This window comes from Triticum urartu, chromosome 7A, assembly GCF_056163025.1.
Source record: "Triticum urartu cultivar PI428250 chromosome 7A, HENAU_Tu73, whole genome shotgun sequence".
Classification (NCBI taxonomy): domain Eukaryota; kingdom Viridiplantae; phylum Streptophyta; class Magnoliopsida; order Poales; family Poaceae; genus Triticum; species Triticum urartu.
In genome coordinates, this window is record NC_141879.1 from 662,784,553 (window position 1) to 662,856,641 (window position 72,089).

Consider the following 72,089-nt stretch of genomic DNA (forward strand, 5'->3'; position numbering starts at 1 on the left):
TAGTACAACGGATACCATACCTACACATAGCCTTAGAGCATGTTGGGTACTCTGGCAGGTGGCCAAGAGCGGTGAGGATCTCCTCATCCAAAACACCCCAGAACACCCTCCCGTGGATAACAATAGAGTATTAACAGTCTTCGAGACCTTCGCCTCAAATAATAGGCGTAAGCGAGCACTCCGCAGCCTTGTCGAAGTCTGCCACGTAGCAGCTATAAATCCATGGAGCGACACGGCCATTACTTTCAATGCCAGTGACGAACCTAAATTCCAAACAGCTCGAGCACCGGCCACTTTGGTCCTCAGTCCAATTGTGGACGGCTTTTGGCTCACTAAAGTGCTCATGGACGGCGGCAGCGGATTAAACCTCATTTATGAGGAGACTCTTCAAAAAATGGAAATAGACAGCTACCGTATTGAGCAAAGCACCACGACCTTCCGAGGAATCATCCCTAGTCGGGAGGCACGTTGCGCTGGGAAAATCACACTAGATGTGGTATTCGGCACTCTGGAGAATTACAGGTCCGAAGAAATCACATTCCAAGTGGCCCCATTCAGTAGCGGATACCACGCCCTTCTAGGGCGGGAGGCATTCACGATTTTTCAAGCCATACCCCATTACGGGTACATGAAGCTCAAAATGCCCGGACACAATGGAATCATCACTCTAGCTAGTGATCCGGACATAGCACTCCGCGCTGAGAACAAAATAGCCGCACTGGCCCTCGAGGCATTATCCGAAGCCCTTGTGGCGGAGGAGTTAACCGCGATGCGTTCCACAATGGACAGGGACGACATGATACTAGACAAAAGATCCGAGTCCACCTCCTTTAAACCAGCGGATGAAATAGTCAAATTCCAAGTCCATCCAACGAACCCCACAAAAATAGCGTCCATTGGGGCACAGTTAAACCCCGCCGTAGACACCGCACTACGGGAGTTCCTGCGAGAGAATTGGGACATATTCGCCTATCCCACGAAGGCTGGCTGAGCATAGCCTTAACATTCTAAAAGGATTCAGGCCGGTCAAGCAGACTCTTCGGCGTTTCTCCGAACCTAAGTGACAAGCCATGGGAGAGGAGCTAGCCAAATTACCGGAGGCCGGATTCATTAGAGAAATAAAGCATCCGGACTGGCTAGCAAACCTGGTGATGGTGCCAAAGAAGGACAAATCCTGGCGCCTATGCGTCGACTTCAAGGACCTTAATAAGGCTTGCCCAAAGGATACCTTCCCCCTCCCTCGCATCGATCAAATTATCGACGCTACCGTAGGACACGACTCATTGTGCTTCCTCGACGCATACTCCGGTTACCACCAAATTAAGATGGTGGAGTCCGGCCAAGCCGCAACGGCATTTATCACTCCATATGGCCCCTTCTGTTTTAACACAATGCCCTTCGGGCCCAAAAACGCCGGCGCAACGTATCAGCGCATGATTCAGACATGTCTGGAAAAGAAGATTGGCAAAACAGTGGAGGCATACGTCGACGATGTGGTCGTTAAAACCAGACACTTCGACTCCTTAATAGACGACTTGAGGCTCACGTTCGACAATCTCCGAACATACGACATTAAGCTCAATCCGGAAAAATGCGTTTTCGGCGTACCCGCCGGAAAGCTCCTGGGCTTTATCGTCTCCAGCAGAGGAATTGAAGCAAATCCGTCCAAAATCCGGGCTCTGTCCCAACTAACCTCAAGCAAATCCATAAGTTAACTGGATGTGTGGCGGCTTTACGCCACTTTATCTCCCGACTAGGAGAGAAGGCACTCCCCCTTTATCGCCTTCTTCGGCTCACCGAACACTTCGAGTGGACGGACGCAGCCACGGCCGGACTGGAAGAAATAAAAGCCATCCTGGCCACCAACCCGATCTTGGCCGCGCCAAATGTTGGCGAACCAATGCTATTATATATAGCGGCAACTCACCAAGTTGTAAGCGCAGTGCTCGTCGTCGAACGAGAGATGGACGGACATAAATTCCCACTTCAAAAGCCGGTATATTATGTATCCACTATCCTCACTCCATGCAAATCACGGTACCCACATTATCAAAAGATAGCATACGCAGTATTCATGGCATCCCGGAAATTACGACACTACTTTCAAGAGTGTTCAATTAATGTGGCCTCCGAAGTACCACTCAACGACATAATAAACAACCACGATGCCACAGGCCGGATTGCCAAATGGGCCATCGAGATCCTCCTGTTCGACATAACATATAAACCACGGCGAGCTATTAAGTCGCAAGTACTGGCCGATTTCATAGCCGAATGGACAGAAGCCGAACTCCCTAAAGAGTACGACGGACGGCTCTAAAATGTTGGTTTATATGTTGGTTCTAAAATGTTGGTTGTTCTGGGGGCTGGCATCGTCCTAACGTCCCCCACCGGAGATATAGTGCAATATGTACTCCAAATACTGTATACATACTCCAATAACGCAACCGAATATGAGGCCCTATTACACGGTCTCCGGATGGCAGTTTCCATGGGCATTCAACGCCTGGAGGTGCGTGGGGACTCGAACCTCGCAATATCCCAAATAAATGGAGACTTCGATGCCAAGGATCCGAAAATGGCGGCATATCGCAACGCCATCCTCAAAATGTCAGCTTGGTTCGAGGGGCTTGAATTCCACCATGTGGCTCGGGAAAACAACCAGGCGGCGGACATCCTCACCCGTATCGGCACTAAATGCGACCCTGTCCCACCTAACATCTTCATGGAAAAACTGTTTAAGCCATCTGTGGTATGGGAAGGGGACACCGGCAACAATAGTCCGGACCCGGCCACAATACCAGATATCGAACACTCTGACACGATGGAAGGCTCTGCCATCGAAATAACACCTTCAGCCCACGTAATAATGGTCGTCATCGCCCCGTGGACAGAACCATTCCTGTCCTACCTAACCAGGTAGGAACTACCCGAGGACCAAAATGAGGCACGCTGCATAGTGCGGCGATCTAAAGCCTACAAGGTTCATGAGGGAGAGCTTTATAAGAAAAGCACTACTAGAGTCCTTGAAAGGTGCATCTCCGAAGAGGAAGGGCGGAAGCTTTTGGCAGAAATCCATGCCGGACTCGGCGGCCATCACGCCGCAGCTTGGGCCCTTGTAAGCAAGGCCTTCCGTACAGGTTTCTATTGGCCGACGACCCGGGAAGATGCGCAGCATCTGGTCCAACATTGCGTCGGTTGCCAGCTTTTTGCAAACCAAAGCCATATGCCGCCTACTGCTCTCCAAACAATCCCCATTAATTGGCCCTTCGCGGTCTGGGGGCTTGATATGGTCGGACCCCTTAAAGGGGGAACCCATAAGAAAAAATACTTACTGGTGATGGTGGATAAATTCACCAAATGGATAGAAGCCAAACCTGTCAAAATGGTTGAATCCGTAGCGGTGATAGACTTCATATCCGGGGTCATACACCGTTATGGCGTCCCCCACAGCATCATCACTGATAACGGCACGAACTTTACAGCTGACGAGGTGAAACTTTGGTGCAGCAACATGGGCATCAAGCTCGATTATGCTTCCGTCTATCACCCGTAAACTAACGGTCAAGTCGAGCGAGCGAATGGTCTTATCATGAGTGGCATTAAACCCAGATTAGTGCGGTCCTTAAAGGAGTCAAACACGCACTGGGTAGAGGAGCTCGACTCCGTACTATGGGGGCTGCGGACCACGCCAAATCGCACTACCGGATTCACACCGTTCTTTATGGTGTGCGGTGCAGAGGCGGTTCTGCCTTGCGACATAATGCATGACTCACCTCGAGTGCGCATGTACGAAGAAAAAGAGGCCGAGCTCGATCGGCAGTACAGTTTGGATGCCCTGGAGGAGGAGCGCGATGTGGCAAAGGCCCCTTCCGCATTCTATCCTCAACAGGCTCGAAGGTATCAAAGCAGAGAAGTACGGGCCAAAACCTATAACATTGGCGAACTAGTTCTACGCCTGCCGGAGAAGAAAAAGAACAAGCTCAAGCCCAAATGGGAGGGTCCTTTCATTATTGACCAGGTTCTGACTAGTGGAGCGTACCGTCTGCGGGATGCATCGGATAATCGACTCGAGCCAAAACCCATGGAATGCAGCTAGACTCCGAAGATTCTACGCCTAGCGCCGGACTCTATGTTCGTCTCCTTACCTTCGTCAATTTTTTGCATATCTGTCTTTTCTCTCTTTCTCCCTCTTTACTCTCTTTAAGGCCCTTAAAGGCTATAATTGTGTCTTGGTTACACAATCTTGACGCGCTAGCCGCGCTCATTATACCTGGGGGCTTCTTATACAGAAGCGTGATCTAATTATTATTTTTCGGGCTTTATGCCCCACACATGTGTTATTTTCCGCATGTACCTTTTTTCGCCATTATATGCATCGATATGACTTAAGTTTTGGCCAAGCTGGGTTGCCTGGCTCTTGTATTTATTCCCTACGTTCTCGTTAGTTCGACTAGGGCATAAGGGGAGCACCTCTGCGATTGTTACTGTCGGGTCAGCCGGATGTGTACCTCAGACTGGGTGAAGCCGAAAGCTAGCGGTCTTAAGGGAATATTCGGTCGGTGAATAAAAGATGACTTTCATCTAATTTGAAACATGCCCCCAGATGTTTATAGCCTGCGCCTCTTTTCGCAGTTCGGACATGCACATTAGGGCATGCGTACCCAGGGAAAGGAACCCTTAACGGAACTATTCTCCCTGGAAGATGTTTCTTACTACCCATGTAATATAACATAACTTGTTGGGTACTTGTCTGTTCAAGCACTTATGACCCCTACGCCTGGTCTCCATGCATACCCCCGTTTTTACATAAGCAAGTGGGTATTCGGATACACTGTGGACTGTCGGGTCCAGAGGTCGAAGCGAAAAGGTCCGCCATGACAAATGATTTACAATTCGGCTAGGAACATTACATATGTCACTTGAATTACACAATCGCTAAGACTGATTAAATTCTTCTTCTATACCATCCAACAGGCTGTCTAGCCTACAATCCTGTTGGGAATACTTTGCGGCTAATTCTACTTGATCATACACTAAACTGACGGGGATATCTTTCCCATTGGGCCCCACAGGTCCGACCTCGGCCATGTGGTTTGCGTCCGCTTTGGTATATCGTGTCTTCACCATAGCCCATGCTTCCCTTGCACCTTGTCGGCAGGCTGATATCTTCCATAATCAGAAGCGCCGCCGTGCTCCCTTGAGCTTCTCTATAAGCTCCCCCATGCCTCCTGGCGGGGACGCGGACGGCCACAAGGCTTGGGCAATACCCTGCATCACCTACCGAACTTGCTCATGCAGTTGTGAGAGCTCTAGTAGAAGATCACCCGAAGACCCGGGCATCTCTTCCGCGGGACGACCCGTCAGCATACCTGCAGATATAACTCTGTTAACCGGCTTCTTCGCCGAACTCCTTTAAAAGTTTGTTCAAGCACTTACGAAAAATGCTGCGCCGAAGCCGCTTATTCTCCTTCACGGAGTCCGCAAGCTGGGCTCGGACATCTTTCAATTCCACGCCCAGTCGGATGTTGGCGTCTTGGAGATCATTTTTCTCCTACCTGACTCACGTAAGCACGCGCTCGCCAACATTTTGCTGTCGATCATCACGTGCCGCATTCACCGCCACGGCCTCTGGATCCACTCCAGGGCCACCTGCAACATCTATTGTTAGATTTGCATATATGTCGCATACTACCTGGTACCCGTATTCTTTGCAATGGAAACAGGTGTTACCAGAGGGACCCTTCTCAGACTCCTTCAATGCAGCAATAGCGGCCCCTAGATGGGCCTTGCACTCTTCCAGCTCTTGAGACAATTGGGAATTCTTCTCTGTGAGAACCTGCACAAATAATGATCCTTAAATCAGTTGTGTCAACTGTTTCAAGTCTCAGGGGCTACTGAGACATATAATCGTCAGATTTACTTACTCGTATATCCCTTACATACTGGTCCGTGGCTCTGGCTTGACCATTTTGAGCAGCACGGATGTACGCGTCTCCGGAATTGAAGGCATCAAATGCCTCTGGTGAGAAACAAGCGTCACAGAGTACAGCCCGGCGACGCCTGTGATTCATGGCGCTCTCCACTTCGGAATTTGCATCCTCTGTAGGAGGAACATCTGGCGTCTGCCCCGCATTAGCTTCCGCCTCTATGTCCGGCCCTAGAGCCCGACTGGTCGAGGCGTGATCGGCAGCCTCTCCGGATAGAGTCCGGCGAGTGTTATTTCTTCTAAGAAACACGGACGTCATTATATATTAAGAAAGACGACAACCACGGAATGAGGTTTTGTGTCATACCTCTGTGCCGGCGTCTGTGTCCTGACCGCCTTCCTTTTTGGCCTACCCGACTCCGGTGCCTCTTGCTGGCGAGTTGCTACGGGTTCGGCACGGCGTCCCAAATGCCTTCCCTGTAAAACACCATATGTGTACAATAGGTGAGGTGCACAAAAGGGGATCCTTTTTGGAGTTGGGATTTTGGTTTTTCTTACGTGCGACGCAGGGAGTAGTCCAGGATAGTCGGCCGTTATGGCCACCATGCCGTCGTCACAGCTCAGTTGATAGAATTGTCTGTCTATCAACTCCACGAATATGTCCGGATCCTCCTCGAATCCGGGATCGAGGGCTCGGTCAGGGTCCTCCGGTTGTGGAGGTGGGCTGTTGACCTCCCTTACAGCTTTTCGCAGTTCCTACCGTGAAATGGCAAGGTGAGTACCTACGACGAAGAATGTGGGAAGGTTGGGAGTAAGAGGTGCAACTCACCCAGCTTGGAGGGTTGTACATGGAGAATCCATCCCGTGGCTTAATACGGATGAACTCCTCTTCCTCTCCCTTGAACAACTCGGACAAAATTTTTGCTAAGGAAGCAGCGGAGTCCGGTCCCCCGTGCCCACAACGGGTGGCATCATCTTCCCCGTTAAAACACCACAGGGGGTGCCCTCGATATTGAAGCGGCTGCACCCCCCGCATTATGCATATTGACATAACCTCGATTATTTCGGCTTCTTTGGACGTCTTCTTCAGAGTACCGGATAGGTATCCCGTCTCGACGATGCGCCATATTTCGGCTCCGCCCACCTGATAAAGTGACCCCTTCTGTGTGCGGGGCACAAGGCAAAATAGCCTTTTCCACAACTCGAAATGAGCCTCGCAGCCCAGAAACAGCTCACAAAGGGCAACATAACCGGCGATGTGTAATATAGAAGCAGGGGTGAAATTATGCAACTGGAGGCCGTAAAACTCCAGGAGCCCGCGGAGGAAGGGATGGATTGGAAATCTGAGTCCCCTTAATAAGTAAGGGACAAGGCATACCCGCTCCCCCTTAGACGGATTGGGGAAGCTCTCCGCTTGCTCCCCGCCATTATAAGTGGCGAGCCCGGCTCGGACGGGGATCATATACGCTGGGGGAGAAATCCCTGGTTCTGCAACTCTACTAATCGGCTGTGCGGGATGGAACACTTCTCCCAATCACCGGGCTTAGGGCTACGGGAGCGGGAGGAGGAGCTGCGGTGGCCGGCCATGATGGAATGGACTTTTCCGAGCGCGCTCCGATGGATTCTCGCCGTGGCAGGATGGTGTGGATTGGATCTAAGAATCCCCATCCCTTTAATAGACGATTTATTTACCTGTCTAGGGGGCGAATGTAAAAACGCCCTGGCTCCTCGCATTCGGTCGACGTGTGGAAGATACCCCTTATTGGGCGCAGAAGCCAAGAAGTCTAACATTTATGGGAGATGGACACTACTTAGCAGATATTCGGGATTTGGAGAAGAACCTGCCTTGCAATACCGAAGACAATACTGCGCGCCGGACTCATCGTCATTGAAGCCTGGTTCAGGGGCTACTGAGGGAGTCCTGGATTAGGGGGTCTCCGAACAGCCGGATTATATCCTTTGGTCGGACTATTGGACTATGAAGATACAAGATTGAAGACTTCGTCCCGTGTCCGGATGGGACTCTCCTTGGCGTGGAAGGCAAGCTAGGCAATACAGATATGTAGATCACCTCCCTTGTAACCGACTCTGTGTAACCCTAGCCCCCTCCAGTGTCTATATAAACCGGAGGGTTTAGTCCGTAGGACAACAGACAATCATACCATAGGCTAGCTTCTAGGGTTTAGCCTCTACGATCTCATGGTACATCAACTCTTGTAATACTCATATCATCAAGAACAATCAAGAAGGACATAGGGTATTACCTCCATCAAGAGGGCCCGAACCTGGGTAAACATCGTGTCCCCTGCCTCCTGTTACCATCCGCCTTAGATGCACAGTTCGGGACCCCCTACCCGAGATTCGCCGGTTTTGACACCGACACCGACCCCCGACCAACCGACACCCTGACACCACACCCCGATACACACCCCGACCCCGACCCGACACCCCGACCCCGACCCCGACCACTGAGGGAGTCCTGGATTAGGGGGTGTTCGGGTAGCCAGACTATACCTTCAGCAGGACTCCTGGACTATGAAGATACAAGATTGAAGACTTCGTCCCGTGTCCGGATGGGACTTTCCTTGGCGTGGAAGGCAAGCTTGGCGATGCGGATATTCAAGATCTCCTACCATTGTAACCGACTCTATGTAACCCTAACCCTATCCGGTGTCTATATAAACCGGAGGGTTGTAGTCCATAGGCAATCAACTCCATATACAACAATCATACCATAGGCTAGCTTCTAGGGTTTAGCCTCCTTGATCTCGTGGTAGATCTACTCTTGTACTACCCATATCATCAATATTAATCAAGCAGGACGTAGGGTTTTACCTCCATCAAGAGGGCCCGAACCTGGGTAAAACATCGTGTTCCCTGCCTCCTGTTACCATCCAGCCTAGACGCACAGTTCGGGACCCACTACTCGAGATCCGCCGGTTTTGACACCGACATTGGTGCTTTCATTGAGAGTTCCTCTGTGTCGTTGCCTTTAGGCCCGATGGCTCCTTTGATCATCAACAACGATGCGGTCCAGGGTGAGACTTTTCTCCCCGGACAGATCTTCGTCTTCGGCGGCTTTGCTCTGTGGGCCAATTCGCTCGGCCCCCTAGAGCAGATCGAAAGCTACGCCCCTGGCCATCAAGTCAGGTTTGGAAGCTTAAACTACATGGCTGACATCCGCGGAGACTTGATCTTCGACGGGTTCGAGCCACGGCCAAGCGCGCCGCACTATCTCGAGGGGCATGATCTAGCTCTGCCCCCGGACAGTGTCCTGGAGGCCGCACACGCATCGGTTCTGACCCCTAACTTGGAGCCTATTGCGCCAATCAAGGATGAGCGGTTGGACGTCACCTCGGGGGCTGCGATCCCGAAAGCGATCGAGCCGAACGCTAGCCCTGCACTCTGCACGACCCATGACTCCGAGGATCCGGACTCCTCCCCAGACTCCGAACCCCCCGCGCCCCTGCCAATCGAATCCGATTGGGCGCCGATAATGGAGTTCACCGCCGCAGACATCTTTCAGCATTCGCCTTTTGGCGACATCCTGAATTCTCTTAAGTCTCTCTCTTTATCAGGAGAGCCCTGGCCGGACTACGGTCAGCGAGGGTGGGATACGGACGATGAGGAAATTCAAAGCCCACCCACCACCCACTTTGTAGCCACTGTCGACGATCTAACCGACATGCTTGACTTCAGCTCTGAAGACATCGACGGCATGGACGACGATATAGGAGACGAACAGGAACCAGCACCTGTAGGGCGCTGGAAGGCCACCTCGTCATATGACATATATATGGTAGATACTCCAAAAGATGGAGATGGCGATGGAATAGTGGGCGATGACGCCCCCAAGAAACAGCCAAAGCGCCGGCGTCAGCGGCGCCACTCTAAATCCCGCCAAAGCAAAAACGGTGATTCCGGCACGGGAGATAATACTACCCCGGATAGCGCCGAAGAACACCCACCTCAGCAAGATTCGGCACAGGAAGATGGAGAAGCCAGCCCTCATGAGAGAGTGGCAGACCGAGAGGTCGAGGATGATAACTATATGCCTCCCTCCGAAGACGAGGCAAGCCTCGATGACGACGAATTCGTCATACCATCAGACCCTGCCGAACAAGAGCGTTTTAAACGCAGGCTTTTAGCCACGGCAAGCAGCCTCAAGAAAAAGCAGCAACAGCTTAGAGCTGCCCAAGATTTGCTAACTGACAGATGGACTGAAGTCCTGGCGGCCGAAGAGTATGAACTCGAATGCCCCTCCAAGAGTTACCCGAAGCGCAGGCCGCTACCCCGATCAGAGAAGGAAGCACCTACATCACCAGCGCATGACATGGCAGACCGGCCACCTCGCGGCTGTGACAGAGAGGCCTCTCGGCCCTCCACCCAAGCCATACCCCGACGCCGCTCAACTAAGGCACAGGAAAATGCACCCGACCTACGAGACATACTGGAGGATAAGACAAGACAAACAAGATCGATCTACGGATCGCGCAGGAGCCCTACAGCATGTGACAATGATCTTCACTCCGGATACAACAAATCCGGTCGGGCCGAACACAACAGACATAGCTCTTCCGAGCTGCGCCGTGATATAGCCCAGTACAGAGGCACCGCACACCCGCTATGCTTCACGAATGAAGTAATGGATCATAAAATCCCAGAGGGTTTCAAACCCGTAAACATCGAATCATACGATGGCACAACCGATCCGGCGGTATGGATCGAGGATTATCTCCTTCACATCCACATGGCACGCGGCGATGATCTACATGCCATCAAATACCTCACGCTCAAACTTAAAGGACCGGCCCGGCATTGGCTTAACAGCTTGCCAGCAGACTCAATCAGTTCTTGGGAGGACCTGGAAGCCGCATTCCTCGACAACTTCCAGGGCACTTACGTGCGACCACCGGATGCCGACGACTTAAGCCACATAATTCAGCAGCCAGAGGAATCGGCCAGGCAATTCTGGACACGGTTCCTAACAAAGAAAAACCAGATAGTCGACTGTCCGAACGCAGAGGCCCTAGCAGCCTTCAAGCATAACATCCGCGACGAGTGGCTTGCCCGGCACCTGGGACAGGAAAAGCCGAAATCCATGGCAGCCCTCACGACACTCATAACCCGCTTTTGCGCGGGAGAAGACAGCTGGCTAGCTCGCAGTAACAACTTATAAAGAACCCTGGTAATTCGGATACCAAGGACAAAAGTGGCAGGACACGTCGGAATAAGCAAAAACGCCGTGTTAGCAGCGACAGCAATGAAGACACGGCAGTCAATGCCGGATTCAAAGGATATAAATCCGGTCAGCAAAAAAAGCCATTCAAAAAGAATACTCAGGGCCCGCCTAGTTTGGACCGAATACTCGATCGCTTGTGCCAGATACATGGCACCCCCGAAAGGCCAGCCAATCACACTAACAGGGATTGTTGGGTGTTCAAGCAGGCAGGCAAGTTAAGGGCCGAAAACAGAGACAAGGGGCTGCACAGCGACGACGAGGAGCCCAAGCCGCCGAACAACAATGGACAGAAGGGCTTTCCCCCACAAGTGCAGACGGTGAACATGATATACGCAACCCACATTCCCAAGCGGGAGCAGAAGCATGCGCTACGGGACGTATACGCGATGGAGCCAGTCGCCCCAAAGTTCAACCCATGGTCCTCCTGCCCGATCACTTTTGATCGAAGGGACCATCCCACTAGCATCCGTCATGGTGGCTTTGCTGCATTGGTTCTCGACCCAATCATCGAAGGATTTCATCTCACAACAGTCCTCATGGACGGCGGCAGTAGCCTGAACCTGCTTTATCAGGATATAGTGCGGAAAATGGGCATAGATCCCTCAAGGATTAAGCCCACAAGAACAACCTTTAAAGGCGTTATACCAGGTGTAGAAGCCAACTGTACAGGCTCGGTAACACTTGACGTGGTCTTTGGATCCCCGGACAATTTCCGAAGTGAAGAGTTAATCTTCGATATAGTCCCGTTTCGCAGTGGCTATCACGCCCTGCTCGGACGAACCGCATTCGCAAAGTTCAATGCAGTGCCGCACTACGCATATCTCAAGCTCAAGATGCCAGGCCCTCAAGGAGTAATTACGGTCAACGGAAACACCGAACGCTCCCTCCGTACGGAGGAGCATACGGCGGCTCTCGCAACGGAGGTACAAAGTAGCCTTCTCAGGCAATTCTCCAGTCCGGCCATTAAAAAGCCAGACACTGCCAAGCGCGCCCGGAGTAACCCACAGCAGGACCGCCTGGCACACTCTGAGCAAGCGTAGCAATGCGGCCCCAACCCCAGCTTTCGCGACATAACGAAACCAGTACCTCGCGTACATAACTACGCCCTTGAAATACCATGGGCACAGGGGAAGGGGCACAATAACGGCACGCCCAAAATACGGCTTAAAACGTACTAGGGGCTGCCGGATTTTTTTAATTTTTTCTTACTTTCAGGACTCCATACTTCGGAAGACCTGTTCGGCAATTCGACTGCCGCACAAACGATGCAAGATCCAGGGAGGCAGACAAGCCATGCCGCATTATGGAACTCCCAGGTGGTCTCTGTTACGAGCGGTATACCTGTTTTAAATACAATTCCGCGGCCTGCCCCTGGTCAGGACATACTGAATAGTCCAATATCTTTTGCTTACCGCACTATTTGTATTGTTCGGCTTTGATAAATAGCCTCTCTATAAACAATGCTTAGCTTCTTGTCTATTCTTTGCATTATCTTCTTCTCACATTTATGTTCATTAAATGACATGATTGCACCCGTACACCATGGTACAGCAAACACGCCAGGGGCTTCAGTACCCCTCATAATGGTGTGAGAAGTCCGTACACTTTCACAAGTGCGGCACCCCGAACTTATAGCACTATATGCATCGGCTCCGAATCATGATTTGGGTCAATAGTTGGGTTTGCCCGGCTCCTATGTTTTGGTGCCTTACATTCCGCTCTATCGGCTAAGGTAGCACTAGGAGAACCACTGCGATTGTGCCCCGGTTCAGCTGGGTTAAGCACCTCAGTGGAGAAAGCTAAAACTGACTGTCATGATGTGGGAGAGACCGGTCGCTGTTCGAGAGGTTTTTCGAGTCCCTAAAGGCTTATGCCGCTTCGAGCTAAGAGCTGGCTTGGTCCGGCCAAGGCGTGGATAGCGCCCCGAACTCGGTCTTCCAAACTAGGGGCTTCGCCGAAATTTAAAATTATAGAGTTCTATGGCTAAGTGAGAGTGTTCAAGCATTATAGTCCGATTGCCTAGTTCGTTGTGCTAAGCGCCTCCCTCGAAGGACCCAACTATGGGAAAAAGAGCGCTCAGGTTTATCCCGAACACCCTAGCACTAGTGGCACGGGGGCAGAAGCCGACGACTGGCCATCTCTCAATTTTTGATAAACGGCCGCACAGAAAGTAATATTTTAAATTCAATAAGCATTGCTTAGCGCATATGAACAAGTTTTCAGCGCACAGGATAAACACGAGCGAGTTCATTCAAACATCACATCCTTGGTACATTCATCCGCCACAAGGCGGGCACCTGCAAGAACATCCTTGTAGTAGTTCTCGGGCTTGCGATGCTCCTTCCCCGGCGGCGGCCCGTCCTTCACAAGCTTCTCACCGTCCAGCTTACCCCAGTGCACCTTTGCACGGGCAAGGGCCCGATGGGCACCTTCGATGCAGACGGAGCGCTTGATGACCTCAAGCCTCGGACAGGCCTCCATCAGCCACTGCACTAGCCCGAAATAGCTCCCAGGCAGGGCCTCTCCGGGCCACAGCCGAACTATGAAGCCCTTCATGGCCTGCTCGGCCGCCTTGTGGAGCTCAACCAGCTGTTTCAGCTGGTCGCTCAAGGGCACAGGGTGTCCGGCCTCAGAATACTGAGACCAGAACACCTTCTCCGTCGAGCTACCCTCTTCAGCTCGGTAGAATGCGGCGGCGGAGGATACGCTGCGGGGAAGATCTGCGAATGCCCCTGGAGAGCTCCGGATTCGGGTAAGTAACAGGTAGTTCACTTTTATATTTCTGCTTTGCATAAAGAATGCCTTACCCGCTGCTATCTTCCTCATCTCCTCCAACTCTTGGAGGGCCTTTTGGGCTTCGGCCTTGGCAGACTTGGCAGCCTCTAGGGCCGTTGCAAGCTCGGATGCTTGCGCCTTCAACTCCAGCTCCAAACTCTCATGTTTTTTCATGAGAGCCTGAAGCTCTTGCTGCACCTCGCCGACCTGAGCCCCAAGTCTGTCTCGCTCGGTGCGCTCCACGGCCGTTTTCTTTTCGGCCTCAGACAGCGCATGCTTAAGGGTCGCGACCTCAGTCCTGGCCCCTACAATAAGCAGTACAATCCTGTTACTCTTTTTGCAATCAAGCCTTTTTATAGGAACTTTTTCTGTAAGGTATTTCTTACCTTCTTCCTCCTCGAGCCGCCGCTTGGCAAGGCCGAGCTCTTGCTCGGTCCGCTCGAGGTCCTGCATCAGGACACCCACCTCCGCAGTCAGTGCGGCGGTGGATAGCAGCGACGCTTGCATACGCATATTAACTCTTTTTTTAGACTCCTGCGAAATTTAATAGATCCTCTATTCGGCTTTTCTTTCCGAACGCCAAACAGAGCATCAGGGGCTACTGTCTATGCGGTAATATTTTTACATATTTTTACTTACCTCAAAGCCTGTTAGAAGGCTAGCGCAAGCTTCAGTCAATCCGCTCTTGGCGGACTGAACCTTCTGGATCACCGTACTCATAATAGTACGGTGCCCCTCGTCGATGGAGGCGTCGTCAAGCACCTCCAGCAGATTGTCCGGCACCTCCGGTTGGACGGAGGCCGCCGGCTCAGAAGGCTTGCTCCTCTTGGAAGGAGTTCGCCTACCGCGGTCCGGAACTGTGGAAGATTCCAGCGCGGTGTCCGGCACAAAGCCGGACTGAGAGCCCTGGGGAGCCTTATCCCCTTCACTCCTGGAGTCCGGGAGGTTGCCTTGCGGCTCCTCCGGGACCACCTCCTCCTGCCCCGGAGCTTGTCACGACACCACTTCGGCGTCGTCTACAGTGCGGGGGGAGACAGCGGCAGAACTGAGTTCACGTCCGATGAGTCCAGGGAGCCGCCCGACGATTCGTCGAATTCAGCCCGGGGCGGACTGCATAATTACATTCGACATTAGGGAAAGCTGTGCAACAAAGGAACATCATGAGTTACTCTGATATCCGAACTTACGATTTCGCTGGACGCTTGGCCCTGTTTGGCCACTCCTCTTTGCCCTCTTCGGCATTGGGGGCGTAGTCCGGCGGAGGGGTCTTCCTTTTCCTAGACCCCTCGGCCTCGCCCGTTGGGGCGGCCTTCCTCTTCTCTCCTCCCTCCACTGGGGGGGGTAGAGTTTTCTTCTTCCTCCTCCTCGTTTTCACGGGAGGAGGGCGTCTCGGACTCGTCAGATGACGAGTCCGACACCACCACATTGCGGGCACTCTTTCGAGTCCCCGTGGTCTTCTTCTTGCCTTCTTCTCCGGCACCACATAAGGCGCCAGAACCAGCAGCTTCGCTAGTAGAGCTGGGGCTGGGTCTTCGGGCAGCGGAGCCGGACAGTTAATCGGTCCGGATATCGCCCGCCAAGCCTGTCAAAGGTAAGGGAGTTTAGATCCCGCATAGAGTCAAACTATGAAAAAAGCTTAACATCCTGTAAAAGGTGTAGATGGCATACCTCGCTAGCGTGACGCTGCGAGCTGTATCCGCGGTCCTCGGAAGCGGATGCGGGAGCCTCGGCGCCCTTGAATAGCATCTTCCAGGCGTCTTCGTATGTCGTGTCGAAGAGCCTGCTGAGGGTTTGATGCTGCGCTGGGTCGAACTCCCACAGATTAAAATCCCGTTGTTGGCACGGGAGGATCCGGCGGATGAGCATAACCTGGATTACATTAACAAGCCGGACTGGCTTGTTCACCAGGGACTGGATGCATGTTTGCAATCCGGTCACCTCTTTTTCGTCACCCCACGACAGGCCCGTCTCTTTCCAGGACATAAGCTGCATGGGGGGTCCGGATCGGAACTCGGGGGGCTGCGGTCCATTTTGGATCGCGCGGCTCGGTGATATAAAACCACCCGGATTGCCATCCCTTTAGGGTCTCCACGAAAGAGCCCTCGAACCATAGGACGTTGGCCATCTTGCCCGCCATGGCCCCTCCGCACTCCGCCTGGCTGCCGCGCACCACCTTGGGCTTGACGTTGAAGGTCTTGAGCCAGAGGCCGAAATGAGGGCGGACGCGGAGAAAAGCCTCGCACACGATGATAAACGCCGAGATGTTGAGAATGAAGTTCGGAGCCAGATCGTGGAAATCCAGGCCGTAGTAGAACATGAGCCCCCGGACAAATGGGTGGAGTGGAAAACCCAGTCCGCAGAGGAAATGGGGGAGAAATACTACCCTCTCATGGGGCCTTGGGGTGGGGAGAAGCTGCCCCTCTTCGGGAAGCCAGTGCGCGATGTCCTTGGACAGGTATCCAGCCTTCCTTAGCTTCTTGACTTTACCCTCCATGGCGGAGGAGACCATCCACTTGCCTCCCGCTCCGGACATTGCTGGAGAAGGTTGAGGTGGAAGTGCGGGCTTGGGCGCTGGAGCTCGGGTGCGCAGGAGATGGATAGGCAAAGGAGGAAGAAGGCGTAGGTAAAAAGGTGGATCCTTGTCCCCTTATATGGGCGGATGCGGTTGTGCGTCCCCACCTGCCTAGTAAAACTCGCTTGCCTCCCAAGCGTCGTGATAAGTGACGCGGTTGGGTTACCCATGTCCGTATTGATGAGAAACCCGTAAAAGGGGGGTACACGATCTCTGCTTTGACAAGACGTGCCAAGGAAACCGCCTCACAAAACACGCTGAGGTGGAAAAGTGAAAGCGATTCGAGTGAAGGACTTGGCTGTAGTGTGATGACGCACTGCGGAATACGTCGGCAGATTTGATTTGTGTTAATATTATTCTCTCTATGGCAATATGTGGAAGCTTATTTTGCAGAGCCGGACACTACTCTTGGTGTTTACAATCTTCTATGAAGGACTTGGAGGAGGAACCCGCCTTGCAATGCCGAAGACAATTTGCGCACCGGACTCGTCATCATTGAAGCCTGGTTCAGGGGCTACTGAGGGAGTCCTGGATTAGGGGGTGTTCAGGTAGCCGGACTATACCTTCAGCCGGACTCCTGGACTATGAAGATACAAGATTGAAGACTTCGTCCCGTGTCCGGATGGGACTTTCCTTGGCGTGGAAGGCAAGCTTGGCGATGCGGATATTCAAGATCTCCTACCATTGTAACCGACTCTATGTAACCCTAACCCTATCCGGTGTCTATATAAACCAGAGGGTTGTAGTCCGTAGGCAATCAACTCCATATACAACAATCATACCATAGGCTAGCTTCTAGGATTTAGCCTCCTTGATCTCGTGGTAGATATACTCTTGTACTACCCATATCATCAATATTAATCAAGCAGGACGTAGGGTTTTACCTCCATCAAGAGGGCCCGAACCTGGGTAAAACATCGTGTTCCCTCCCTCTTGTCACCATCCGGCCTAGACGCATAGTTCGGGACCCACTACCCGAGATCCGCCGGTTTTGACACCGACAACCACTGACACCCCGACACCTGACACCCCGACCACCGACACCCTGACACCACACCCACCCTTACCCCCGACCCCGACACCTTGACACCACACCTCGACCCACACCCCGACCCCGACACGACACCCCGGCACGACACCCCGACCCCGACACCCTGACACCACACCCCGACCCCGACCACCGACCATCGACACCCCCACACCTGACACCCCGACCACCGACACCCCGACCCCGACACCTCGACACCCTGAGACCCCAACAATCGACACCCCGACCCCCGACACCCTGACAGCACACCCCGACCCTGACACCCTGACACCCCGATCGACCCCGGAAATGATGATGATACAAAAACATCATATATATTTGTGTTGGTCGGGCGTATTTTTATTATGTTCATGATTATGATACAATTAAATTACATACATATTATTATGTTCATGTCAGGTATCCAAATTTTTTATGTTGTACTAATTTTGTTTACTTTTTGTCATTGTAGGTGTTGACGTGATCGTGGGCAAGGGTCCAGAGCGCCCCGATCCTCCTGGGAGCGCTACTGGGAGGGCTGGTTCCATTATTCCAGCCCAGCCCCTCCGGAGAGCGCTGCTAGACAGTATGTAGACAACTGCGGCGGGCGCTTTTTCTTCGGCTGGGAGAGGTCGGGGGAGGACAAAAAAGGCTGGTAGAGGTGGACGTGGCAGCGGGAGAGGTAGGAAGGCTGTTACGCCTTCCTCGCCACCACCCTCAGCTGATTCACCCGACCACAGGACTGCTCCGTCTGACGTGGACCCGTCCCAGACTCCAGTTCATGAGCCTCCGGTCGCTGATCCTTCGCCCCACCAGACTCGGGTCGCCGATCCTTCGCCCCACGTGAGTCCGGTCCCAGAGTCTTCATCCCAGAAGACTCCGGTCACAGGGTCTTCGTCCCAGAAGACTCCGATCCCGCAGTCTTCTTCCCACGAGACTCTAGAGGCTAGTGGCCCGGAGGATGGTAGCGAGGACACTTTTTTAGATGATAGCTACAGCGACGACGAGCTGGTTGAGAAGGGCAAGAAGGTCTACAAGCGTGGCTGTAGAAAGCTCCCGCCCGTGCCGACGACCCCCGACCAGAGGTGGTTGATTGCGCCTAAAGGGTTGAAGTAAGTGCATTTACTATTTTTTTAACCTTTTTCCTTCATGTTCCTTAAAATTAATATCTAATGCGTTGGCCTTGTCATATTGCAGGGGCTGGGTCCACCACAAGCTTGTGAAGTATAGAGACGAGGGGAAGGCGGGGAAAGGGGAGAACTTTAACCTGAGCCAGGATCCTTTTGATATAGAGCTGGTGATGATATTTGGTGGCGGGAGGTCCCATGGCTCTCAAGCCATTGGTGATGGACTGATACGTTGTCCTAGAACTCTCTCGCAGATCAAGAAGTGCATGAGTAGCTCTGATCCTGAGATAACGTCTCCTGCACGGCCCGCGGAGCACGCCATGGCGGTTAGTTATACGCACTCTCTCACCTTTCCTCCATTACATTGTGTGTGCGCCTGTTGATGATTACAATGCTAACGAGGAGTGGTGTGTTGCAGGCAGTGGTGGAGAAAGAGAGATTGAAGACCCAGGCGCTTTTGGAGGAGGCACAAAGGGAGGCGGCGGAGAGGGAGAGGGAGATGGAGGAGAGGTCGGCTAAGCTGTTGGAGGAGGAGAGGAACCAGAACGATAGCGCTAACCGGGCCCTATATGAGCTCATCGTGGTACATTTCTCATGCATATAAACCAAATCATGCACGTAATGTTCGCTTTACTATCTAATATGACTGACTCATGAGAACCAAATGTGCAGACCATGTGCGAGAAAAACGGTCAGGCCCCTCCGCCGATGCCCCAGATTGCTCCGACGACCACGGTGAGTTTGATTTGAATGGTCGTTAGTTACTACTATTCACATTTCAGTTTGCGAACTTGCTAATGAGACATTATTGGAAATGATCTTTTGTGCAGCATGGCTCCCGACAAGCACCGACCACTCCTTCTGCCAATGTCGGAACCCCGACCTGTCCTTCACCTCCGTCTACCACTGGCGCAGCCCCGACCATTCCTACACCTCCGTGATAACGGTATTTTTCTTCTTATTTAGCCTGTTTAGTCCATTTTTTACATAATTGACCCTATATAGTCCACAAATGACATAATAAGATGAAGAAAATCAAGGACGAGGAAGGAAAGAAGGAATAGGAAGAAAAGAAGAAGAAGAAGAAGAAGAAGAAGAAGACTAGAAGAAGAAGAAGAAGAAGACTTCTTCTTCTTCTTCTCCAAAATGAAGTTAGCTCTAAGTTATATCAAAAATGGAATAATATGCTTAGTTAGGTCAAAAAATGGCATAATTAGCTAGGTAAGCTCAAAAATGGAATTTTTCTTCTTATTTAGCCTATTTAGTCCATTTATGACATAATTTGGCCTATTTAGTCCACAAATGACATAATAAGATGAAGAAAATCCAGGAAGAGGAAGAAAAGAAAGAATAGGAAGAAAAGAAGAAGATCTTCTTCCTCTTCTTCTAGTCTTCTTCTAGTTTTCTTCTTCTTCTCTAAAATGAAGTTAGCTCTAAGTTATATCAAAAATGGCATAATATGCTTAGTTCACTCAAAAATGGCATAATTAGCTAGGTTAGCTCCATTTTACCTAAGTATGCTTACTTCTTCTTCTTCATTTTCTAGTCTTCTTCTAACTTTCTTGTTTCCCATTTTGTAGATTTAATTCACTATATGGAAGCTTGCATGGATGGAGTGCTTGTTTCCCTGTTCTTTTTTTCGTTTGTATCGATGAAAAATGTGGAACTTGTTATATGGATGCATGGAACAATGTGTTGGATGAACATTGTGATGTTACTGTAATATGTATGGATGGAACTATGTTTCTTATGTATATATGTATGTTGTCATGGATGGAGCTATGTATTGGATACATCATATGTCTGTTGTGCATGTGAAAAAAATATGTATATCTGTGTATGAATTCCTATGAAATTAAATGGATTCAAAAAAACAGGGGATATATAGCCTCTTTGCCGTTTGCTAGCAGATGGCAAAGAGGACACGTGGCAGCTACCTATAGAAACTGGGCACACTAGCTGCCTATTTGGTCACTTTGCCGTCTGCCAGCAGACGGCAAAGATTCAGATCACTTTGCCGTCCGCTGGGAGATGGCATAGCTGGCCACGTGGCAGCTTCCCAGTGCTGCCTAGCTGAGCTCTTTGCTGTCTGTCAGCGGATGACAAATGTCTTTGAATTTTTGTCGTCCGCTGGCGGACGGCAAAGAGCGCCATTAACCCCCTAACGGATCTCGCCCCACCCCACTGTCGTCCGTTATCTTTGTCGTCTGCTGGCCTCGGATGGCGGACGGCACAATCCTTTGTCGTCCGTTTCTAAGAAGCGGAAGGAAAATAAGGTGACGGTGTACTGGACTTGGGGGTACTCACTACGACATCTCTTGGTCAATTAGATTGGGCCGAGGACCCCCATGGCCGTATACTCATGGGCCAGTTCGGACAGCTGCCGCATACAAGGAAGATTCCACAATACTTGGTGGTCAAGGCAAGGACTCCTCCCCCACCGGCGTATTCGTCTAGGACTCTTGTTATCCTAGGCCTCTGGTGCATTATATAAACCAGGGCCAGGCTAGTCGATAGATATACATACAATCATACCATAGGCTAGCTTCTAGGGTTTAGCCTCTCTGATCTCGTGGTAGATCAACTCTTGTACTACTCATATTATCAAGAATAATCAAGCAGGACATAGGGTTTTACCTCCATCAAGAGGGCCCGAACCTGGGTAAAACATTGTGTCCCCTGCCTCCTGTTACCATCCGCCTTAGACGCACAGTTTGGGACCCCCTACCCGAGATCCACCGGTTTTGACACCGACATTGGTGCTTTCATTAAGAGTTTTGCTGTGTGATCGGCAAAAGGATCAATGGCTCACCCGCAGGTCAACTGCGACGCCGGCATCTTCGTCGCCGGCTCGACTGGTCACCTTGGCTCAACCGAGAACCGTGCTCCATCTCCGATCATCATGTTCGGACGTTGGGTCTTCTTCAACATCAACTCTGATCAGAGAACGCGGCGACTCTTCGCGGCAGGCCTGCATCTTGTAAGTTTTCTTCTCTCTCACGCACCTAGATCTGTTCTAGGTTTGCGAGTTCTTCAGTGTTCTTCATCTGTTCGTCACGGACCATCTTGTAGATCTTCTCCGCAACTTCTTTTAATCCAGAAAAGAGATATAACTCACGCGGTAGCTGTTTGGCATTAATTTTTGATATCAGTAGATCCCTTTTACCTGTATAGATGCTTCGTTATAGTCGACGAACTCATCTGTACTATGTTTTTAGGTCTAGAATATTTCCCTTTTTGAAACATCCTTTTGCTCCAAAATGATAATGATAGCTTGGTGAAACTTGTTTATCACAGCACTTAGCCAATTCTGACTCTGGCAACCTTTGAATATCTTTAGTCATGGCGTCTTACCATGCCGGCTCATTTTTTCCCTTATATATCATTAGCCCTTTACTTAAGCCGCCATTATTCGTCTGTATTACTTAACCCGTGATCCATCAATAATTTGAGCCGGCAAATTACTTTCTTTTCAGCTTGCCCTCTTTTCATCATGCCGTCAAAAGCGCCAATTGTCTGCAACTGGGTCCCTTCTACATTTACTGATGACGGCTTGAAAGAATTTGTCACCATTGGATTTTTGCCAGAGAAAAACACTATGTCTTATCGTGCCCTTGACCCGGACGAAGAACGACCTCAGCCCAGAGATGGTGAAGTCATTGTTTTCACTGACCACATGAACCGTGGCTTCTCACTGCCCGGTTCAAAATTCTTTAGGGAGGTCCTTCACTTCTTTAAACTTCATCCTCAGGACATTGGGCCCAATTCCATCTCCAATATTTGCAATTTTCAAGTGCTCTATGAGGCTTATCTTTAGCAAGAGCCGACTGTAGAACTGTTTAGAGAATATTTTATCTAAACCGGCAGAACGAGTGTACCAACGGACTTAGCTTCGAACTTGGAGGCATCTCAATTCAGCGCCGGTAGAGTGTTGTCCTTCCTCTCATAGTTTTACCAAGTCACCCAAAGGACTGGAACCAAACTTGGTTTTACTGTCAGGACATCTCACCCGCCAACGAGAAACCACTGCCGGGTTACCGCCCCGATCGTCTTGAATCTAAGTTCATACTGCCAAATAAACTTACTGCTACTGAACGCAAGAAGCTGCTTCCCTCTATCAGAAGAATCAATGGTTTGTTGGGGAACGGTTTAACCGGAGTCGATCTAACCTGCTGCTGGATCTCATGGCGGATTATTCCATTAAGCCGCCGCTCAAAACTGATGTGTGAATATGGTGGAGACCTAGACGACTCTCTTCGCCATAGCCCGGTTGAACTCACCAAAGAAGACATTGTTTCAATGTCAAATCTGTTGGTGAATGGAAAATATGAAGACTGTAGTGTTGTTGGGTTGAATCCCTTCTACAAGCTCAACCCGGCTCCAGAAGTAAGTATACTCTGATCTTTTTTCCTTTGTGTTTTGCCCGGCTATATTACTTAAACACTGACCTTCCTTTTTGTCCTTGCAGGCCAATTCTAACTTTTGGAAAGTAAAATACAACCATGAGGCTGCCAAGAAGGCGAAGGCCGCCACCATGAACGCCAAGAAAATGACCCGGAAGTCGAAGAAGAAAAAGAAAACCACTGCTGAAGATTTAATGAAACTTGACGACACATATGACTCTGAGGTAGTCCTTGATTCCCTTGGCCAATTTTTTAACAATCTTATTGACACTGATCCTAACCAGGATGACACTGGGGCCAGTCAGGCCGGGGAAGCAGAGGTAACTATCATTTCCTCCGACTTAGAGCCCTTACCAAGACACAAAGTTCGACGAGTGATCCGTAAAGTAAGGTTTTCTAACCCCTTAGCTCACTTGGATCCCAACTTTCATTCGAAAAAACAGCAACATGAAAGCCGCCGTGAAGCCGAGGTTGAAGAGGAACCGACTGTCGACCTTCAACAGACCCCTCGGAAACGCCCGAACGAGGTTTACTTTTTCTGCCCTTAACTTGCTTTAATGAATCCTGCTCATTGTATCCCTTTTAACTCCATTTTTTTACTTTCTCAGGAGGTGTCTCGTTCTTCAGGCAACTCATCACAAACACAATTTCCGGCTTTCAAGACTGCTCCTGGGTAATCAGAGATCCTCTTTTCTTCCGGGTTCATCAATTATACCTTTGATGCTGACTGTCCTGTAATATATATTTTTTCTTTAGCGGTCAGGCTAAATCCAAGAAAGCGGGGGTAACAAAACCAGCGGAAGATCCACCAGTGCTAACATTTGACCCGGCTAGGCCACCCTCTCCATTAACTGACGCCCCAGAAGACCCGCCAATTGCCAATGAAGCAAATCCTCCGGAGTCGTCTCTTGATGATGCCACTATCAATCCTTCTATAGCCGGACCGTCAAACTCAACCGACCCACCATCTCCACATGCTCCAGATGTTCAAATTACTGGGAGCCGCTTTGTTGAGCCGGGGAATCCAATGGTGTTGGCTCGGTGCACAGCAAAGCAAGAAGCATTGGAGCGGCAGAAGGTTCGCTTTGATGTCGCCAACTATGACCGTCTCAATGCCAGTGATATATTATCCGGCTATCTCAGTCATGTACACTCCAGTCGTGAGTCTGAGATTGAGATGGTCAAGCAGCTTCAGTTGAAATATGAGGTATGTTACTTCCGGTTTACCAATATTCCTTCAGCCCCCAAGTCTTCAGATTATAAGAGAAACGAAATAACCTGTAGACTTCAGAATATAAGCCGAAACTTTTATCTCTGAATCTTTGCCTTGTACTGATAAAACCAAACTTCACCCATAGTCCCCAAGGACCGGTTTATTTTGATCATTAATGAATCGGTACTTTAGAATTTAAAATTGTCTTTAAAGTACTTGAACACTCCGGCTTAACCTTGAAAAAACTTGCTGAACTGCGTACATTAGCCCCCAAGTGCCAAGTGTTGTTACTTTGTAAAGGACTTGGGACTTCAAATATATTGGTAGAGTCACAAAATTTTTATTTGGCATACATTAGCCCCCAAGTGCCAAGTGGTTTATTCGTAAAGTACTTGGGACTTTGAATTTTAAATATGGATACTAGAATTTAAAACCAAATCTTGACTTATCTGAATGTTTCACAGAATGCATTGTCTGAACTAAACTCCCAATTGACTGACGCAAAGACCTGGCTATCAAGTCAGGAGTCAGAAATCAAATCTTCCACCTCCAAATTGCAAATGAGCCTTTCTGAAACGGAGACTTTGAAAACCAGCTTTGCTGCCAAAGAGAAAACTTGGGAGAATGAGAAAACACTCCTGACCTGCCGAGCTGAGACAGCCGAAACAGCTCTGAAAGAAATTTCAACCGAACTGAACAATTTGAAGGGTCGGGTGTCTCAGATGGTTGCTGCTATCTTTGGTAAGCTATCTGAATTGATCTTGAATGTAATTTTCATCAAAACCGTAATATGATCCGCCAACTGACTCTGTTAAAAATATATGCAGGTCCGTGAAGCAAAAATCTGAGCCAATACCCGTTGATTAAACTGAAGGCAGTATACACCTTGGTTGAACAATTGTACATTGGTGCACAACGGGCTCTGGCCGCTATCTCTCCGGTAAATCAAGGACCCAACCGGCTTAGCGATGTCCTGAAGAAGCTGTCCATCCTTCCTGCTAGATTTCAAGAGGTAAAACGCTCATGTGCGTGAGCCGGAGCACTGACTGCCCTAAGCTGTTCCAAAGCTTGGGTGCCAGACCTAGACACGGCGGACGTGGCAAGGGGCTATCCTACCGTGAAGGAGGACGGGTCTCCTTTTAGTCAGGATGATTTCATAGCCTGTGTCTGTGAAGTCCGGCCTCAGGCAACAAGTCTTGGAGAGGACACCAATGTGGACAAGTACCAGTCGGGTTTTGATAGTGAAAATAAGAAGATGTCCACTCCTTCATATAAAGTAGAAGACCTGATCCCACCTGTAAGAGAAGATACTTTTGCCCCGGAAATTGACCCGGTCGGCCTGATTGACGACAAAGCCGAATTTGTCGCCATGAACGGCTTTGATTGGTCAAAATCCAACTTCCAGCAAACAGAAAGTGGTGAACCGGCAAGGGAGGGACAATGATAATCTTCCTAGGCTTATAAAGTCTTGTAATAACTTTAGTTAAAACACTGCATGTTTTGCTTATGTCGTCGTGCATAAAAATACTTCTTATGTGCATCTGTGTTGCAGATGTCAATGTATGCATTGTTGAATGTTTGTCTCTGCAATGGTTGAACTATGTTCCTGTGAATACAAGGAAAAGACTGGCAAGGCGGTTTAGAACCAACTAGGCTTAAACACCTAATGTACAACCCATAAATTTACCTCAATGAGTTAACGCAGCAGGTAAGTGCGTATAAGTAAAAACCATACCTTATCCTTGTTTGATCCTTAGATCGCCAGTTTAAACAACCCAGGTGATGAATTTGATAATTCAATATGTATAAAAGTTAATACTCCTTGAATATTCAATAATCATCATATCTTAGTAGCTCATACCTTTGGATCCTTAGACCACCGGCTTGAATAACCCGGGCGGCAATAATTGAGCCGGCGAAGAAAGCCATGCTATCTTATTTGTAATATTGAAACAATAGAAATTCAAAGGCAAGCAACACATAATTTTAACTCTGCAAAAGTTTGGGGGTTTCTGATTCGAATACGATCAGTAAACCGGACCAAAGGAGTTAAGCTAAGGTTCGAATACGACCATATAGCCCCCAGTGGCTTTGGCAATGCGTCGATCAAGAGGGTACCGGCAGCTATGTTCTCTTTGGTTCGAATACGACCTATGTATGAACAGGAAGCCCCCAAATGACCTTGAGTGGTTTTTAACGACCCTGATTCGAATACGACCCAAGTCGGCTCAAAAGGGGTTAAGCTATGATTCGGATACGATCAAGAAGCCCCCAAGTGAGTTTAGCCTTGAGCCGATCAAGAGGGTTACGACAGCTATGTTCTCTTTGGTTCGAATACGACCTATGTTTGAACAGGAAGCCCCCAAGTGACCATAAGATTTACAGCTAGATTCGATTACGATCATAAGCCGGACTAAAAAGGGTTAAACTTGATTCAAATATGATCAGCTCCTTAATAGTCATTTGTGAATAATAAAGATGCATAATCTTTGAAAAGAAAAGAGACCGATGGTCTTACTTTATTGCTTATAATAGTATATACAACATGAATGTATGTACATGTTGAGAGCCGGTGGCTCAGGTGTAATATGGCCGAAGTTGAGCAATGTTCCACGGCCGGCGGGTCTCCTCTTCCGACTTACGTGAGTATGCATGCTCTCGAACGTCACTGAGGTAATAGGACCCATTGTTTAAATTTTTACTGACCACAAAGGGTCCTTCCCAAGGTGGGGATAACTTGTGTGCATCTGAAAGATCTTGGACGAGCCGGAGCACCAAGTCGCCTTCCTGAAAAGTCCTGGATTTAACCCGGCAGCTGTGATAATGACGCAGGTCATGTTGATAAATTGCTGACCACGCTGCTGCTAATTCTCTTTCTTCATCCAACAAGTCAAGCACATCCTGTCTGGCTTTTACATTGTTAGCTTCAACATAAGTCGTCACACGGGGCGAGTCATGACGGATGTCACTAGGCAACACTGCTTCTGCTCCATAAACCATGAAGAAGGGTGTGTAACCCGTAGACCTGTTGGGTGTAGTATTGATACTCCATAACACTGAAGGCAATTCCTCTACCCAACAACCCGGCGTTCACTGTAAAGGAACCATAAGCCGGGGTTTTAGCCCTTTCAAACTTTCCTGATTGGCTCTCTCTGCTTGACCGTTGGATTGAGGATGAGCTACGGAAGAAACATCAAGCCGGATGTGCTCTCACTGACAAAATTCTTCCATAGCCCCTTGGGATAGATTTGTGCCATTGTCTGTGATAATACTGTGTGGAAAACCGAAATGGAAGATTACTTTTTTCATGAACTGAACCGCCGTGGCTACATCACACTTACTCACAGGCTCCGCCTCAACCCATTTGGTGAACTTATCAACAGCCACCAATAGATGCGTCTTTTTATCCTTAGACCTTTTGAAAGGTCCCACCATGTCGAGCCCCCAGACTGCAAACGGCCAAGTGATTGGAATCATCCGGAGCTCTTGAGCCGGCACATGCACTCGTCGTGCGAATTTCTGACATCCATCACTTCTACTGACCAGATCTTCTGCATCAGCGTGAGCCGTCAACCAGTAAAAACCGTGACGAAACACCTTGGCCACTAAAGATTTTGACCCGGCGTGATGACCACAATTGCCTTCATGGATCTCACGAAGGATTTCTTGACCTTCTTCGGGGGAAACACACCGTTGAAACACCCCGGAAACACTGCGATGAAATAACTCTCCATCCGAAATCGTCATGGATTTAGACTGCCGGGTTAACTGTCGAGCCAGGGTCTCATCCGCTGGAAATTCTCCCCAGGTCATGTAAGCCAAGAACGGCACCGTCCAATCTGGGATGATCTGAAGAGCCTCCACCAACTGCGCCTCCAGGTCAGGAACAGCTAAATCTTCTTCTGTGGGCAACTTGACAGAGGGGTTATGCAAAACATCTAAAAAGGTGTTGGGTGGTACCGGCGTACATTGAGACCCCAGTTGGCTCAAAGCATCAGCTGCTTCGTTTTTTCGACGGTCAATGTGCTCCACCTGATAACCTTTAAAATATCCTGCAACAGCATCGACCTCTCGGCGATAAGCCGCCATGAGAGGGTCTTTGGAATCCCACTTGCCAGACACCTGCTGAGCTACTAGATCTGAATCACCAAGGCATCTGACCCGGCTCAAGCTCATCTCCTTTGCCACTCGAAGACCATGGAGCAATGCTTCATATTCTGCTGCGTTGTTAGTGCACGGAAACATCAATCATAACACATAACAAAATTTATCACCTCGTGGGGAAGTCAATACAACTCCAGCCCCCAAGCCTTCCAATTGCCTGGACCCATCAAAATGAATAGTCCAATACGTGTTGTCCGGCTTTTCTTCTGGCATCTGCATCTCTGTCCAGTCATTAATGAAGTCAACTAGGGCTTGAGACTTAATTGCAGTACGTGGAACATACTTCAAACCTTGAGACCCAAGCTCAATTGCCCACTTGGCGACTCGCCCGGTGGCTTCTCTGTTTTGAATAATGTCTCCTAAAGGAGCAGAGCTAACCACAGTGATTGAGTGTCCCTAAAAGTAATGTTGAAGCTTCCGGCTTGCCATGAACACCCCATAAACAAGCTTCTGCCAATGTGGATATCGTTGTTTAGACTCAACTAGCACTTCACTAACATAATAAACCGGCCGCTGAACCGGGTGCTCTTCGCCAGCCTCCTTGCGCTCCACCACCATAGCCACACTAACAGCCCGTGAGTTGGCAGCCACGTATAACAATAGCGGCTCTTTCTCAATTGGGGCAGCCAGGACCGGCGGCTCAGCCAGTTGTGCCTTCAAATCTTCAAAACCAGCGTTCGCAGCATCACTCCAAACAAAAACATCTGTTTTCTTCATCAACTGATATAGAGGCATAGCCTTTTCCCCTAAGCGGCTTATGAACTGGCTCAATGCAGCCACACGACCCGCCAGTCGTTGAACATCATTGACACAGGTTGGTTTGGCTAGAGATGTGATTGCCTTGATTTTCTCCGGGTTAGGTTCAATACCTCGGTTAGACACCAGAAAACCCAAGAGCTTGCCGGCTGGCACTCCAAAAACACATTTGGTCAGGTTAAGCATCATTTTGTAAACCCGAAGATTATCAAAAGTCTCTTTCAGGTCTGTGACCAAGGTTTCCTCTTCCCTAGATTTCACCACTATATCATCCACATAGGCATGAACATTGCACCCAATTTGATTGTGAAGACAATTCTGCACACACCGCTGATAAGTCGCCTGGGCACTCTTAAGCCCAAAGGGCATAGACACATAGCAGAAAGCCCCAAAAGGAGTTATAAATGTTGTCTTCTCCTGATCCTTGACTGCCATCTTAATCTGATGATAACCGGAGTAAGCGTCTAAGAAACTCAACCGTGCGCAACCTGCCGTAGCATCAATGATCTGATCAATACGGGGAAGAGCAAAGGGATCAGCCGGACAAGCCTTGTTTAAATCTATGTAATCCACACACATATGCCAGGTGCCATTCTTTTTTAGCACGAGCACCCGGTTAGCTAACCATTCTGGGTGAAAGACCTCCACAATGAACCCGGCCACCAAGAGCCGGGCCACCTCTTCTCCAATGGCCTTGCGCCTTTCTTCATTGAACCGCCGAAGAAACTGTCTAACAAGTTTGAACTTTGGATCGATATTAAGAGTGTGCTCAGCGAGTTCCCTCGGGACACCCGGCATGTCTGAAGGTTTCCATGCAAAGATGTCCCGGTTCTCATGGATGAACTCGATGAGCGTGCTTTCCTATTTCGGATCCAAGTTTGCGATGATGATGAACTGTTTGGATGAATCGCCAGGCACAAAGTCAACCATCTTAGTGTCATCAGCTGATTTGAACTTTAACTCCGGCTCATGCTCTGTTGTTGGTTTCTTTAATGACGTCATGTCCATCGGGTCAACATGATCCTTGTAGAATTTCAACTCCTCTGTCGCACAAACAGATTCAGCATAGGCAGCATCCCCTTCTTCACATTCCAAGGCTATCTTCCGGCTCCCATGGACTGTAATAGTGCCCTTGTGACCCGGCATCATGAGCTGCAAATATACTTAACACGGCCGAGCCATGAACTTGGCATAAGCCGGCCGCCCAAACAGAGCATGATATGGGCTTTTGATTTTAACCACTTCAAAGGTTAATTTTTCTGCTCTGGAGTCAAACTCATCTCCAAAGGCTACTTCCAGCTCGATCTTACCAACCGGGTATGCCGACTTACCAGGCACCACACCATGAAAAACAGTGTTGGATTGTTTAAGATTTTTGTCCGTCAATCCCATCCGGCGAAACGTCTCATAGTAAAGGATGTTGATGCTGCTGCCTCCATCCATGAGTACATTAGTAAACTTGTACCCACCAACCTGAGGTGCCACTACTAACGCCAAGTGACCCGGATTATCAACCCGAGGCGAGTGATCTTCTCTGCTCCACACAATGGGCTGCTCCGACCAACGTAAATAACATGGAACTACTGGCTCAACGGCATTGACGGCCCTCTTGTGGAGTTTCTGGTCTCTCTTACATAAACTGGTAGTAAAGACATGATACTGTCCACTACTCAACTGCTTCGGGTTGCTCTGATAGCCGGATTGTTGCTGCTATTGATTCCCTTGGCCGTGTTGCTAATTATATCCTCCCTGGTGACCAGGATGACCATGAAAACCTCCTCTGCTTGAACCGGCACCCGGGCCCTGAAAGCCGACTGAGCTGCCACCAGGGCCGTGACCCCCATCAAATGCGCTTGAATTTTTAAACGCCTTCATGATCGTGCAATCTTTCCACAAGTGGGTAGCTGGCTTCTCCTGGGTGCCGTGTCTTGGACAAGCTTCATTCAACAACTGCTCAAGGGTGGGGCCTGACCCGCCCGATCGAGGGGGCTGTCTGCCCTTGCGCCGCTGATTACCACCCTGCGCATTAGTATTAGCAACAAACTCATCAGCCTTACGCTTATTACCTCCTTGATTTGCCGGGTTATGCTGGTGACCCTTGCCATTGTTGTTCTTCTTTCCCTTCGTCGCCTTTTCTTCATCAGACGCCGGGTCTTTGGTGGTATCAGAATCGGCATACTTGACAAGAGCCGCCATCAGCGTTCCCATGTCATTACAGTCACGTTTAAGCCGCCCCAACTTCTGCTTCAGAGGTTCAAAATGGCAATTTTTCTCCAACATCAAAACTGATGAGTCGGCGTCCATTTTATCAGATGAATGTATTATCTCCTTGACCCGGCGCACCTAATGTGTTGTAGGTTCTCCATCCTCTTGCTTGCAATTGGTCAGGTCCACAATTGACATCGGCTACTTACACGTGTCTTTAAAGTTCTGGATGAACCATGCCTTCAACTCTGCCCATGAGCCGATGGAATTGGGTGGTAATCCTTTCAACCAGGTCCGAGCCGTTCCATCCAACATCATGGTAAAGTACTTGGCCATTGCAGTATCACTAAGCTCCAACAGCTCCATAGCCATCTCATAACTCTCAATCCAAGCCCCCGGCTGTAAGTCTGCCATGTAGTTAGGTACCTTACGGGGTCCCTTGAAATCCTTGGGCAACCGCTCATTGCGTATGGCTGGGACCAGGCAAGGTATGCCTCCGGTTCTCGTAACCACTCCTGCCTCAACCGAGGTTGCTGGATAAGCCGGAAAGGTTTGGTGAGCCGCCTACTCTGCTGCTATCTGAGCCGCCCATTCCGCCTCTTGACGAATCCTCTCCTGATCCGCCAAGTTAAGGGCTCCAGCCCGCACCGGCTCATGCCTATATGGCCGGTTGTGGTGTTGAGCATTACTTGACATCTCTGCAGATTCCATGTGCCTACTGTAACTTGGGCTCCGGCTTGGGTGAGGAGTTGAATGAATCATGTCTCAACTATAGGAGTATGCATCCTGCTGGGCCAAAGCTATCTGAAGAAGTTCTCTTACCCTCCGGGTTTCAATTGCTGCTAGCGAGTCGCCTTCCATTGGGAGAGCTGCCAAACAAGCCGACGCCGCAATGAGGTTCTCCATGGGGTTGGAGAAGTGACACAGGGGCGTTGCTATATAATTAGGAGGAGTTGTATTCATGCGCGGCGGCTCCATGGTGCGTGGCTGAACTGGTGCACCGGGCGTCGTGACCCGGTTTGCCTCTAGCGGGTTGCTCCCTCCAGCTCCGGGTGTATGGAACAGATTCCTCGGATCCAGAGTTAGAGGCAGACGCGACTGAGTTTTCTGATGCCTCCTCCTCATGACCTCATTTGATGCATTAAGATCCACCGAGAGCCGGAAGGTTTCTGCTTGAAGCTGCTGAGCACGAGCATCCAAAGTTGCTCGTTCTGCTGCCATCTGGGTTTCCTCCGCGGCTAGATTTTCCTTAGTTGCACCATCTCCTCCCGCACGCGTGCCACTTCGGCGTCATGCTGGGCTTTATCCGTCGGCTCAACCGCGGCGGTTAACAGAGTTGTTAGTTTATCCATGAGGTCCATGAGAACCTGAGCCGGGGGGCGCGCGGGGTCTCCTGACCTGGCAGCTGCCGACGCGATGGCCGCCGCTGTCGCTGCGGTGGAGTTCTGCCCGGGCTGTGTCCCTGCCATGAAGACTCCGGCCCAATTCGGCGGCTCAAGGGGGTCCGGAATACTGCTGCCATCGGAACAGCCCCCGAGCTTGCCGTCTTGCAGTTGGTACAACAAGTCCGTCTCACCTGTTGATGATGTAGTATCAGAGCAGATGGCCGTCTCCCCGCCTTCCATCGATCCTTCGGAGTATTCACCGCCATGGATGCAGCCTACGAAGGCATGCTTCACGATAGATTGAACACGGGCGGACCCGGCGCGCTGAGCTGTTTCGATGAGGTCGGTGTGGACATCCGGCTCAGGGCCTAACTCGCCGATCCGGCAGATGAAGACGTGAATTCTGGCGAAGGGGACCCGGTACCCGTACTCGATTGAGCCGGCCTCGGGGCCCCAGCCTTCGTCGTCGATGTAGATCTTGCCGCAACGACTCTTGGTCATCCGGCCCACAGCGTATCCCTTGAGCCCTTCGAAGTTTCCCTTCAAGAACTCAAATCCACCGTGCGCTGGCCCCACGGTGGGCGCCAACTGTCATGGAATTGTCATGGCAGATGTCCTAGAGCAAGAACTTAGTTGTAGGGCCATCGCACTAGGAAGCTTAAAGGGGTTAATCGGGACAAAGGAAACGAGAGAGGGTTTTATACTAGTTCGGCCCCTTACGATGAAGGTAAAAGCCTACGTCTAGTTGGGATTGGTATTGTTGAGGTTTCGATCTCCAAGAGGCTCAACTCGCCGGCTTGGTTATCGACTTGGTTGTTTTTCTTTTCTAAACCGCCACCGAGTCGTCCCCTTATATACACGGATTGACGCCTGGTGGCTTACAGAGTCCCGGCCGGCTCATAATCGTGTCCGGCTCGGTGACTTCCTTTACATGCCTTTCTTTACAAGTCTTTCCGCCCATATGGCCATTTACAATAACGGGCCTTAAGCCGACCCGAGGCCTTTGGGCTTTCTATATATACTAATAAACTATCATCTTGACTGTATATTGGGCTTCTTATGTGTCGGTGTCAAAACTGGCGGATCTCGGGTAGGGGGTCCCGAACTGTGCGTCTAGGCCGGATGGTAACAGGAGGTAGGGGACACGATGTTTTACCCAGGTTCAGGCCCTCTTGATGGAGGTAAAACCCTACGTCCTGCTTGATTAATATTGATGATATGGGTAGTACAAGAGTAGATCTACCACAAGATCAGAGAGGCTAAACCCTAGAAGCTAGCCTGTGGTATGATTGTATGTTGTGGTTGTTGTCCTGCAGACTAAAACCCTTCGGTTTATATAGACACCGGAGAGGGTTAGGGTTACACAAGGTCGGTTACAAAGGGGGAGATATCCATATCCGTATTGCCTAGCTTGCCTTCCACGCCAAGTAGAGTCCCATCCGGACACGAGACGAAGTCTTCAATCTTGTATCTTCATAGTCTAACAGTCCGGCCAATGGAGATAGTCCGGCTGTCCGGAGACCCCCTAATCCAGGACTCCCTCAATAGCCCCTGAACCAGGCTTCAATGACGATGAGTCCGGCGCGCAGTATTGTCTTCGGCATTGCAAGGCGGGTTCCTTCTCCGAATACATCACAGAAGAATCTGAATATGAGGATAGTGTCCGACCCTGCAAAATAAGTTCCACATTCCACCATAGAGAGAATAATATTTTCGCAGATCTAATTTGCTGGCTTGTTTTGGCAGCATAACGTTACGTCATGGCCCGGTGGTTATTCAAACCGTTTCTTTTAACCAGCCCCGCACATAACGTGAGGCAGTTTTTCGACACGTCTTGTCAAAGCAGAGATCATGTCCCCTTATTACGGGATTCTCATCAATACGGGCGTGGGTAACCCAACCGCGCCATCAATTGCGGTGCTTGGAGGATAAGCGAGTTTTACCAGGAAAGTGGGGATGCTTAGTTTCGTCCGCCCATATAAAGGGATAAGGATTCACATTTCTATCCACGCCTTCTTCCTCCCTTACCCATCCGTTTTCGCACACTCGAGCTCTAGCGCCCAAGTCCGGACTTCCCACCTCGACCTTCTCCAATCATGTCCGGAGCAGGGGGCAGGTGGATGGTCTCCTCCGTCACGGAGGGAGACATCAAGAAACTGAGGAGAGCCGGATACCTGCCTGACGACATCACGCACCGGCTCCCAGATGAGGGGCAGCTCATCCCCACCCCCAGGCCCCATGAGAGGGTAGTATTCCTCACCCATTTCCTCCGCAGACTGGGATTCCCTCTCCATCCCTTCGTCCAGGGGCTCATGTTTTATTACGGCCTGTATTTCCATGATCTGGCCCCGAACTTCATCCTCAACATCTCGGCGTTTATCATCGTGTGCGAGGCCTTCCTCCGCATCAAGCCCCACTTCGGCTTATGGCTGAAGACCTTCAATGTCAAGCCGAAGGTGGTGGGCGGCCGCCAGGCGGAGTGCGGAGGTGCCATGGTGGGCAAGATGCCCAACATAACATGGCTCGAGGGCTCCTTTGTGGAAACCATAAAGGGGTGGCAATCGGGGTGGTTCTATATCACCGAGCCGCACGACCCTGCATGGGCAGCGGCCCCCGAGTTCCGATCTGGCATCCCCATGCGGCTCACCTCCTAGAAAGAGAAGGGCCTATCCTGGGGTAGTTCGAAAGAGCTGATCGGACTCCAAACATGTATTCAAAACATGGTGGACAAGATGCTCAAGCTTGTCAACATAGTCCAAGTCATGCTCATCCGCTGGATACTCCCGTGCCAACAACGGGAGTTCAACTTGTGGGAGTTCAATCCAGCGCAGCACCGAACTCTGAACAGGCTCTTCGACACGACTCATGAAGACGCTTGGAGGGTGCTGTTCAAAAGTGCCGAGGTCCCTCCCCCCTATTACTGAGGATCGCGGATTCAGCGCGAAGCACCAAGCCAGTGCGGTAAGCTGCTTTACCTTTCACAGGATACTTATTTTTTATATAGATTGACTCTATGCGGGATCTAAACTCCCGTACTTTTGACAGGACTGGCAGAAGATGGCCGGACAGATCGACTGTCCGGCTTCTTTTCCCGAAGGCCCCGCGGACGCTCTTCTGGCGAAGATGTTGACTCCGGCCCCTTATACGGTGCCGGAGAAGACCAAGAAGGCCAAGGGAACCCGAAAGAGTTCCCGACGCCAGGCGTCGTCGGACTCACCGTCCAATGACTCTACGGCGCACTCTTCCCCCGAAGACGAGGAAGAAGAAGAAGATGCTCCCCCACCGACTGGGGGAGACAAGAAAAGGAAGGCTGCCCCAACCGGGGAGGCCGGAGGGTCCAAGAAGGGAAGGACTCTCCTTCTGGACGGTTCCACCGCCGCCGACGAAGGTGAAGACGAGTGGTTGCCCAGGGTCAAGCCCCCGGGGAGATCGTAAGTATTCGGATACTAGAGTAACTCATAGGATTCCTCCGTCACACTGCTTTCCCTAACGCCGAACGCAATTATGCAGGCCGCCACGAGCCAGTCTTGATGTATCATCGGACGGCACCTTGGGCTTGTTGGACATGGATAGCGATCCAGTCCCGACCGCCACCTCCCCTCATCCTGCCGACGACGCCGAGGTGTTGTCTCAAGAGGCACCAGATCGAGGGGAGATAGTCCTGGAGGCGCCTCAAGGCGACCTTCCGGACTCCGGGAGCCGAGGGGACGGGGCCCCTGAGAGCTCCGAGTTCGGCCCTCAGCCAAACACCGCGCCGGAACCTCCAGCGGTTCCAGGCTCCGGCAGGCGGCCTCCTTCTAAGAGGGGAAAGACGCCTGTGCCGGTGACCTCTGTCCATCCAGAGGCGTCGGACAATCTACTGGAAGCGCTTCGCAGCGCTTCCATCGACGAGGAGCACCGCACTATCATGAGTGCGGTGATCCAAAAGGTTCAGTCCGCCAAGAGTGGATTGACTGAAGCCTGTGCCAGCCTTCTAACAGGCTTCGAGGTAAGTGTTTTAAAATGTAGTAGAAATATTACCTCATAGACAGTAGCCCCTGATGCTTTGTTCGGTGTTCACAAAGAAAAGCCGAATAGAGGATCGATAATATCGCAGGAGTCTAATATAAGTATGTCAATATGCATATGCAGGCTTCGCTGATGGCGTCCACCGCACTAACTGCGGAGGTCACCGTACTGAAGCAGGACCTCGAGGGGTCCAGGAAAGAGCTCGGCCTTGCTAAGAGGCAGCTCGAGGAGAACAAGGGTAAGTAATACCTTGTCTTATGTATATATATAAAAGAGGACGCGATTGCAAAATCATAGGATCATCGTATGTTTGCCAGGGGCCACGACCGAGGTGGCGAACCTGAAGCAAGCGCTAACCAAGGCCGAAGATACAGCGGCCAAGGAGCGCACCGAGCGAGAGAAGCACGAGGCTCGGGTGGGCGAGGTGCAGCAAGAGCTCCAGGCTCTTGTGGCGAAGCACGAGGCGTTGGAGCTTGACTCCAAGACGCGGGAGTCTGAGCTTGCCGCGGCCCTCGAGAGTGTAAAAAGTGCCAAGGCCGAAGCCCAAAAGGCCCTCCAAGAGATCGACGCGATGAAGAAGATAGCGACGGGTAAGGCTTTCTATATGCAAAGCAAGCATTTAAAAGTAAATTACCGATTACTTACCCGGATCCGGAGCTCTTCAGGAGCATTCGCAGATTTGCCCCGCAGTGTGTTCGATGCCGCACAATTTTACCAGGCCGAGGATGGAAGCTCGACGGAGAAGCTATTCTGGTATCAGTATGCTGAGGCCAAACATCCGGTGCCAATGAGCGACCAGCTGAAGCAGATGGTCGAGCTACATAAGGCGGCCGATCAGGCCATGAAGAGCTTTATAGTTCGGCTGTGGCCTGGCAACGCCCTTCCGAATAGCTTCTTCAGCCTGGTGAGGCGGCTTATGGATGCCTGCCCGCGGCTGGAGGTCGTCAAGCGATCTGTCTGCATTGAAGGTGCACGCCGGGCTTTCGCTCGTGTGAAATTGCAGTGGGTCAAGCTAGACGCCGTGAAGCTGATCAAGGAGGGGCCGCCAGAGGGCAAGGAGCACCACCACCCCGAGATGTACTACGAGGGTGTTCTGCCGGGTGCCCGTCTCATTGCGGACGAGTGTTCAAGAGATGTAATATTTGAATGAGACTTGCTTGTTTTATCCTGTATGTATGAACAGTTGTTTCATATGCGCTATGCAACGCTTGTTGGAATTTAAAATAGTACCTTTTGTTTGGCTGTTTATCCAATCTGAGAGATGGCTAGTCCTCGGCTTCTGCCCCTGTGCCACGAGTGCTGGGGTGTTCGGGATAAACCTGAGCACTCTTGTTCCCATGTTTGGGTCCTTCGAGGGAGGTGCTCAGCACAGGGAACAAGGCAACCGGACTAATAATGCTTTATCACTCTCACTTAGCCATAGAATTCTATAATTTTAAATTTTGGCGAAGCCCCTGGTATTCGGAAGGCCGAATTCGGGGCGCGATACACTTCTTTAAGCCGGACGGGGCCGGCCCCTCGCTCTAAGCGGCATAAGTCTTTAGGGACTTGAAAACCTCGCCGAACAGTGACCAGTCTCTCGCCATATCATGACAGTCAGTTTTAGCTTTCTCTACTGAGGTGCTGAACCCAGCAGAATCGGGGCACAATCGCAGTAGTTCTCCTAGCGCTACCTTAGCCGATAGAGCGGAACGTAAGGTACCAAAACATAGGAGACGGGCAAATCCAACATTTAACCAAAGACATAATTCGGAGCTGATGCATATAATGCTATAAGTTCGGGGTGCCGCACTTGTTAAAGTGTTCGGACTTTTCACACCGCATTGTGGGGTACGTAAGCCCCTAGTGTATTGGCCGTACCATAGTGTACGGTTGCAAGGCGTCATTAATCAACACATAGATATATATATATATAACAAGAATGCAATAATAGTCGTAATGTCATGCATTGTTTATTAAAAGAATACGTTAAAGCAGAGTGATACAGATAGTGCGATAAGCAAAGAGTAGTACTATGTCCCTTGCAAGGGCAAGCTGAGGAATGATGTTAAATTGAATATTTCACTCGTTACTGTAATCAACCTGGGAATTCCGTGGTATAACGTAGTTGTCTGCCTCCTTGGTTGCTGCATCATGTGTTCGGCAATAGTGCTGCCGGATAGTGTTTCCAGAGATTAAGGTCCTGAAAGAAAAAGAAAAATAACCGAACGGGAAGCCCCTAGTGCGGTTTAGGCCGCGTCTTGGGGCGTGCCGCAGTTGTGCCCCCTCCCCACCTGTGCCCATGGTATTTTTAATGCATAATTATGTACGTGCGGCACGAGTTTCGCCGCTGGGCTGGGATTGGGGTGGCCGCCGTATTGCTACGCGAGCTCAAATCGCGCCAGGCGGTCTATTTGCCGATTGCCCTGAGTGCGCTTGAAGGTGTCCGGGCTGTGAAGTGCCGAACTGGTTGATTGCCTTGAGAGGCTGCTTTGCGTTGACTGTAATAACTCCGCGAGGTCCTGGCATATTGAGCTTGAGCTATGCATAATGCGGTACCGCATTGAATCTAGCAAATGCGGTTCGCCCGAGCAGCACGTGATAACCACTTTGGAACGGGACTATATCGAAGATTAACTCTTCGCTTCGGAAGTTATCCGGGGATCCGAAGACCACTTCCAGTGTAATTGAGTCTGTGCAATGGCCCTTAAAGGTCATTTTTGTGGGTTTGATCCTTGAGGGGTCTATACCCATTTTGCACACTGTGTCCTGATAAAGAAAGTTCAGGCTGCTGCTGTTGGGGAACGTAGCAGAATTTTAAAATTTTCTACGCATCACCAAGATCAATCTATGGAGTCATCTAGCAACGAGGGAGAGAGGAGTGCATCTACATACCCTTGTAGATCGCGCGCGGAAGAGTTCAAGAGAACGGGGTTGATGGAGTCATACTCGTCGTGATCCAAATCACCGATGACCAAGTGCCGAACGGACAACACCTCCGCGTTCAACACACGTACGGTTGGGAAGACGTCTCCTCCTTCTTGATCTAGCAAGGGGGAAGGAGAGGTTGATGAAGATCCAGCAGCACGACGGCGTGGTGGTGGATGCAGCAAGATCCCGGCAGGGCTTCGCCAAGCGTAAGCGGGGAGGAGAGGTGTTACGGAGGGAGAGGGAGGCGCCAAGAGCAAGGGTGCGGCTGCCCTCCCTCCCCCCCTCTTTATATAGGGGCCTTGGGGGGCGCCGGCCCTAGGAGATGCAATCTCCAAGGGGGCGGCGGCCAAGGGGTGGCTTCCCCCAAGCCAAGTGGGGGGCGCCCCCACCCCTAGGGTTTCCCAACCCTAGGCGCAGGGGAGGCCCAAGGAGGGCGCACCAGCCCACCAGGGGCTGGTTCCCCTCCCACTTCAGCCCATGAGGCCCTCCAGGATAGGTGGCCCCACCCAGTGGACCCCCGGGACCCTTCCGGTGGTCCCGGTACAATACCGATGACCCCCGAAACCTTCCCGATGGCCGAAACTGGACTTCCTATATATAAATCTTTACCTCCGGACCATTCCCGGAACTGCTCGTGACGTCCGGGATCTCATCCGGGACTCCGAACAACTTTCGGGTTACTGCATACTAATATCTCTACAACCCTAGCGTCACCGAACCTTAAGTGTGTAGACCCTACGGGTTCGGGAGACATGCAGACATGACCGAGAAGCCTCTCCGGTCAATAACCAACAGCGGGATCTGGATACCCATGTTGGCTCCCACATGCTCCACGATAATCTCGTTGGATGAACCACGATGTCGATGATTCAATCAATCCGTATACAATTCCCTTTGTCAATCGGTACGTTACTTGCCCGAGACTCGATCGTCGGTATCCCAATACCTCGTTCAATCTCGTTACTGGCAAGTCACTTTACTCGCGTCGTAATGCATGATCCCATGATCAACCACTTGGTCACATTGAGCTCATTATGATGATGCATTACCGAGTGGGCCCAGAGATACCTCTCCGTCACATGGAGTGACAAATCCCGGTCTCGATTCGTGCCAACCCAATAGACACTTTCGGAGATACCTGTAGTGTACCTTTATAGTCACCCAGTTACGTTGTGACGTTTGGCACACCCAAGGCACTCCTATGGTATCCGGGAGTTGCACAATCTCATGGTCTAAGGAAATGATACTTGACATTCGGAAAAGCTACAGCAAACGAACTACACGATCTTTGAGCTATGCTTAGGATTGGGTCTTGTCCATCACATCATTCTCCTAATGATGTGATCCCATTATCAATGACATCCAATGTCCATAGTCAGGAAACCATGACTATCTTTTGATCAACGAGCTAGTCAACTAGAGGCTCACTAGGGACGTGTTGTGGTCTATGTATTCACACATGTATTACGATTTCCGGATAACACAATTATAGCATGAACAATAGACAATTATCATGAACAAAGAAATATAATAATAACCATTTTATTATTGCCTCTAGGGCATATTTCCAATAGTCTCCCACTTGCACTAGAGTCAATATTCTAGTTACATTGTGATGAATCGAACACCCATGCAGTTCTGGTGTTGATCATGTTTTGCTCTAGGGAGAGGTTTAGTCAACGGATCTGCCACATTCAGGTCCGTATGTACTTTACAAATCTCTATGTCTCCATTTTGAACACTTTCACGAATGGAGTTGAAGCGACGCTTGATATGCCTGGTCTTCCTGTGAAACCTGGGCTCCTTGGCAAGGGCAATAGCTCCAGTGTTGTCACAGAATAGAGTCATCGGGCCCGACACATTGGGTATGACTCCTAGGTCGGTAATGAACTCCTTCACCCAGACTGCTTCTTGTGTTGCCTCCGAGGCTGCCATGCACTCCGCTTCACATGTAGATCCTGCCACAATGCTTTGCTTGCAACTGCACCACCTTACTGCCCCACCATTCAAAATATACACGTATCCGGTTTGTCACTTAGAGTCGTCCAGATCTCTGTCGAAGCTAGCATCGACGTAACCCTTTACGACGAGCTCTTCGTCACATCCATAAACGAGAAACATATCCTTAGTCCTCTTCAGGTACTTCAGGATATTCTTGACCGCTGTCCAGTGTTCCATGCCGGGATTACTTTGGTACCTTCCTACCAAACTTACGGCAAGGTTTACATCAGGTCTGGTACACAGCATAGCATACATGATAGACCCTATGGTCGAGGCATGGGGGACGACACTCATCTTTTCTCTATCTTCTGCCTTGGTCGGGCATTGAGCTGTGCTCAATCCCATACCTTGCAATACAGGCAAGAACCCCTTCTTTGACTAATCCATTTTGAACTTCTTCAATATCTTGTCAAGGTACGTACTCTGTGAAAGACCAATGAGGCATCTCGATCTATCTCTATAGATCTTGATGCCTAATATATAAGCAGCTTCTCCAAGATCCTTCATTGAAAAACACTTGTTCAAGTAGGCCTTTATGCTTTCCAAGAATTCTATATCATTTCCCATCAACAGTATGTCATCCACATACAATATGAGAAATGCTACAGAGCTCCCACTCACTTTCTTGTAAATGCAGGCTTCTCCATAAGTCTGTGTAAACCCAAACGCTTTGATCATCTCATCAAAACCAATGTTCCAACTCCGAGATGCTTGCACCAGCCCATAAATCGAGCGTTGGAGCTTGCACACCTTGTCAGCATTGTTAGGATCGACAAAACCTTCCAGCTGCATCATATATAATTCTTCCTTAAGGAAACCATTAAGGAATGCCGTTTTGACGTCCATTTGCCATATCTCATAATCATAGAATGCGGCAATTGCTAACATGATTCGGACGGACTTCAGCTTCGCTACGGGTGAGAAAGTCTCATCATACTCAACCCCTTGAACTTGTCGATAACCCTTAGCGACAAGCCGAGCTTTATAGATGGTCACATTACCATACGCGTCTGTCTTCTTCTTAAAGATCCATTTATTTTCTATGGCTCGCCGATCATCGGGCATGTCAGTAAAAGTCCATACTTCATTTTCATACATGGATCCTATCTCGGATTTCATGGCTTCCAGCCATTTGTCGGAATCTGGGCCTGCCATCGCTTCTTCATAGTTTGAAGGTTCACCGTTGTCTAACAACATGATTTCCAAGACAGGGTTGCCGTACCACTCTGGTGCGGAACGTGTCCTCGTGGACCTACGAAGTTCAGTAGCAACTTGATCTGAAGTTTCATGATCATCATCATCAACTTCCTCTCTAGTTGCTGCAGGCACCTCAGGAACATTTTCTTGAGCTGCGCCACTTACCGGTTCAAGAGGTAATACTTCATCAAGTTCTACTTTCCTCCCACTTATTTCTTTCGAGAGAAACTCTTTCTCCAGAAAGGACCATTCTTGGCAACAAAGATCTTGCCGTCGGATCTAAGGTAGAAGGTATACCCAATAGTTTCTTTAGGGTATCCTATGAAGACGCATTTTTCCGATTTGGGTTCGAGCTTTTCAGGTTGAAGTTTCTTGACATAAGCATCGCATCCCCAAACTTTTAGAAACGACACCTTAGGTTTCTTCCCAAACCATAATTCATACTGTGTCGTCTCAACGGATTTCGACGGAGCCCTATTTAAAGTGAATGCGGCAGTCTCTAAAGCATAGCCCCAAAATGACAGCGGTAAATTGGTAAGATACATCATAGATCGCACCATATCTAATAGAGTGCGATTACGATGTTCGGACACACCATTACGCTGAGGTGTTCCAGGCGGCGTGAGTTGTGAAACTATTCCACATTTTCTTAAGTGTGTGCCAAATTCGTGACTCAAGTATTCTCCCCCATGATCTGATCGCAAGAACTTGATTTTCCTGTCACGTTGATTCTCAACCTCACTTTGAAATTCCTTGAACTTTTCAAAGGTCTCAGACTTGTGTTTCATTAAGTAGACATACCCATATCTACTCAAGTCATCAGTGAGGGTGAGAACATAACGATAGCCACCGCGAGCCTCAACACTCATTGGACCGCACACATTAGTATGTATGATTTCCAATAAGTTGGTTGGTCGCTCCATTGTTCCTGAGAACGGAGTCTTGGTCATTTTACCCATGAGGCAAGGTTCGCAAGTGTCAAATGATTCGTAATCAAGAGACTCTAAAAGTCCATCTGCATGGAGCTTCTTCATGTGTTTGACACCTATGTGACCAAGGCGGCAGTGCCACAAGTATGTGGGACTATCATTATCAACCTTACATCTTTTGGTATTCACACTATGAATATGTGTAACATTACGCTCGAGATTCATTAAGAATAAACCATTCACCAACGGAGCATGACCATAAAACATATCTCTCATATAAATAGAACAACCATTATTCTTGGATTTAAATGAGTAGCCATCTCGAATTAAACGAGATCCTGATACAATGTTCATGCTCAAAGCTGGCACTAAATAACAATTATTGAGGTTTAAAACTAATCCCGTAGGTAAATGTAGAGGCAGCGTGCCGACGGTGATCACATCGACCTTGGAACCATTCCTGACGCGCATCGTCACCTCGTCCTTCGCCAGTCTCCGTTTATTCCGCAGCTCCTGCTTTGAGTTACAAATGTGAGCAACCGCACCGGTATCAAATACCCAGGAGCTACTATGAGTACTGGTAAGGTACACATAAATTACATGTATATCACATATACCTTTAGTGTTGTCGGCCTTCTTGTCCACTAAGTATTTGGGGCAGTTCCGCTTCCAGTGACCACTTCCCTTGCAATAAAAACACTCAGTCTCGGGCTTGGGTCCATTCTTTGGCTTCTTCCCGGCAGCTTGCTTACCGGGTGCGGCAACTCCCTTGCCGTCCTTCTTGAAGTTCTTTTTACCCTTGCCTTTCTTGAACTTAGTGGTTTTATTCACCATCAACACTTGATGTTCCTTTTTGATTTCCACCTCCACTGATTTCAGCATTGAATATACCTCAGGAATGGTCTTTTCCATCCCCTGCATATTGAAGTTCATCACAAAGCTCTTGTAGCTCGGTGGAAGCGACTGAAGGATTCTGTCAATGACCGCGTCATCCGGGAGATTAACTCCCAACTGAGTCAAGCGGTTATGCAACCCAGACATTTTGAGTATGCGCTCACTGACAGAACTATTTTCCTCCATCTTATAGCTAAAGAACTTGTCGGAGACTTCATATCTCTCGACCCGGGCATGATCTTGAAAAACCATTTTCAGCTCTTCGAACATCTCATATGCTCCGTGTCTCTCAAAACGCTTTTGGAGCCCCAGTTCTAAGCTGTAAAGCATGCCGCACTGAACGAGGGAGTAATCATCAGCACGTGACTGCCAAGCGTTCATAACGTCTTGGTTCTCTGGGACAGGTGCGTCACCTAGCGGTGCTTCTAGGACATAATCTTTCTTGGCATCTATGAGGATGATCCTCAGGTTCCGGACCCAGTCCGTAAATTTGCTGCCATTGTCTTTTAGCTTGGTTTTCTCTAGGAACGTGTTGAAGTTGAGGACAACATGGGCCATTTGATCTACAAGACATATTGTAAAGATTTTAGACTAAGTTCATGATAATTAAGTTCATCTAATCAAATTATTCAATGAACTCCCACTCAGATAGACATCCCTCCAGTCATCTAAGTGAAACATGATCCGAGTTAACTAGGCCATGTCCGATCATCACGTGAGACGGACTAGTCAACATCGGTGAACATCTTCATGTTGATCGTATCTTCTATACAACTCATGCTCGACCTTTCGGTCTTCTGTGTTCCGAGGCCATGTCTGTACATGCTAGGCTCGTCAAGTCAACCTAAGTGTATTGCATGTGTAAATCTGGCTTACATCCGTTGTATTTGAACGTTAGAATCTATCACACCCGATCATCATGTGGTGCTTCGAAACAACGAACCTTCGCAACGGTGCACAGTTAGGGGGAACACTTTCTTGAAATTATTACGAGGGATCATCTTATTTAAGCTACCATCGTTCTAAGAAAATAAGATGTAAAACATGATAAACATCACATGCAATCAAATAGTGACATGATATGGCCAATATCATTTGCTCCTTTTGATCTCCATCTTCGGGGCTCCATGATCATCGTTGTCACCGGCATGACACCATGATCTCCATCATCATGATCTCCATCATCGTGTCTTCTTGAAGTTGTCTCGTCATCTATTACTTCTACTACTATGGCTAACGCTTTAGCAATAAAGTAAAGTAATTACATGACGTTTATGTTGACACGCAGGTCATAAATAAATAAAGACAACTCCTATGGCTCCTGCCAGTTGTCATACTCATCGACATGCAAGTCATGATTCCTATTACAAGAACATGATCAATCTCATACATCACATATATCATTCATCACATCCTTTTGGCCATATCACATCACACGGCACATGTTGCAAAAACAAGTTAGACGTCCTCTAATTGTTGTTGCAAGTTTTTACGTGGCTGCTATAGGTTTCTAGCAAGAACGTTTCTTACCTACGCCAAAACCACAACGTGATATGCCAATTTCTATTTACCCTTCATAAGGACCCTTTTCATCGAATCCGATCCGACTGAAGTGGGAGAGACAGACACCCGCCAGCCACCTTATGCAACTAGTGCATGTCAATCGGTGGAACCAGTCTCACGTAAGCATACGTGTAAGGTTGGTCCGGGCCGCTTCATCCCACGATGCCGCCGAATCAAGATAAGACTAGTAACGGCAAGCAAATTGACAATATCCACGCCCGCAACTGCTTTGTGTTCTACTCGTGCATAGAAACTATGCATAGACCTAGCTCATGATGCCACTGTTGGGGAACGTAGCAAAATTTTAAAATTTTCTACGCATCACCAAGATCAATCTATGGAGTCATCTAGCAACGAGGAAGAGAGTAGTGCATCTACATACCCTTGTAGATCGCGCGCGGAAGCGTTCAAGATAACGGGGTTGATGGAGTCGTACTCGTCGTGATCCAAATCACCGATGACCAAGTGTCGAACGGACGGCACCTCCGCGTTCAACACACGTACGGTTGGGAAGACGTCTCCTCCTTCTTGATCCAGCAAGGGGGAAGGAGAGGTTGATGAAGATCCAGCAGCACGACGGCGTGGTGGTGGATGCAGCAGGATCCCGGCAGGGCTTCGCCAAGCGCAAGCGGGGAGGAGAGGTGTTACGGAGGGAGAGGGAGGCGCCAAGAGCAAGGGTGCGGCTGCCCTCCCTACCCCCCTCTTTATATAGGGGCCTTGGGGGGGCGCCGGCCCAAGGAGATGCAATCTCCAAGGGGGCGGCGGCCAAGGGGTGGCTTCCCCCCCCCCCCAAGCCAAGTGGGGGGCGCCCCCACCCCTAGGGTTTCCCAACCCTAGGCGCAGGGGAGGCCCAAGGGGGGGCGCACCAGCCCACCAGGGGCTGGTTCCCCTCCCACTTCAGCCCATGAGGCCCTCCGAGATAGGTGGCCCCACCCGGTGGACCCCCGGGACCCTTCCGGTGGTCCCGGTACAATACCTGTGACCCCCGAAACCTTCCCGATGGCCGAAACTGGACTTCCTATATATAAATCTTTACCTCTGGACCATTCTGGAACTCCTCGTGACGTCCGGGATCTCATCCGGGACTCCAAACAACTTTCGGGTTACTACATACTAATATCTCTACAACCCTAGCGTCATCGAACCTTAAGTGTGTAAACCCTACGGGTTCAGGCGACATGCAGACATGACCAAGACGCCTCTCCGGTCAATAACCAACAGCGGGATCTGGATACCCATGTTGGCTCCCACATGCTCCACGATAATCTCATCGGATGAACCACGATGTCGACGATTCAATCAATCCGTATACAATTCCCTTTGTCAATCGATACGTTACTTGCCCAAGACTCGATCGTCGGTATCCCAATACCTCGTTCAATCTCGTTACCGGCAAGTCACTTTACTCGCGCTGTAATGCATGATCCCGTGATCAACCACTTGGTCACACTGAGCTCATTATGATGATGCATTACCGAGTGGGCCCAGAGATACCTCTTCGTCACACGTAGTGACAAATCCCAGTCTCAATTCATGCCAACCCAACAGACACTTTCGGAGATACCTGTAGTGTACCTTTATAGTCACCCAGTTACGTTGTGATGTTTGGCACACCCAAGGCACTCCTACGGTATCCGGGAGTTGCACAATCTCATGGTCTAAGGAAATGATACTTGACATTCGGAAAAGCTACAGCAAACGAACTACACGATCTTTGAGCTATGCTTAGGATTGGGTCTTGTCCATCACATCATTCTCCTAATGATGTGATCCCGTTATCAATGACATCCAATGTCCATAGTCAGGAAACCATGACTATCTTTTGATCAACGAGCTAATCAACTAGAGGCTCACTAGGGATGTGTTGTGGTCTATGTATTCACACATGTATTACGATTTCCAGATAACACAATTATAGCATGAACAATAGACAATTATCATGAACAAAGAAATATAATAATAACCATTTTATTATTGCCTCTAGGGCATATTTCCAACAGCTGCCGCCATCCATAAGGACTCGAGTGAGGTGAAATCCGTCAATGATTGGGTCTAGGACCAGTGCGGCGAATCCGCCATGACGAATACTAGTGGGGTGGTCTCTGCGATCGAAGGTGATCGGACAGGAGGACCAAAGGTTGAACTTTGGGGCGACTGGCTCCAACGCATATACGTCCCTGAGCGCACGCTTCCGCTCCCTCTTGGGGATGTGGGTTGCGTATATCATGTTCACCGTCCGCACTTGCGGGGGAAACATCTCCTGCCCTTCGGTGTGCGACTGCCGAGGTTCCTCCTCGTCATCGCTATGCGGCCCCTTTCCTTGTTTTCGGCAATTAACTTGCCGGCCTGCTTGAACACCCAACAATCCCTGTTGGTGTGATTGGCTGGCTTGTCTGGGTGCCGTGTATTTGACACGAGCGATCGAGTATACGGTCCAAGCTGGACGGACCCGGCGTACTTTGTTTGAATGGCTTTTTTCGCTGACCGGGTTTAGAGCCTTTGAATCCGGCATTGACTGTCGTATCCTCAGTATTTTCGCTGTTAATGCGGCGCTTATGCTTGTTGCGACATGACCTGCTATTGCCGTCCTTGGTATCTGAGGTACCATGGTTCTTTGATATGTTATTACTGCGAGCCAGCCAGCTGTCTTGTCCCGCACAAAAGCGGGTCATGAGCGTCGTGAGAGCTGCCATAGATTTCGGCTTTTCCTGACCAAGGTGCCGAGCTAGCCACTCATCTCGGATGTTGTGCTTGAAAGCCGCTAAGGCCTCTGCATCCAGACAGTCGATGATCTGATTTTTCTTTGTAAGGAACCGAGTCCAGAATTGCCTGGCCGACTCTTCTGGCTGCTGAATTATGTGGTTCAAATCATCGGCATCTGGTGGTCGCACATAAGTGCCCTGAAAGTTGTCGAGGAATGCGGCTTCCAGATCTTCCCAACAGCTAATGGAGTCCGCTGGCAAGCTGTTAAGCCAATGCCGCGCTGGTCCTTTGAGCTTTAGTGGGAGGTATTTGATGGCGTGTGAGTCATTGCCGCGGGCCATGTGGATGTGGAGGAGGAAATCCTCAATCCATACTGCGGGATCTGTTGTGCCATCGTATGATTCAATATTTATAGGATTGAAACCTTCCGGGAATTGATGTTCCATTACTTCGTCTGTGAATAAGGGGTGTGCGGCACCTCTGTATTGGGCTATATCGCAACGCAACTCAAATAGGTCTTGCCCGCTGTGTTCGGCCCGGCCAGATTTGCTTTTACTGTATCCAGCGTGACGTTTTTTGTCTCGCAGAGTGGTGCGCCCTCGTGACCCGTAGATCAATCTTGTATGCTTTACCTTTTCCTCCAATATGTCTTGCAGGTCTGGCGTATCTCCCCATGCCTTTTTATTTGAATGGCGTTGGGGTGGAGGCTGAGCTTTTGGCTAGAATGCCTCTCTATCGCGGCCACGAGGTGGCCGATCAGCCGTATCATACGCTTCTTCCTCCAGTCGGGGTAGTAACCTGCGCCTTGGGTAACTCTTGGAGGGGCGCTCGAGTTTATATTCCTCGACCGCGAGGACTTCAGTCCATTTGTCAGCTAGCAGATCTTGATCAGCTTGAAGCTGCTGCTGCTTTTTCTTCAGGCTATTTGTCGTGGCCATAAGCCGGCGCTTGATGCACTCTTGTTCGATGGGATCCTCTGGTATGGAGAATTCATCGTCGCCGAGGCTTGCCTCGTCTTTGGAGGGGGGCATGTGATTGTCATCCTCCTCTTCTCCGTCTGCCGCTCTCTCAGGAGAGCTAGCTCCTCCATCCTCCTACTCTAAATCTTGCTAGAGGGGTTTGTTGTTTTCTTCGGCACTATCCGGAGTGTTATTATCTCCTGTGCCAGTATCACCACTTTTGCTTTGGCGGGACTTAGAGCGGTGCCGCTGACGTCGGCGTTTAGGTTGCTTCTTGGAGGGGTCATCCTCCGCTATCCCGTCGCCATTGCCTTCTTTGGGTGTATCCACCATGTATATGTCATATGACGAGGTGGCTTTCCAGTGCCCTATAGGTGCTGGTTCATGTTCGTCTCCTACATCGTCGTCCATACCATCGATGTCTTCGGAGTCGAAGTTGAGCATGTCGGTTAAGTCATCAATAGTGGCTATGAAGTGGGTGGTGGGTGGGCGTCGAATTTCTTCGTCGTCCGCATCCCAATCCTGTTGGCCATAATCCGGCCAGGGCTCTCCTGACAAAGAGAGAGACCTTAATGAATTCAGAATGTCGCCGAAGGGCGAGTGCTGAAAGATATCCGCGGCGGTGAATTCCATGATCGGCGCCCAATCGGATTCGATTGGCAGGGGCGTGGATGGTTCGGAGTCCGGAAAAGAGTCCGGCACCTTGGAGTCACGGGCTGCGCAGAGGGTTAGGCTGGTGTTCGGCTCGATCGCCGTTGAGACTGCAGCCCCTGAGGCGGTGTCTAACCACCCGTCCTCGAGTGGCGTAGTTGGCTCCGAGCTAAGGGTCGGAGCTGATGCGGGCGCAACCTCTGGGGTACTGTTCGGCGGCGGATACCCATCGTGACAGTGCAGCGCGCCCGGCTGTGGCTCGAATCCGTCAAAGATCAAGTCTCCGCGGATGTCGACCGTGTAGTTCAAACTTCCAAATATGACCTGATGGCCAGGGGCGTTGCTTTCAATCTGCTCCAGATGGCCAAACGAATTAGCCCGCAGTGCAAAGCCGCCGAATACGAAGATCTGTCTGGGGAGAAAATCTCACCCTGGGCCGCATCGCTATCGATGATAGTAGGAGCCATCAAGCCTAATGGCGACGACATAGAGGAACTCTCAATGAAAGCACCAATGTCGGTGTCAAAACCGGCGGATCTCGGGTAGGGGGTCCCGAACTGTGCGCCTAGGCCGGATGGTAACAGGAGGCAGGGGACACAATGTTTTACCTAGGTTCGGGCCCTCTTGATGGAGGTAAAACACTACATCCTGCTTGATTAATATTGATGATATGGGTAGTACAAGAGTAGATCTACCACGAGATCAGAGAGTCTAAACCCTAGAAGCTAGCCTATGGTATGATTGTATGTTGTGGTTGTTGTCCTACAGACTAAAACCCTTCGGTTTATATAGACACCGGAGAGGGTTAGGGTTACACAAGATCGGTTACAAAGGAGGATATATCCATATCCGTATTGCCTAGCTTGCCTTCCACGCCAAGTAGAGTCTCATTCGGACATGAGACGAAGTCTTCAATCTTGTATCTTCATAGTCTAACAGTCTGGCCAATGGAGATAGTCCGGCTATCCGGAGACCCCCTAATCCAGGACTCCCTCATTATGTAACCCGCCATTAAGGCTGACCCGGCCACTCCTGGGCGGGTCTCAGCTGATAGTAATATCCCCAACAGGATGGTCGGCCGCACCCAACCTGAGTCTCGAGGACTGAGCACACCGCTTTTTGTGTCCCGAAGTATTCTGCCGAGCTAGGACTTGATCCTCAGGCCGATTTTGCAAATCAACCTGAGTCTCAGCGGCTACTAGGATCAGCAGTCTTACGTCATCCTTCAGGTGCATCTCGGGTTTTAGACCGATACACACCTTGAGGGCTACTGGCTATATATCTCGGTAGAGAGTAAAGTGCACCAATCAAAAATATTGACAAGCAATCGGCCCACAGTCGGGGTGGTGCACCACCTCGGAAGCAGTCCGGCATAAAGCTCGGGCGCTAGTGGCTAGTTCCATAGAGGGCATTTCCAGCATTAAGCTCGGCTAAACTCCTTCAACTTTTTTGAACCAAGGTGATATGACACCTCGGATATAGTCCGGCGTTGGAGCCCGGATACAGTCCGGCGTTGGAGTTTGGACATAGTCCGGCGTTGGAGCTCGGATACATTCCGGCGTTGGAGCTCAGAAAGCGGTCCGGCATTGGTGCTTGGCTGCAAAAGATACCTTGAATGCAGTCCGGCATTCGAGCTCGGACGCAAGAGGACGCTGCCGCTCGGGAACAACTTCAAACCTGAGGTGTGACATAAAAATAACAAGGCATTGATAAAGGCCGAAGACTTAAAGGGCTCCTCGGATACCCAACATGTGAGATCTTCAGATTTAGCTCAGCAATCCTCAAGATAGAAGTTGGGAAGATCTGTTGAACCAGTTTTCAAGACCGACAACCGAAGACAAAGAACAGTTCGGAAGAATCGAGGAGTGTCCCCAACTTGAAGACCTGTTCAGGGGGCTACTGACGGTGTCCTGGACTTGGGGGTACTCACTACGTCGTCTCCCGGTCAATTAGATTGGGCCGAGGACCCCCATGGCCGTATACTCATGGGCCAGTTCGGACAGCTGCCGCATACAAGGAAGATTCCACAAGACTTGGTGGTCAAGGCAAGGACTCCTCCCCCACCGGCGTATTCGGCTAGGACTCTTGTTATCCTAGGCCTCTGGTGCATTATATAAACCAGGGCCAGGCTAGTCGATAGATATACATACAATCATACCATAGGCTAGCTTCTAGGGTTTAGCCTCTCTAATCTCGTGGTAGATCAACTCTTGTACTACTCATATTATCAAGAATAATCAAGCAGGACGTAGGGTTTTACCTCCATCAGGAGGGCCCGAACCTAGGTAAAACATTGTGTCCCCTGCCTCCTGTTACCATCCGCCTTAGACGCACAGTTCGGGACCCCCTACCCGAGATCCGCCAGTTTTGACACCGACAGAAGGCCTTTGCTGGCACGTGTTCAGACGGATAGTTTGTTGTCTGCTGGTGGACGGGAAAGTTGTTTGCCGTCTCTAATCTATGCCTTTGCCGTCTGCCATGGCGGACGGCAAAGAAGCTGATTCCAGTAGTGCAAGGGACTTGGAGTGGACATCAAGCAACCAACGAGGAGGCCACGAGGCAGGGGCGCGCCCTCCACCCTCATGGGCCCCTCGTGGCTCCACCAACCTACTTCTTCCTCCTATATATATATATATATATATATATATATATATATATATATATATATATTATATTCATATACCCCAAAAACATCCAGGAGCACCACGAAACCCTATTTCCACCGCCGCAACCTTCTGTACCCAAGAGATCCCATCTTGGGGCCTTTTCCGGAGCTCCGCCGGAGGGGGGCATCGATCATGGAGGGCTTCTACATTAACACCATAGCCTCTCTGATGATGTGTGAGTAGTTTACCTCAGATCTTCGGGTCCATAGTTATTAGCTAGATGGCTTCTTCTCTCTCTTTGGATCTCAATACAATGTTCTCCTCGATCTTCTTGGAGATCTATTTGAAGTAACTCTTTTTGTGGTGTGTTTGTCGAGATCCGATGAATTGTGGGTTTATGATCAAGTTTATCTATGAACAATATTTGATTCTTCTCTGAAATCTTTTATGTATGATTGGTTATCTTTGCAAGTCTCTTTGAATTATCAGTTTGGTTTGGCCTACTAGATTGATCTTTCTTGCAATGGGAGAAGTGCTTAGCTTTGGGTTCAATCTTGCGGTGCCCTTTCCCAGTGACAGCAGGGACAGCAAGGCATGTATTGTATTGTTGCCATCGAGGATAAAAAGATGGGTTTTATATCATATTGCTTGAGTTTATCCCTCTACATCATGTCATCTTACCTAATGCATTACTCTGTTCTTATGAACTTAATACTCTAGATGCATGCTGGATAGCGATCGATGTGTGGAGTAATAGTAGTAGATGCAGAATTGTTTCGGTCTACTTGTCGCGGACGTGATGCCTATATACATGATCATGCCTAGATATTCTCATAATTATTCACTTTTCTATCAATTGCTCGACAGTAATTTGTTCACCCACCGTAATACTTATGCTATCTTGAGAGAAGCCACTAGTGAAACCTATGGCCCCCGGGTCTATCTTTTATCATATAAGTTTCCAATCTATTTTATTTTGCAATCTTTACTTTCAATCTATATCATAAAAATACCAAAAATATTTATCTTATTATTATTATCTCTATCGAATCTCACTATCGTAAGTGACCGCGGAGGGATTGACAACCCCTTTATCGCGTTGGTTGCGAGGTTCTTATTTGTTTGTGTAGGTACGAGGGACTTGCGTATAGTCTCCTACTGGATTGATACCTTAGTTCTCAAAAACTGATGGAAATACTTACACTACTTTGCTGCATCACCCTTTCCTCTTCAAGGGAAAACCAACGCAGTGCTCAAGAGGTAGCAGCGAGCTTTGCTATTATAGTTGGATCTTATGATGTTTCTCCCCCTCTACTCTCTTGTGATGAATTGAGTTTTCCCTTTGAAGTTATCTTATCGGATTGATTCTTTAAGGATTTGAGAACACTTGATGTATGTCTTGCATGTGCATATCTGTGGTGACAATGGGATATTCATGTGATCCACTTGATGTATGTTTTGGTGATCAACATGCGAGTCCCGTGACCTAGTGAACTTATGCATAGGAGTTGGCACACGTTTTCGTCTTGACTCTCCGGTAGAAACTTTGGGGCACTCTTTGAAGTTCTTTGTGTTGGTTGAATAGATGAATCTGAGATTGTGTGATACATATCGTATAATCATACCCACGGATACTTGAGGTGACATTGGAGTATCTAGGTGACATTAGGGTTTTGGTTGATTTGTGTCTTAAGGTGTTATTCTACGAACTCTAGGATATATTGAACGGAAAGAATAGTTTCGTGTTATTTTACTACTGACTCTTGAATAGATCGATCAGAAAGGATAACTTTGAGGTGGTTTCGTACCCTACAATAATCTCTTCATTTGTTCTTCGCTGTTAGTGACTTTGGAGTGACTCTTTGTTGCATGTTGAGGGATAGTTATATGATCCAATTATGTTATTATTGTTGAGAGAACTTGCACTAGTGAAAGAATGAACCCTAGGCCTTGTTTCCTAGCATTGCAATACCATTTATGCTCACTTTTACCATTAGTTACCTTGCTGTTTTTTATAATTTCAGTTTACAAAAACCTATATCTACTATCCATATTGCACTTGTATCACCATCTCTTCGCCGAACTAGTGCACCTATACAATTTACCATTGTATTGGGTGTGTTGGGGACACAAGAGACTCTTTGTTATTTGGTTGCAGGGTTGCTTGAGAGAGACCATCTTCATCCTACGCCTCCCACGAATTGATAAACCTTAGGTCATCCACTTGAGGGAAATTTGCTACTGTCCTACAAACCTCTGCACTTGGAGGCCCAACGACATCTCAAGAACAAGGTTGTGTAGTAGACATCAATACACCACCACTGCCTAAGGTGGTAGAGGTAAATTCTCTTATGAAGTTCAATGAAAATGATAATCCTCACAATATGCATCCTAGTCAATGCCTTTATGAGTTTCAAAACTACATTAGAAAACAAGATCACTTTAATGCCAATGTTATGAAACAATTGAAATATAATTCGGATATGATTGCTCGCCTGAGTGACTTGTTATTTAGAATCTCAAATTATGTTAGAGGTGTTGGAAAACATGCTTCTATGGTACAAACTCAATTGGAACAAGTTGCTAAATCTCAAAGAGAATTGCTTGATGAAATGAATCATAATATGCATGACATTCCTGTTAGAGTTGTAACTAGAGGAGGTAAAATGACTCAGGAACCACTTTATCCTGAGGGACACCCTGAAAAAATTGAACAAGATTCACAAAGAGCTAACACTAGTGCACCTAGTCCTTCTAGAAAGAAAAAGAAAAGGAAAAATGGTAGGACTTTGCACCCTGCTAGTGAACCAGAAATAGAGAAACCTCGTGATAATGAAAATGAAATTTCTATCTCTAATGTTGAAACTCAATCTAGTAATGAACACTCACCTAATGATAATGAAAAATATAATGATGAGGTTCATGAAGACTCTCAACCAAACAATGAAAAAGAACCAGATAATGATGTTGAGATAGAACCACCTGTTGATCTTGATAACCCACAACCTACAAATAGAAGGTATGATAAAAGAGACTTTGTGGCTAGATAACACGGTAAAGAAAGAGAACCATGGGTTCAAAAACCTATGCATTTTCCACCCAAGTCAACTAAAAAGAATGATGATGAAGAATTTGAACGCTTTGCTGAAATGCTGAGGCCAGTCTTTTTGCATACTCGCTTGACTGATATCTTGAAAATGCCTCCTTATGCAAAGTATATGAAAGACATCATCACAAATAAGAGAAAAATACCAGAAGCTGGAATCTCCACTATGCTTGTTAATTATACTTTCAAATATGGAGTACCTAAAAAACTTGGAGATCCGGGAATACCAACTATACCTTGCTCTATCAAAAAGAATTATGTGAAAACTGCTTTGTGTGATTTAGGAGCTGGTGTTAGTTTTATGCCTTTCTCTTTATATAAAATACTTGACTTGAATAAACTCACACCTACTGAAATATCTTTGCAAATGGCTGACAAATCAACTGCCATATCAATCGGTATCTATGAGGATGTGCCCGTTCTTGTTGCTAATGTTACGATTTTAATTGACTTTGTTACACTGGAGATGCCCGAGGACGACAACATGTAGATTATCCTTGGTAGACTCTTCTTGAAAAGTGTAGGGGCTATTATTGATTGCAACAAAAGCAAGGTCACTTTTCATATCAATGGTAATGAGCATACGGTGCACTTTCCAAAGAAACAATTCCAAGTGAATGGTATTAATGTTATTGAAAAATCTCCGACAATCACTATTGGAAGTTTTCAAATACCTCTACCTACTGTCAAAAATAAATATGAAATGCTTATTGTTGGGGGAAATGCATATCCCCATTGAGGTAACTTAGTGATTTTTGAAAGTTCTTCAGTTTCCTACTAATCGAAAGTGGTTGTTAATAATGAAGGAAATATGACCTAGAGGCAATAATAAAGTTATTATTTATATTTCCTTATATCATGATAAATGTTTATTATTCATTCTATAATTGTATTAACCGGAAACTTAGTACATGTGTGAATAAATAGACAAACAGAGTGTCCCTAGTTTGCCTCTACTTGACTAGCTCGTTAATCAAAGATGGTTAAGTTTCCTAGCCATAGACATGTGTTGTCATTTGATGAACCGGATCACATCATTAGAGAATGATGTGATGGACAAGACCCATCCGTTAGCTTAGCACTATGATCGTTTAGTTTATTGATATTGCTTTCTTCATGACTTATACATGTTCCTATGACTATGAGATTATGCAACTCCCGAATACCGGAGGAACACTCAGTGTGCTATCAAACGTCACAACGTAACTGGGTGATTATAAAGATGCTCTACATGTGTCTCCGATGGTATTTGTTGAGTTGGCATAGATTGAGATTAGGATTTGTCACTCCGATTGTCGGAGAGGTATCTCTGGGCCCTCTCGGTAATGCACATAACTATAAGCCTTCCAAGCAATGTGACTAATGAGTTAGTTGAGGGATGATGCATTACGGAACGAGTAAAGAGACTTGCCGGTAACGAGATTGAACTAGGTATGATGATACCGACGATCGAATCTCGGGCAAGTAACATAGCGATGACAAAGGGAACAACGTATGTTGTTGTGCGGTTTGGCCGATAAAGATCTTCGTAGAATATGTAGGAACCAATATGAGCATACAGGTTCCGCTATTGGTTATTAACCAGAGATGTGTCTCGGTCATGTCTACATAATTCTCGAATCCGTAGGGTCCGCACGCTTAACGTGTGATGACGATTCATATTATGAGTTTATGTGATTTGATGTACCGAAGATTGTTCGGAGTATCGGATGAGATCACGGACATGACGAGGAGTCTCGACATGGTCGAGACATAAAGATTCTTATATTGGAAGGCTACATTCGGACATCGTAATGGTTCGGGTCGTTTCGGATAAGTTTCAGAATATCGGGGCTTACCGGACCCCCCCCCCACCCCACCCCTGGGACGTTATTGGGCCTCATGGGCCTAATGGTGGAAGAGAGGAGGCAGGCCAAGGTGTGGCGCGTGCCCCCCTAGTCCAAACCGAATTGGACTAGGGCTAAAGCCTCCCCCCCTTTCCTTCTCTTCTTCCTCTCCTTCCTTCTTCTCCTACTAGGACTAGGAAAGGGGGGAACCTACTCCTACTAGGAGTAGGATTCCCCCCCCCCTTGGGCGCGCCCCTTGTGGTTGGCCTCCTCCTCCTCCCTTCCTTTATATACGGGGGAGGGGGCACCCCATAGACACACAAGTTGATCTTTAGTCGTGTGTGGTACCCCCTCCACAGTTTCCACCTCGGTCATATTGTCGTAGTGCTTAGGTGAAGCCCTGCATCGGTAACTTCATCATCACCGTCAACATGTCATCGTGCTGACGGAACTCACCCTCATCCTCAGCTGGATCAAGAGTACGAGGGACGTCACCAAGCTGAACGTATGCAGATCGCGGAGGTGCCATGCGTTCGGTACTTGATCGGTTGGATCGCGAAGACGTTCGACTACATCAACCGCGTTACTAAACGCTTCCGCTTTCGGTCTACGAGGGTACGTAGACACACTCTCCCCTCTCGTTGGTATGCATCTCCTAGATAGATCTTGCGTGATCATAGGAATTTTTTTTAAATACTACGTTCCCCAACAATGGCATCCGATCCAGGTCTATGCGTAGATGTTATATGCACGAATAGAACACAAAGAGTTGTGGGCGATAATAGTCATAATGCTTACCAGCATGTCATACTTTGATTCGGCGGTATTGTTGGATGACGTGGCCCAGACCGACATTACATGACCGCGTTCATGAGACTAGTTCTACCGACGTGCTTCGCACATAGGTGGCTAGTGGGTGTCTGTTTCTCCAGCTTTAGTTGAATCGAGTGTAACTACGCCCGGTCCTTGTTGAAGGTTAAAACATCCCACTTGACAAAAAACGTTGTGGTTTTGATGCGTAGGTAAGAATGGTCCTTGCTAGAAGCCCGTAGAAGCCACATAAAAATTGCAACAACAAAGTAGAGGACGTCTAACTTGTTTTTGCAGGGCTTGCTATGATGTGATATGGTCAAGATGTGATGATATATAATTTTTGTATGAGATGATCATGTTTTGTAACAGTTATCGGCAACTGGCAGGAGCCATATGGTTGTCTCTTTATTGTATGAAATTCAATCACCATGTAATAGCTTTAAGAGGTAGCGATAGTCGTAGAAGCAATAGTTGGCGAGACGACAATGATGCTTCGATGGAGATCAAGGTGTCAAGCTGGTGATGATGGTGATCATGACGGTGCTTCGGAGATGGAGATCAAAGGCACAAGATGACGATGGCCATATCATTTCACTTATTTTGATTGCATGTGATGTTTATCCTTTATGCATCTTATTTTGCTTAGCACGGCAGTAGCATTATAAGATGATCTCTCACTAAATTTCAAGGTACAAGTGTTCTCCCTGAGTATGCATCGTTGCTACAGTTCGTCGTGCTGAGACACCATGTGATGATCGGGTGTGATAAGCTCTGCGTTCACTTACAATGGGTGCAAGACAGTTTTGCACACGCAGAATACTCGGTTAAACTTGACGAGCCTATCATATGCAGATATGGCCTCGGAACACTAAGACCAAAAGGTCGAGCGTGAATCATATAGTAGATATGATCAACATAGTGATGTTCACCATTGAAAACTTCTCCATCTCACATGATGATCGGACATGGTTTAGTTGATATGGATCGCGTGATCATTTAGATGACTAGAGGGATGTCTATCTAAGTGGGAGTTCTTAAGTAATATGATTAATTGAACTTTAATTTATCATGAACTTAGTACCTGATAGTATTTTGCATGTCTATGTTGTTATAGATAAATGGCTCATGCTACTGTTCCTTTGAATTTTAATGCGTTCCTAGAGAAAGTTAAGTTGAAAGATGATGGTAGCAACTACACGGACTGGGTCCGTAACTTGAGGATTATCCTCATTGCTGCACAGAAGAATTACGTCCTGGAAGCACTGCTAGGTGCAAAGCCCGCTGCTGGAGCAACACCATATGTTATGAACGTCTGGCAGAGCAAAGCTGATCACTACACGATAGTTCAGTGTGCCATGCTTTACGGCTTAAAATCGGGACTTCAATGACGTTTCGAACGTCATGGAGCATATGAGATGTTCCAGGAGTTGAAGTTAATATTTCAAGAAAATGCCCGAATTGAGAGATATGAAGTCTCCAATAAGTTCTATAGCTGCAAGATGGAGGAGAATAGTTCCGTTAGTGAACATATACTCAGAATGTCTGGGTACCACAACCACTTGACTCAACTGGGAGTTAATCTTCCTGATGATAGTGTCATTGACAGAGTTCTTCAATCACTGCCACCAAGCTACAAAAGCTTCGTGATGAACTATAATATGCAAGGGATGGATAAGACAATTCCCGACCTCTTCGCGATGCTAAAAGTTGCGGAGGTAGAAATCAAGAAGGAGCATCAAGTGTTGATGGTTAACAAGACCACTAGTTTCAAGAAAAAGGGCAAAGGGAAGAAGGGGAACTTCAAGAAGAACGGCAAGCAAGTTGCTGCTTAAGTGAAGAAGCCCAAGTCTGGACCTAAGCCTGAGACTGAGTGCTTCTACTGCAAAGGGACTGGTCACTGGAAGCGGAACTGCCCCAAGTATTTGGCGGATAAGAAGGATGGCAAAGTGAAAGGTATATTTGATATACATGTTATTGATGTGTACCTTACCAATACTCGCAGTAGCGCCTGGGTATTTGACACTGGTTCTATTTCTCATATTTGCAACTCAAAACAGGGGCTACGGATTAAGCAAAGATTGGCTAAGGACGAGGTGACGATGTGCGTGGGAAATGGTTCCAAAGTCCATGTGATCGCGGTCGGCACGCTACCTCTACATCTACCTTCGGATTAGTATTAGACCTGAATAATTGTTATTTGGTGCCAGCGTTAAGCATGAACATTATATCTGGATCTTGTATGATGCGAGACAGTTATTCATTTAAATCAGAGAATGATGGTTGTTCTATTTATATGAGTAATATCTTTTATGGTCATGCACCCTTGATGAGTGGTCTATTTTTATTGAATATCGATAGTAGTGATACACATATTCATAGTATTGAAGCCAAAAGATATAAGTTTAATAATGATAGTGCAACTTATTTGTGGCACTGCCGTTTAGGTCATATCGGTGTAAAGCGCATGAAGAAACTCCATGCTGATGGGATTTTGGAATCACTTGATTAGGAATCACTTGATGCTTGCGAACCATGCCTCATGGGCAAGATGACTAAGACTCCGTTCTCCGGAACAATAGAGCGAGCAACAGACTTATTGGAAATAATATATATACTGATGTATGTGGTCCGATGAGTGTTGATGCTCGCGGCGGGTATTATTATTTTCTAACCTTCACAGATGATTTAAGCACATATGGGTATATCTACTTGATGAAACAAAAGTCTGAAACATTTGAAAAGTTCAAAGAATTTCAGAGTGAAGTGGAAAATCATCATAACAAGAAAATTAAGTTTCTATGATCTGATCATGGAGGTGAATATTTGAGTTATGAGTTTGATCTTCATTTGGAACAATGCGGAATAGTTTCGCAACTCACGCCACCTGGAACACCACAGCGTAATGGTATGTCCGAACATCATAACCGCACATTATTTGATATGGTGCGATCTATGATGTCTCTTACTGATTTACTGCTATCGTTTTGGGGTTATGATTTAGAGACGGCTGCATTCCCATTAAATAGGGCACTATCGAAATCCGTTGAGATGACACCATATGAACTGTGGTTTGGCAAGAAACCCAGGTTGTCGTTTCTTAAAGTTTGGGGCTGCTATGCTTATGTGAAAAAGCTTCAACCTGATAAGCTCGAACCCAAATCGGAGAAATGTGTCTTCATAGGATACCCAAAGGAAACTGTTGGGTACACCTTCTATCACAGATCTGAAGGCAAGATATTCATTGCTAAGAATGGATCCTTTCTAATAAGGAGTTTCTCTCGAAAGAAGTGAGTGAGAGGAAAGTAGATTTTGATGAGGTAATTGTACCTTCTCCCTTATTGGAAAGTAGTTCATCACAGAAATCAGTTCTGGTGATTCCTACACCAATCAGTGAGGAAGCTAATGATGATGATCATGAAACTTCTGATCAAGTTACTACCGAACCTCGTGGTCAACCAGAGTAAGACCCGCACTAGAGTGGTATGGTAATCCTATTCTGGAGGTCATGTTATTTGACCATGACGAACCTATGAACTATGAGGAAGCGATGATGAGCCCAGATTCTGCGAAATGGCTTGAGGCCATGAAATCTGAGATGGTATCCATGTATGAGAACAAAATGTGGACTTTGGTTGACTTGCCCGATGATCGGCAAGCCATAGAGAATAAATGGATCTTCAAGAAGAAGACTGACGCTGACGGTAATGTTACTGTCTACAAAGGTCGACTTGTTGCGAAAGGTTTTCGACAAGTTCAAGGAGTTGACTACGATGAGACCTTCTCACCCGTAGCGATGCTTAAGTCCGTCTGAATCATGTTAGCAATTGCCGCATTTTATGATTATGAAATTTGGCAAATGGATATCAAAACTGCATTCCTTAATGGATATCTTAAAGAAGAGTTGTATATGATGCAACCAGAAGGTTTTATCGATCCAAAAGGTGTTAACAAAGTGTGCAAGCTCCAATGATCCATTTATGGACTGGTGCAAGCATCTCGGAGTTGGAATATATGCTTTGATAGTGTGATCAAAGCATATGGTTTCATACAGACTTTTGGAGAAGCCTGTATTTACAAGAAAGTGAGTGGGAGCTCTGTAGCATTTCTGATATTATATGTGGATGACATATTACTAATTGGAAATGATATAGAATTTCTAGATAGCATAAAGGGATACTTGAATAAGAGTTTTTCAATGAAAGACCTCGGTGAAGCTGCTTACATATTAGGCATTAAGATCTATAGAGATAGATCAAGACGCTTAATTGGACTTTCACAAAGCACATACCTTGACAAAGTTTTGAAGAAGTTCAAAATGGAACAAGAAAAGAAAGGGTTCTTGCCTGTGTTACAAGGTGTGAAGTTGAGCAAGACTCAATGCCCGACCACTGCAGAAGATAGAGAGAAAATGAAAGATGTTCCCTATGCTTCAGCCATAGGTTCTAGCATGTATGCAATGCTGTGTACCAGACCTGATGTGTGCCTTGCTATTAGTTTAACAGGAAGGTACCAATGTAATCCAGGAGTGGATCACTGGGCAGCGGTCAAGAACATCCTGAAATACCTAAAAAGGACTAAGGATATGTTTCTCATTTATGGAGGTGGCACAGAGCTCGTCATAAATGGTTACGTCGATGCAAGCTTTGACACTGATCCGGATGACTCTAAGTCACAAACCGGAAACGTATTTTTATTGAATGGTGGAGTTGTCATTTGGTGCAGTTCTAAGCAGAGCGTTGTGGCAGGATCTACATGTGAAGCAGAATACATAGCTGCTTCGGAAGCAGCAAATGAAGGAGTCTGGATGAAGGAGTTCATATCCGATCTAGGTGTAATTCCTAGTGCATCAGGTCTAGTGAAAATCTTTTGTGACACTACTGGTGCAATGGCCTTGACAAAGGAATCCAGATTTCACAAGAGAACCAAGCACATCAAGAGACGCTTCAAGTCCATCCGCGATCAAGTCAAGGAGGGAGACATAGAGATTTGCAAGATACATACGATCTGAATGTTGCAGACCCCTTGACTAAGCCTCTCTCACGAGCAAAACATGATCAGCACCAAGACTCCATGGGTGTTAGAATCATTACTATGTAATCTAGATTACTGACTCTAGTGCAAGTGGGAGACTGAAGGAAATATGCCCAAGAGGCAATGATAAAGTTGTTATTTATATTTCCTTATATCATGATAAATGTTTATTATTCATGCTCAAATTGTATTAACCGGAAACTTAGTACATGTGTGAATACATAGACAAACAGAGTGTCCCTAGTTTGCCTCCACTTGACTAGCTCGTTACTCAAAGATGGTTAAGTTTACTAGCCATAGACATGTGTTGTCATTTGATGAACGGGACCACATCATTAGAGAATGATGTGATGGACAAGACCCATCCGTTAGCTTAGCACTATGATCGTTTAGTTTATTGCTATTGCTTTCTTCATGACTTATACATGTTCTTATGACTATGAGATTATGCAACTCCCGAATACCGGAGGAACACTTAGTGTGCTATCAAATGTCACAACGTAACTGGGTGATTATAAAGATGCTCTACAGGTGTCTCCGATGGTATTTGTTGAGTTGGCATAGACCGAGATTAGGATTTGTCACTCCGATTGTCAGAGAGGTATCTCTGGGCCCTCTCGATAATGCGCATCACTATAAGCTTTGCAAGCAATGTGACTAATGAGTTAGTTGTGGGATGATGCATTACGGAACGAGTAAAGAGACTTGTCGGTCACAAGATTGAACTGGGTATGATGATACCGACAATCGAATCTCGGGCAAGTAACATACCAATGACAAAGGGAACAACGTATGTTGTTGTGCTGTTTGACCGATAAAGATCTTCGTAGAATATGTAGGAACCAATATGAGCATCCAGGTTCCGCTATTGGTTATTGATCGGAGATGTGTCTCGGTCATGTCTACATAGTTCTCAAACCCGTAGGGTCCGCACGCTTAACGTTCGATGACGATTCGTATTATGAGTTCATGTGATTTGATGTACCGAAGCTTGTTCGGAGTCCCGGATGAGATCACAGACATGACAAGGAGTCTCGAAATGGTCGAGACATAAAGATTCATATATTGGAAGGCTCGGACATCGGGATGGTTCGGGTCATTTCGGATAAGTTTCGGAGTACCGGGGGTTACCGGACCCCCCCCCCCCCCCCGGGAAGTTATTAGGCTTCATGGGCCTAATGGTGGAAGAGAGGAGGCAGGCCAAGGTGTGGCACCCCGCCCCCAACCCCAAACCGAATTGGACTAGGGCTAAAGCCCCCCCCTTCCTTCTCTTCTTCCTCTCCTTCCTTCTTCTCCTACTAGGACTAGGAAAGGGGGGAACCTACTCCTACTAGGAGTACGATTCCCCCCCCCTTGGGCGCGCCCCTTGTGGCTGGCCCTCCTCCTCCTCCCCTCCTTTATATACGAGGGAGGGGCACCCCATAGACACACAAGTTGATCTTTAGCCCTGTGTGGTGCCCCCCTCCACAGTTTTCCACCTCGGTCATATTGTCGTAGTGCTTAGGCGAAGCCCTGCGTCGATAACTTCATCATCACTGTCAACACGCCGTCGTGCTGACGGCACTCACCCTCTGCCTCAGCTGGATCAAGAGTACGATGGACGTCACTGAGATGAACGTGTGCAGATCGCGGAGGTGCCGTGCGTTCGGTACTTGATCAGTTGGATCGCGAAGACATTCGACTACATCAACCGCGTTACTAAACGCTTCTGCTTTCGGTCTACGAGGGTACGTAGACACACTCTCCCCTCTCGTTGCTATGTATCTCCTAGATAGATCTTGCATGATCGTGGGAATTTTTTGAAATACTACGTTCCACAACAAATAAGACCTGATCAACCTTATTAATGAATCGTTTTTGAACAATATGAAGTTGATGAATTTAGTAAGCATTACTTTCTATCCCCACTTTTTATCCTCTCTTTTTATTTGTTAAATAAAATAAATGCCATGTTTTGTCTGTTTTCTGAATTGCGCGTGCAATAAAATTGACCCAAAAATAAAAGTTCCCAGAATGCCCTAAAAATTTAATATGATTTTTTTCCGAATATTTGAGAATTTTTGGTGCAAATAATACCAGAGGGAGGTGCACCAGGTGGGCACAACCCACCTGGGCGCACCAGCACCCCCAGGCGCACCCTGGTGGGTTGTGGTCCCCACGTGGGCCCCCTCACTTACGTCTTCATACCACATCATCACTTACCTCTAGAAAAAAAATTCATTGCTCTCTCTCCCGTGTTCTTGAGCTCAAACCCGCGGATTTCGATCTCTTTGCCCGAAGCTCCGTTTCTGAAACTATTTCGGGGGAATGTTGCTTGGTATGTGACTCCACCATTTGTCCAATTAGTTTTTGTTTTAGTGGTTTATACTTTGAATAAATAGCTACTCTTGGTGCTGCTGTAGATGTGCGTGCATGTTCAATTCTTAGTGTTCTAAGTAGTTTGAATGCTTGCTATGGCCTCTATGTATCCCTATGAGTAGTTGCTATCAATTTTGTGAAGTTTTGTTGGAAAAAAATTGTGAACTACAAATTCATATTTTTGTTCATAGGAAAAATTGTACGCGGACATGAAAATCTTCAGGAAGTTTGGCTCAAAGAAGAACTCCAAGGGTGTTATTGGGGAGTCTTCTGACAATGATCTCCACCCTCGGAGGTTGACGGAGGTACGGCCGTGCAAATGGCCGCACATCCCGTTCCTGCAAGAAGCTGGAATTCATGAGGAGTTCATGCAATTCATTGCCAATGCCGGTCTCACCGACTTCATCACAGATGAGTGTGACCAGCACCAAATCCTCACAAATGTCTTTGTTCAAAGCTTTACTTTCCTGCCTACAAATAATCCTCCTGAAGTGAGCTTTGATTTATATGCTGAAAACCATCAGATACCGCTTACTGAATTTTGTGACATATGCATGATCCCGTCTGATGGGAGCTTGGTTGAGCCTAAGCTGGCTGAGTTTGAGGATTTTTGTCGCACTTTGACAGTGGGTGATGAGAGAAGAGTGTCGGCCATCACTATCGGTGGCTTACATTTTCCTACTGTTCATTACTTTGCACTTTTTATTACCAAATTCTTGCTTGCTAGGGAGAAGGTGGGTGCACTTAGTTCACCCGACCTTGTTGTTTTACGTCGTGCAATACAGGGCGACAACACTTATAGCTTGGGAGCTATTGTGGCTCATCGCCTTCATCTTAATAAATCTCAAGGGAAAATACATGGTGGGATTTTTGCTACTCGTTTGGCAGCTCACTTTGAGGTTGAGATACGCCCTCATGATTTCCCTCTTACCACAGTTTACCTAGACCGTGTAGCCATGGATCACCATCACTTTCTTGCACATGATCATCCTGATATTGCCATTCCTTATAACTTGCTCTATAGAGTTGACACACGTGATGTTATCCCTGAAGGAAATATGCCCTAGAGGCAATAATAAAGTTGTTATTTATATTTCCTTATATCATGATAAATGTTTATTATTCATGCTAGAATTGTATTAAGCGGAAACTTAGTACATGTGTGAATACATAAACAAATATAGTGTCACTAGTATGCCTCTACTTGACTAGCTTGTTAATCAAAGATGGTTAAGTTTCCTAGCCATGGACAAAGAGTTGTCATTTGATAAGTGGGATCACATCATTAGAGAATGATGTGATTGACTTGACTCATCCGTTAGCTTAGCATGATGATCATTACAGTTTCATTGCTACTGCTTTCTTCATGACTTATACATGTTCCTCAGACTATGAGATTATGCAACTCCAGAATGCCGGAGGAACACCTTGTGTGCTATCAAACATCACAACGTAACTGGGTGATTATAAAGATGCTCTGCAGGTATCTCCGATGGTGTTTGTTGAGTTGGCATAGATCAAGATTAGGATTTATCACTCCGAGTATCGGAGAGGTATCTCTGGGCCCTCTCGGTAATGCACATCATTATAAGCCTTGCAAGCAATGTGACTAATGAGTTAGTTACGGGATGATGCATTACGGAACGAGTAAAGAGACTTGCCGGTAATGAGATTGAACTAGGTATTGAGATACCGATGATCGAATCTCGGGCAAGTAACATACCGATGACAAAGGGAACAACGTATATCGTTATGCGGTTTGACCGATAAAGATCTTCGTAGAATATGTAGGAACCAATATGAGCATCCAGGTTCTGCTATTGGTTATTGACAGGAGATGATTCTCGGTCATGTCTACATAGTTCTCGAACCCGTAGGGTCTGCATGCTTAACGTTCTATGATGATTTGTATTATGAGTTATGTGATTTGATGACCGAAGTTTGTTCGGAGTCCCGGATGAGATCGGGGACATGACGAGGCATCTCGAAATGGTCGAGACGTAAAGATCGATATATTGGAAGGCTATATTCGAACATCGGAAAGGTTCCGAGTGATTCGGGTATTTTTTCGAAGTACCGGAGAGTTATAGGAATTCGTATTGGGCCTTAATGGGCCATACGGGAAAGGAGAGAAAGGCCTCAAGGGTGGCCGCGCCCCTTCCCCATGGACTGGTCCGAATTGGACTAGGGAAAGGGGGCGCTCCCTTCCTTCCTTCTCCTTCTCCCTTCCCTTTTTTCTATTCCATGTGGGAGGTAGAATCCAACTAGGACTAGGGAGTCCTAGTAGGACTCCACACTTTGGGCGCGTTTTATGAGGGCCTGCCTTCTCCTCCCTCCATCTTTATATACGTGGCCAGGGGCACCCCATAGAAACACAAGCTGATCATTGATCTCTTAGCCGTGTGCGGTGCCCCCCTCCACCGTAATCCACCTCGGTCATATCATAGCGGTGCTTAGGCGAAGCCCTGTTCCGGTAGCATCATCATCACCATCATCACGCCATCGTGCTGATGAAGCTCTCCCTCGACACTCTGCTGGATCGTGAGTTCGTGGGATGTCACTGAGCCAAACGTGTGCAGATCGCGGAGGTGTCGTACTTTCGGTACTAGGATCGGTCGATTGTGAAGACATACGATTACATCAACCGCGTTGTCATAACGCTTCCGCTTACGGTACACGAGGGTACGTAGACAATACTCTCCCCTCTCGTTGCTATGCATCACCATGATCTTGCGTGTGCATAGGGAAGTTTTTGAAATTACTGTGTTCCCCAACAATCCCCTTGCCTGCACCCGCTCTGTTTGATTCTGTTGCCAGGGGCGGATACCAGATTATGCCTGCAGACATCCTCGCCTACTGGAACGCTTAGGCTGCTGCTGAAACTGCACAGGCACATCCGCAGTGGGATGAGTGGATTCCCGCTCCTCAGGGTCCCTACTACCCTCCAGGCTACTGATCGATTACCAACTTAGGCCAAAATCCTAAACTTGGGGGAGTATGTGTTCCTCACCGACATTATATTCATGTTCACATATCATTCTACTTGTCAGTGTTCACACTTTTTCATTGTATCATCCATGCTTAGATTTATTTTCTTGCTTTCTTCTTATTGTTTGAAAAACTTTAGAAAAACCAAAAAAATAGTTGTAGTAATTTAATTTCTATGCATGCTTAATAGTATTAAAAAGAAAATCCAAAAAGATTTCCTTGTTCTTCCTTTGCTTGTTGGGAGCTTTCCCATGTAAATAGTTTTTCTCGTTTTTACTTTTTCCCTTATTTGCTTGCTTAAGAAAACCAAAAACTCCAAAAATATTTCAATGTGTTTCTCTGAAATTCTTTTCTTTTATTCGAGTTGTATCGAGGAGAAGACCACGATGAAAATGTTGAGTGGCTCTCATATGAATAATTGTTGAACTAATAAAGAGCACATTTTACCTTGTCTTCTCCCGTTGAATAAAATGCTTGCAGATTCTAGCTTAGTCCATGGCACTCTTGCACTATTATTATTTTCATATCATTCGGTCGTGCAAGTGAAAGGCAATAATGACGACATTCGATGAACTGGCTGTGGCAAAGAGAAACTGGTATGAACTCGACTTGTTCTGTTTGTGTAAATATGTTTAACCTAGTGCCCATGATTCAGCCCATTATGATTAAACATGTTTGCAATGACAATTAGAGATTATTGTTTCTCATGCCATGCATAAGTAGCTGGGAGTTGACAATGATTTATCTTGGATATCAACATAGTGTTAAAATGATTGTGATGTAGTACGATGATATGGTATCCTCCTCCGAATGTTCGGGTGGCTTGACTTGGTACATGTTCATGCATGTAGTTGAATCAAAACCAACATAGCCTCTATAATGTTTATGTTCATGGTGTTCATATCCTACTCATGCTAGTGTCCAATGTTACTTATGCATAATGCATGGTTATGATCGTTGTTGCTCTCTAGCTGGCCGCTTCTCAATCTTAATTTCTAGCCTTCACCTGTACTAAGTGGAAACTCTACTTGTACATCAAAAACCTTGAACCCAAAGTTATTCCAGATGAGTCCACCATACCTACCTCTATACGGTATTAGCTTGCCGTCCTAAGTAAATTTGCATGTGCCACCTCTAAAACTTCTAAAAAATTATCCTTTTTGTGTGCCTAGATCATTCATGGAACGACAGGAGGTGGTCGATATCTTCCGTGCTAAGCAGGTTATCCTCAGGTCGAGTGTTTATTCACTCGCCATCACACGAGGAAATGGGCGGTAATAGGGATGCCCAATCCCAAACTGCAAAATACAAAAAGAGTTCATCTCTTAAATAATCAAACAAAAACTCCCATTGGATTCAAAACCTTTACTTTTACTGCTTGGGAACCGGCACTAGCGTGCTTAGCATGGAAGATGTTGATAACGGATGGTCGTGAACTGAATAAGAAGGGTGCATGTCTCGAAATATCATTTATCTCTATTTTAAAAATTGAGCTCTGGCACCTCTGCAAATCACTGCTTCCCTCTGCGAAGGGACTTTCTATTTACTTTTATGTTGTGTCACCACCTTCTAAAAACAAACGCCAGAAACTGAGTAGAGCACAACTGTCATGATTTATGCATTGTTTGTAGTTGGGTGCATCATGAATGGATCTTCTCTATCATGAATTACAATGTTTAGTCGCTGCTTGAACTTTGGAGGTGCTCTGCATTTTTGTTTTGCGGTCTCAGAAAGGGCTAGCGAGATACCACTATTGTCATATTATATCATGGTAGTTTTGACAATGTGTTGCCATTTGAGATATCTTATTATTGCTCGCTAGCTAATTATGTCATTGATATGAGTCATTATAATCTTTAAGAGTTATTGTCGCCATGGTTAGTTATAATGCTGGCTAAAAATCTGGGTGTTGTTTAAGCTTATTAATGCAAACAAGAGCAAAAGAGTTTGTAAAAGTTTTTCCTTCTCACTTTCAGTTTATCAACTGAATTGTTTGAGGAAAAGCAAAGGTTTAAGCTTGGGGGAGTTGATACGTCTCCAACGTATCTACTTTTTCTCACATTTTTCCTCTTGTTTTGGACTCTAATTTGCATGATTTGAATGAAACTAACCCCGGACTGACGCTGTTTTCAGCAGAACTACCATGGTGTTGTTTTTGTGCAGAAATAAAAGTTCTCGGAATGGAACAAAACTTTTCGAGGATTTTTTATACCAATAATAAGAATTACTGGATCCAAGACCCACCAGAGAGGGGCCCCTGGGTGGGGACAACCCACCAGGGCGCGCCCCCCTCTCCTGGCGCGCCCAGGTGGGTTGTACCCACCTGGTGGCCCCGCTGACGACCCCCTTGATACTATAAAATCACATATCTCTAGAAAAAAATCAGGGAGAAAGAATTATCACGATCCACGAGATGGAGCCACCGCCAAGCCTTGTTCTTCCTCGGGAGGGCAGATCTGGAGTCCGTTTGGGGCTCCGGAGAGGGGGATATTCGATCTTCGTCATCACCAACCCATCTCCATCGCCAATTTCATGATGCTCCCCACCGGGAGTGAGTAATTCCTTCGTAGGCTCGCTGGTCGGTGAGGACTTGTAACATCCCAAATTTTCAATTTGGAATGTTATACATTAGATCATCATTGCATATCATGTTTTATTGCATTTTGGTTGGTCCTAGAAATTCTACGCAACTCAAGAACCCACGGAGAGAGTTGGGGATTTTGTTATTTTCATATTTGAGTTTTTCTC